At 36.1% G+C, this 72,089-nt stretch overlaps 1 long non-coding RNA gene across 1 annotated transcript; it reads right to left on the bottom strand.

Annotated features, from left to right (window-relative positions):
• Window positions 1–25,992: 25,992 nt before the first annotated feature.
• Window positions 25,993–35,598, bottom strand: LOC134738084 (uncharacterized). The gene is made up of 3 exons (XR_010123628.1): window positions 35,541–35,598; window positions 28,724–28,787; window positions 25,993–26,066 (listed from the first exon to the last, which is right to left on the bottom strand). It is a non-coding gene; the product is annotated as an uncharacterized LOC134738084 (long non-coding RNA).
• Between the last annotated feature and the right edge of the window lie 36,491 nt (window positions 35,599–72,089).

Here is a 72,089-nt window from a genome sequence, read left to right as displayed (position 1 = left end):
ACTTTTTTCAGACACCGCTTCTGTCTCAATTAAAAATTGTCTCTCTCCTCGCTCCCTCTGTGGTCCACACTTTCGTGTAAGGCTCCAAATGTTGCTTGATCATTTTCCTGTATCTCATAGTCTAGGAGATGGTGGTAACACTTGCAGCTTTCCTAAGGTGTCTCAGCTTCCTTAGAAACTCACTGTACTTGCTGCAGAATCAAAGTCATGGTTTACCATCTTCCTCAGCATTCTAAATCTTGTTGATTTAAATAATCATTTGGTCATTGGATCAAATTCTCTAGACTTTCACCCTTGGCTTCCTCAACGACAATAGCTCTCACTTACTCTCTACTTCAGCAACGGCTCCTGTGGCCAAATTCTACATCTTTTCTTTATTCAGGACTAGTCTACCTATTAAATCTCCTATATTATTCTCTGAATTTAGCACTGATCCAACAGCAAGTATTGTCTGAATCTTTCCAAGGTGCCAGACACCATGTCAAGAGTAAGAAGATGGTGGTGAAAGATTCCAAGTTAATGCTCTGACATAGGTTTTATTTTAGTAAGTAGGACAGGTGATAGACACAGGTAGTTGGGAAAATAATGCAAGAGAGATGACCTTGGGCTTGTAGGGGTGGCAACTGAGATAAGGTGCACAGAGGTAGTTTCATGAGCAGGTGACATTTAAAATAAAATCTGAATAGTGAGAAAGAATCAGCAAGTAAAGATATTGGGAAGGCTGTTCCATGCAGAGGAAATAAGTGGAACAAAGCCCTCAACTGAGAACATACTTGTTGTTTTCAAGGTACAGTGATAAATCTGATGTGACTTGAGCCTAGTGGTAGCGGATAGGGGTGTATGTTTCTTATTGATTTCTCCCTATCTTCAGGTCCTTTCCTCACTGAGTCTGGACCCAAGATAGACTACTTTGCTGCTCTCATTTGCAACTTCCACTGTGTCATTCCTTTCCCCTTCTGTATTCTTTCTCAACCACTCCTAAATTCTTTATTTAGGCATCTGATGTCTGGGAACTACATAATTGTGCACTTAATTAATAGTATCTGAACTCAGTTGGGAATTTAATATCGCTGATCAATTATTTTCCTTAACTTATGTAAACTCCTTTATCATATCCACCTTCCTAAGTCACTTTAGCTACCCTCTATGGCTTTCATTTTCAGCAGAGAAACTAATCTTCTGCTTCACCGAGAAAAATCTAGGCACCACTCATGAAAACCTTTACATTCCAAACTACTGATATACATATTTAATGACACATATGTCTATTCTCTCCAACTGTCACTTTTCTCAGTGGAAGAAGTTGTTACTCACTTACTCCATTTTAGTTCTTGATCACATCCCTCCTCATCTTTGAACTGATCTAATCCCATTAACTATCATTCTTTCAGATTTTTTCTATAATTCCTTTCCTCCTATTTCTTCTTAGTAATAAGACCTTTACTCTTCTTTCTAGTTTTACTTTTCCTTCTGAGTTAGGAAAAATGAGGCCACAACTGTTCCTTTAACTTTTTGAATTCCCATCCTCTTCTGAATCCACTGCAGCTTGGCCTCCAGTACTCTGCAGGAACTGTGGAAATGAATAGAAGCTAACCTGCCAGTAAGTTATTCTAGCTTCTCTGGAATAGGAAACACTATTGCTGAGTTCTTGCTTTTCCAATTCTTTCCTCCTTCATCACTCTTTTCTAGATTCCTTCTCTCCTCTCCAAACATATTTTTTCCATTATCATTTACTTCACTTCTGCCTGCCCCTCAATTTCTGATGAGTACTATGCCTTTTCTTTGACCTTCTTTTATATTACTCTTTACCAATTTCATATATAGTCTTGACCTTTCTTACACTGTTACATTAAACCTGTGATCTGGACAACATCGCCGACTCTCAAATTTAATGTGAGTCATAGATCTATGTTCAGATTTCATACTGTACAAGCTGTATTTTCTTGCATTGTTCTCACCTATAACTGCCACTTAGCAGCTATATGAACTCAGGGACATTATTTAACAAATAGGGTGGTGTCTGTGCCTCAGTTTCCATGTGAACAAAATAGGAATTATGATGGCATTTAAGCAACTGAGAAAAGTACCTAACATAGAATCCACCTAAATTAGTCAATAGCTATTATTTAAATTTTATTTTGAATGTCTTTAGACAGACCACAAACACATTTCTCATCTCATTTTACCTGGAAGAATATCTGTATCAGTGATTTGTAATTTTTTTTTATTTTTAATTTTAGTAGGTATATAGTAGGTTTATTTATTTGTGGGGTACATGAGATGTTTTTATACAGGCATGTAATGCATGCTAATCACATCATGGAGAATGGGGTATCTATCCCCTCAAGCACTTATTCCTTGTGTTATAAACAATCCAATTATACTCTTTTAGTTATTTTAAATCATCATTCTCAGTAAACTATCGCAAGAACAAAAAACCAAACACCGCATATTCTCACTCATAGGTGGGAATTGAACAATGAGAACACATGGACACAGGAAGGGGAACATCACACTTCGGGGACTGTTGTGGGGTGGGGGGAGGGGGGAGGGATAGCATTGGGAGATATACCTAATGCTAGATGACGAGTTGGTGGTTGCAGCGCACCAGCATGGCACATGTATACATATGTAACTTACCTGCACATTGCGCACATGTACCATAAAACCTAAAGTATAATAATAATAATAATAATAATAAAACGTACAATTAACTTATTTTTGACTACAGCCACCATGTTGTGGTATCAAATAGCAGGTCTTATTCATTCTTTCTAATTTTTTGTATCCATTAACCATCCTCACCTCATCCAACCCCCCACTACCCTTACCAGCCTCTGGTAACCATCCTTCTACTCTATCAGTGACTACTGCAATAACGATGTTGCATAACAAATGATTTCCAAAACTCTGTGGCTTAAAATAACAACCAAGTACGACTGATGTCTAATCTGCAAGTTTAGTGATTTGGGCTGGACTTAAATGTGCAGTTCTTCTGATCTCTGGCCATAGCTGCACTCACATACATATCTAGGGAATCATCTGTCTCTTAATGGTCCTAAGATGGCCTTGGCAGGGGTGACTCATCTGTCTCCCAAATGATTTTCATCCTCTTTCAGGCTATCCTAGGGAACAGAGAGCAAACACAACTGTTGAAGATTGCCGCAGAAATTGACCTCTCGAGTTGCTGACTACTTTACACTGCTAATACTCTATTCACTAACACCTCATGGGCATAAGAAAGTAATTTGCTGAGCCCAGAATCAGAGTGGAAAAGGATTACACAGTATAAGGGCAAAAGGCATGGAACAGAATGTCTATTATTAATTATGATTATGTGTACAATAAATACACCAGATTCTCCTCCATATTACCCTCCAGGGCATTTTCATCAATTCTTCCCATAGAATTTCTACCCATGCCTCAAGAGCTAGCTCAACTACATCTTCCCCAACAATTTTTTAAAATCTTCTTATGGGAATTAAATATTTTACTTCCCTAGCCTCCTAGTTCACTTGCTATTGTGGTGCACATCACATTATCTGTTCTAGGCTTAGCTATGCATCTACACATGCCACAAAATTATGAAGCTTCCAAAACACACAAATCCTGTTTTATCCATCTATGCATCTCCTAAATCACCTAGGTACGTGTACAGACCATAACTGAGTCTTTACAATGTGTCTTCAATTAATTAAATTTGCATAATGCTTTAGCTCAACTCCTGACATTTTCATCTAAGAATTTCTAAACTACTCTATAATACTTAAATCCTCCTTTCTTCCCAGCTCACTTATTTACATCACACTAATCAGAGTTCCATTCTATGAAATGTGGAGTTTTGTTGTGTAAGTATATGTGTAAATCCATATAATTCTATAGATAGATGTCTCACCAGTTAGGCAATCATCTTCTTGATCTTAGGCAACATGTCTTACACTCCTCTTCCCTAGTTTTCAGCATAGGATAGGATAGACTGAAAGATGAATGATATGTGAAGATTTTTATTGTTATTAATAGATTTTTGCTTCCTAATATTGAAGTTATTTGGAACATAGAAAAAGCTGCTTAATACAGAATCTAAAGACTTTGGAGGGAAAATGAGATGTTATTGGCTATTTCCTAAGCATAGACACTTTAAAGACTGTATTTTATTTTAAGCTTCCATGCTGAACATAAGCAAGCTTCTTTCATTTCCATTACTATGGTAACACATGAAATTGCTTATATAATAATTATTTACTTGTGGTCTTAAACCATAAATTTGACCAAGCTCATTAAGATTCAGGAAATTTGATTGCTAAATACAGATATTCAAATGTAGACTGTCAACCCAATGACTGATCAGATTAAAATGAATTTAATACTAGCATATATTTATCTCGAGGAGAAAAAAGATTGATGATTTCTGAACAGTCCACAAACAAATAGGACCATTTGCAGACATGGTATCCTGAGATAGACTGAGAGCCCAGTGGATTCAAGGGCTGTGTATTCTTCTAAGAAAATGGCAAAATAAACTATGATTTCTGCAGACAAGCAACAAAACAGGTATGGAAAAGAACCTCAGGACTAGAGTAAATAGCAACCTAAACTATCAGTATGTTCTCTCATGGTAGTGAAAAAACAAACAAAAACTACACATATCAGTAGGAAAGAGAATACAATTAAGTGATTATAATTTCAATGAAGCAAAAAATAATAAGATACCACGCCCATCCCATCCTGCTTGTATGAAAGAACAGAGAAGAATAAAATGAGAAAGCTACAATGCCAAATGGGTAACCACAATAGATGAAGCAGAATCATAATTTGAAAATTATTCCTTCTGGAAAGGTATAGACAAAAGTCTGGGAGAAGATGAAATGAAGGTAGGAAAATCATCTGTCTACTTCCAGGTGCCTCAAGGATTTTCCCTTTCCCTGCAAATCCTTTTAGATGACAAAATCCATTAGCTTTCTTGGGCCCTCCTGTGGAAAGGACTAAGTAATAGTAGTGGTCCCTAGAAATAGAAAGTTAGGAAAGTTAGGAATATAACTCCAGGCAGGTGATCAGAAGTAAAGGGAAGGCATGGAGAGGGTCCTATTTAGGGCACCTCCGCAGAGCACAGGGCTGAGTGCTCTTTATTTCACCTCACCTGATGCAGTCTCTACACGATCTGAGAAGGTGGTCATCCACCTTCACAGATGAGGATGGAGGATGCTTAGAGCAACATAACAGAATATGGAAGGTTACATGATCAGGAAGTGATAAGCTGGAAGTTGAACCCAGCATTTTCTGAATTCAAATTCAGGCTCTTTTTCCATCCTTCTCATTATTGTAATATGAGAACCTCATGGTCCATAGGGCTTCAGACTCTTCACCTAGAGAAGCTTTGCTGAAATCTGTGTTACATGGCAGGATTCCAATAAACTTCCTGGAAGGAAGAGTAACATAGCTCAGCGATGTATCTCACTTTTAGGTATGCATATATATGACTCGTGGGATACCACACAATAATCTCCCACTCTAAAATATTTTGCCATGTTTCCTAAAATTCCAATATTATAGACTTATTTCTTGGCAAAAATTCATGGCTGGTGTCTAAGAAACTCAAATATTTATTGTGGGATGGTGCTTTAAACAAAATTTCCATTATCTTTCACTTACCTTAGTATGTTTTTCAACTTGGAAGCTATCTAAAATAAAATGGAACACCAGACAAGCATGAAATTTTAAATATCTTTGTTTTACATAAAAAGGTATTATAAATTAAAATAATTATAAATTATAAATTATAATTATAAAATAATTAAAGAAAAAAATTATATGTATATTTCCCCTCATCATCTCCCACATTTCCATTCTGCTAAAGAAATTCCTGTTAAAATTATATTTACACCCTTCCAAATTAATTAGATTGACAAATATTAACATAGGTATATGTATGTCAATATAGTGATGCATATTCTATAAATTGATTGCATGTATTGTGTGTGTATGGTTCTATTTATGTGTGCATCTATGTGTGTGAGAATGAGATATTGAACAATTTTAAGCATGAGAGAGTAAGTGCTCACCTGTATAGAATAAAATATGAAATACTATTTTGGAAAAAAAAATTTGACTCTGTAATTGCAGTACATATTTCTGAGGTAGATTGACTTCATTCTGAGAAAATTCTTAATGGGGCTTGATGGGATGTTTTGGTTGAGAAAGTTCTGGTCTTGTAGTCACAGCCTGTAAAGGACAAGGCAAAAAGAGAACTAGATGGTCTTGCATTAAGAATGTGACTGGAAATTTGGGATTGAAGAGTGGGAAGTAGACAGGAATGAAGAGAGCCCAAAGTTGATGGGAGAGTGGTGCTTATTCCCAAGAAAGCTTTCCTTCATGGAAGGATTTGAACAACAGCATACAACACTCAGCCTTCACTCAGTTCTCACCTCTACCAAGTTTATGTGTACTCTTCCTCTGTAATTCCAAAATGTCAGTGACAAAAATGAAAAAATGGAGCAGTGCCCATCCTGTAGTCAAGAGATACACTTATATGAGTCAATGGAGGTGATGAACAATTTTCTGGAAGGAGGACATACGAATAAGAGGCAACTTAGTGTGAGGGACTGAATTAGCATTTCAAAAACACTGGCTCAGGTCCCTCTTCTCCTTTCCCTCATTGCTGACTTTGAGTTTAGCTACAGCGTGGATTTCTGAAAAACAAATTAAATACAATGCATTGAAATAACAGAACCAAAGTTGATAGAGCCCTAACTCTACTGATCAAAGAAAGAAAGTACAAATTATAAATATCAAGATTGAAAAAGGGGAAATTAAAACAGATCCTGCAGACATTAAGAAGATGAGAGTTTATTATGAAAAAACGGTACACAAATAAATTTTACAATTTGGATGAAAAATAATTCTTACAAAACATCATTTTTCAGACCTAAGATGAGAAAAAAGAACACTTGAATACACATATTGATTAAAAGAGATGATTTTCACTTATAGCCAGGGAGTAGCAGGAACGATCCTTACCCTCCCACTCTAAAACAACTAGAAAATTAGATAGAAGTATTTGAAACAACTCTTTCATATCTAAGTCAACAGCTGATGCAGGACTGTGATTCTGAGAAGAAAACCAAACAAGATAAACACAGCGAAAACCCCTGGTTTATTTTCTCAAGGTACATTCAGAACTCAGGTACGCAGGTAGGAAAGACAAACAGAGATTCCCAGACAGAACACTAAGATTTAATGATAGGTCTTATAACCCTATAGAGAAGATCAACTGACCAGTTGCTATAGCATTTGTTTCTGCCCCTCTCCTCTGTAAACAAGACTTCAATTGTTCTCAGAAATTTGACTCTGAAGACCCCAGGTAAATCCAATTACTCAAATTAGCATTTAATCTGTAAGAACCTTTTTGCCATCACCCTTACTTGATCCTAGAGCTTAGAGAAAATACAAATATTCCTTGTAATATTTCCTGCCCCTAATACCAGCTCTCCAGTTACTCTAGACAGTTATAAAAGACTATTTAGTTTTATTTTCATATTAAATATTTCATTTATTTTTATTATTTAAATGAAAGTAATATACTCACATACCTTGCAGGATGAAGATGAAATAAGTAGCATATGGGAATGAGCAGAAATTAAAAAGCACATTGTGAAGTGGTTTCAGCGATTAGTTTTGAGCTATGAGTACAAATTATTATTATTGCTGAACCACATTCTGCCAAAAGTTTTAAATATAATATGTTTATTAATGGCGAGATACAGTACGTTACCACTAAACGTGCAGCAACTAAACACTTTGGGGTAGTCATTATAAACACCAAAGCCCATTGTGACATTCTTATGAAACTTTGCTTTGAAAAGACACATTTGAAAAACCTTATCCCTGATTCATAGCCCAGAATTACATCTTTAACAAATACATGATTGAGTTTTATTCTAATGTTCACAGAAACAAAGGCTGACGGCCATTTTCCCTCCAAGATTCTGAATATTTTCCTTTTCATGTACATCAACTTTCTGTCACTTAATGTGTGTATTTGTGTGTGTGTGGTGTGTGAGAGAGAGAGAGAGAGAGTGCATGAACATGTGCGTTTGTGATACGGAGAGATCACCAGAGCCACACATCTAAGAAGACTTATCTAGTTCTAAGATGATAGGAATTTCTTAAAGAGGGTGTTAAGGAGAGTTTCAGACAGGGAAACACCGGCACTACATGAAGCACAGAGAAACTAAAACAGAAGATAACCTTGTTGCGGCTTTAGCAGCTCACAATGCAGTGGGGAAGATGGATTGGTAAGCACATGACTCCAGTTGACTCTCAAACATTGTCTGATACTGACATGAACTCTGGGAGTACGGAAAACCCAGTGACCTCTCATGAAGTGCTTCACCTAGAGGATAACATGGAGCTAGATCTCGAAGGATATACCAAGAAGAGGAGAGCCAGAAAGATAACAGAATGTAGCAAAACTCAGGAAATGGCAAGAATTTGTGCATACCTGAGAAAATAATATTTTCATGAAACTGGAAATCAGAGATTCTTGAATGTCCATTTTATGTCATCTGGGCTTCTTTTGGGGAGCTGCTAAAGAGTATTGAAATAGGATCAAGAAAATCTAAATTAATTTTTTAAAAAATGTGAGAAGGGTGGAGGGAAAATAGATAATTTCCAGGCTTCCAAGGAGACTTTTTCTTAAGTATTTTATATATATATATATATATATTTTATTATACTTTAAGTTCTAGGGTACATGTGCACAACGTGCAGGTTTGTTACGTGTGCATACATGTGCCATGTTGGTGTGCTGCACCCATTAACTCGTCATTTACATTAGATATATCTCCTAATGCTATCCCTCCCCCCTCCTCCCACCCCACGACAGGCCCTGGTGTGTGATGTTGCCTTTCCTGTGTCCAGGTGTTCTCATTGTTCAATTCCCTTTTTTTTTTTTAATGAAGAAAGCAACGTGGTAATAATTGAGGCTACAGAGAATTCACTGGCATTAATGCTGATCAAACAAGCAAAAGAAATCTGTGATTGAAACGTACTGCGACCAATTTTCCGATTTTGTCAACTCACCAAGCAACAAATCCTATACAACACCTGGTGACCTGTATAAATAACTATTCTTCTGGGGCAGAAGAAACTTGGCAAGTGAGTGAACAAGATTATGAATCTACTGCTTAGCCAGTGTCTTTGATAGGCCATTTAGCTTTCTTTCAGTTGCCTAGCCTTGTCACTCCCCCTCTATTTCAACATTTCTGTAATATGTTCTAGCCATCAACCATGAATTCAGTGAACATCTTTCTTTTTTATGTATGTGTTATTTTACTCTTCAAGTGTAGAAATATAGGGACAGGTGTGGTGGCTCATGTGTGTAATCTCAGCACTTTGGGAGGCTGAGTCGGGCGGATCACTTGAGGTCAGGAGTTGAAACCAGCCTGGCCAACATGGTGAAACTCCATCTCTACTAAAAATACAAAAATTAGCTGGGCGTGGTGGCATGCACCTGTAATCCCAGCTACTCGGGGGGCTGAGGCACAAGAATCACTTGAACCCGGGAGGTGGAGTTTGCAGTGAGCCGAGATCGCATCACTGCATTCCAGCCTGGGCGACAGAGTGAGACTCTATCTGAAAATAAATAAATAAATAAACAAATAAATAAATAAATAAATAAAATAAAATAAAAATAAAAATTTAAAAAGCGTAGAAACATAGAACCCAAATAACTGCACTGTTAAACAAATTGCATACTATAAATCACTTGAATTGATCACTGCATTGATCACATTGTGAATTAATAACAAAGCCGGTTTTGTGACTTTTTCTTAACTTGGAGCGCTACTCTTCAGAGGTGTTAAGAATTTCAATCTGTTTCAATGTGAAACTTCCTTTAATATTTGCAATTGCTAAATACATACATTATTTAAAAGAAAGATAAAGGCTTACTATGGAGGTCTTATTAGTGGTTAGCAAAACTGCAGGCAGGGAGATTGACTAGGAGGCTATGCAAGTAGAACTGACATCACCATCACATTTCTAAATTCTGCTTATGTGTGATTATATTTTGCAAAAGGAGAAACACCACAAAATTCATTGAGCTACATTTAATCTCCTTCTGATACATCTTAATGGTGGCAATTTTAACAACACATTATCTCAAAAAAGTTATCAGTGTACATTAATAAGTATTCCTATGTCTGTGCCATGGATTTACATCATGTTCTGACGTGTGGAACCAGAACTTAGATATTAATCATGGTAACAGAGAAAAGCATTCATATTAACATTTCATGAAAATGTGATTTTAAATAGAAAAATGTCCATCCAGGTAACATTTTCTTGTCAGATCATAGTTTTAAAATTCAGCCACAGAAGCTGGCTTTGGAAGTTGTTTGGGATGAGATTTGAAACAACAAAGGGAATAAAAACCTTTTGAACTATCGTCGATTAATACTGACTAACACCTAACTAGAATATGCATGTCATTTTCCTTTGTAAATACAATGATATGTATGAAGTCTCCCTTACAATAGTTTCCAAAGATGTTTCAAAAAAAGCTTTTGCCAGACAGGATGTACAACATTACACAGATTTTAACAAAAGTAATTGGGGACATAAAGAGATAGACTGATGGGAGATCAGTATTTGAATCTATATAATATAGGCAAAAATTTATCTATTTATTTACTTATTTATGATTTTTAAATTTTTTTGCACAGTTTTTTGAAACACAGTCTTACTGTGTTTTCCAGGCTGATCTTGAACTCCTGGGCCGAAGCAATCCTCCTACCCCAGCCCTCAGAGTAGTTGGGATTACAATCTAAACTTCAAACAAATAGAGACCAAGATAGTTAGCTTCCTAGCTCTGACAACATGACATAAGCAATGCGATGTAATATGAAATTGAAACATGCAAGTAGAGAAGAAGAACAAGAACCATAAAACGGGAAGAAGAAAATTTTGGCCAGTGACGTATCAACCTAATGTACAGTACTTTATCTCTAAGTGTTTTAAGTATTCTAATAAAGGAGAATTTCCTATTGATGCTAGACTTCTACAATAGTTATAACTTAGTATATACCTGATTTGCTTAATATTTGTGTCATGCGCAGCCATATAAAATTGTTACATTTTTCTACTTCATGATCTTGTTTATTTGGTACTGTTATGCTTTCCCTAGCTACTATGTAAATCCCTTAAGAACTGTGTCAGTTTATCATCTCTGAATCCTTAATACCCAAAAGAGTGTTTAGCAATAAGAAGCACTCACTGAATATTGATGAGTGACTGCATTAGTATATGTATTAAATTTGAGATGAAACACAAACTTAACATACTATTTTCATTTTGAGCATCAAATACAGGGTACTTAATATATGCAATGCACTGTGATAGGTGCTTCAGAAATATTCTATAAATCCTCATAACAGTCCATGTTAGCGATAAATACATTGAGATTAAGAGGTGTAGTGGCATGCCTGAAAACATAAAGTACATCAAAGAGATCTGTGTAAGGTCAAATCTGTATGTACATTATACGCATTTAATTTTCCTTTCATATATAAAAAGAATTTAAATATATATCCTATATACTTACATATATTTATATGTATTCATATACACCCATACATATTTATATGTATACATATATTTATATGTATATTTTAATTTTAAATAAATTTTCAACTAAGATCATTTCTTTTATACTCATATATTTATATATATTTAAATATATTTTATTTATTTTTTGTGCAGCGGCAAGATTTATTAAAGCGAAAGCAAAAGTGAAAGTAAAGTTTCTATGCGGTGGAAGGGGACCAGCAAGGTTTGCCGTTTCTGGCTTGGGTGTCTTGTGCTTATATCCCCTCGTGACTCCTCCCCTTTTCCTTTTTCTGTCCTATAGGATTAGCTTATTTTCTATCCACTTGTGGGTTGGCGAGCCTGATTGGTTAAAAACATCAGGCTGCAGCTAAAGCTTAAACTCCCTATATGACTGGTTGAAGTTTCAATCTCTAGCTTGCAGCTGTGACTCATTTTGAATTAGGGAAAAATCCCCTTTGATTGGTTGAAGTTTCAATCCCTTAGCTTGCAGCTATGACTTATTAATATATTTTAATTTTAAATGAATTTTCCCACTAAGGAGACCATTTCTTGTTTGGTGAAATAGCATTTCTTGACCTGGGGTTAACAAATTAAATTAATAATTTTTTAGACCTCGGACAAACCAAATGAATAGCTTTAATCTTTGCATCTCAGTTGGCCAGACCAAGTAAATACACCCACTATGAGGAGCTGCCTAGCTGGAGACAGTATTTCTATGTCCAGATCCTCTGGACATTGCTTTATGTAGGATTGTTTCATTACTCTTATAAAAATTCAGTGGTAGCCAGGACTCTAATTTTTACTGAGACTTTGGAAAGGGGCTTTAAAATGTGTCCATATTCATACTAGGATTGATAATTCCAGCCTGAGAGGTGGCCTTTCCCACATCTGTCCTCTAGCAAAATTTTCCCTTTTTATTATTTGGGTTTATTTGTGTACACCTCCATTTCTCCCCTAGTAATGTACTAGAAAGGTTTTCTTTGAGCACTGGAAATAAGTCCTATCATACCTCTACCCCAATGTCCCAAACATAAGACACTATAGCTTGGATACGGTAGGTGCTTAGTAAAGGACTGCTATTTTTAGAGCTATGCCTTGAATAGCCTCTCCCTCTGTTAGCCATGGGCTAACAATCAGTTCATCAATAACTGTTGGTGTGAACCTTACTGACTCACTCTGGGATGCACATAATTGTGCAAAGTAAATAGTTACAGGGTTTAATTTAAAGGATCTAAGCATTGCTGCCTAACATTGCTTCTTTCTTTCAGTGTTCTCAGCCATTACTTTCCTCTTATGTAGTTACCAGATTTTCCATAAATTGACAGAAATTATTACACGCCAAGAAAAGATGAAGTCAGAATAATTAGATTTATGTATTCAACCATAAATATATGCAATGATATCACCATAATCATGGTATTATCTAATAATATTGCCCTTATTTTCAACCATGTGTATTTTTATTTTAATCTGTTCTGAATTACCATGTTTAGTGACACTCTGCCGTTTCATCATTTTTAGTTTAAAGAGACCCAGAAGTTATAGATTAGCAAATTTGGGTATTTCTTATTGCAGAACACTTTTTCTCCAGAGACACCAATCCTCTAAAAAATAATAACCATTAAAAGATTTTTACATAGGCGTCTGCTCAAGATAAAATTATAGATCTGTAAAGACAAGATTTTCTTTAAACAAATACCAATACTTTATCAGGGCTTCAAAACCACAGTGACCCATCTACTGGTGGGTGATTAGTCCTTGCAAACTTCAAGTGGTTGTGACAAAAAAAAAAAAACCCTGCATACCAAGAGAGATCTGCAGAAGCGTCCACCTTGCAGAGTCCCTGTGTTCCACATTCTCTTGGAAAAGACCCTTACTCTTGCAGAATTCTGATCTTTAGTTGAGGTTTATGACAAAATATCATGTCCCAATTGTCAGTGATGTGCATGACAATTTGTTATGAATAGGATATAAAGTACTGAAGTTTAAAGAGCATTTATTTTTCTTTTATAAATTAATGTGTTTAGTGTGGTCCATATTAGAGAGAGAAGGCCTGGCTTTTTCATAGACTCTTTGTTCAAGGGACACTGTTGAAGTGACAACATGGCCCCAAGCCAGAAAGCCTGTATGGAATAGATTTCCAGATGCCTAGGCACTGAGGATTAAAGTCTTTTTTTAATTGATAAACAATATTTGTACGTATTTATGGGATACATGTGATATTTTGTTACATGCATAGGATATGTAATGATCAAGGATCAAGTCAGATAATTTAGGGTATCTATCACCCTGAGTATTTATCATTTTTGTATGTTGGGAGAATTTCAAGTCTTCTAGCCATTTTGACGTATGTAATAGTGTTGTTAAGTATGGTACCCTACTCTGTCATTAAACATTAGAACTTATTTATGTCTTCTTTCAAGCTGTCTGTACCCATTAACCAACCTATCTTAATTCTCCTCACCACCCAAACACCCTTCCTAGCCTCTTGTATCTATCATTCTACTCTCTGCCTCCATGAGATCAAATTTTTAGCTCCCATATATGAGTAGGAATATATGATATTTGTTTTTCTGTGCCTTATTTTACTTAACATATGACCTCCGGTTCTATCCAAGTTGATGCAAATGACATAATTTTATTCTTTTTTATGGCCAAATAATATTCCATTGTGAATATATACCACGTTTTTAATGCATTTATCCATTGATGGACACTGAGGTTAGTTCCATATGTTTACTATTGTGAATAGTGCTGGAATATGCATGGGGATGTAGGTACCCCTTTGATATACTGATTTCCTTTCTTTTGGGAAAATATCGAGTAGTGGGATTGCTGGATAGTATGGTAGTTATATTTTTAATTTTTTGAGAAATCTTCATACTGTTTTCCCAAAGACTGTATTAATTTACATTTCTATAAACAGTATATAAGAGTTCCCTTTATTCTGGATCCCTGACAGCATCTATTATTTTTTTATCTGTTTTTAATGATAGCCACTTTAAATGAAGTAAGATGATACTTCATTTTGGCTTCGGTTTGGATTTTCCTGATTAATGACTTTGAGCATATTTTCATATACCTGTTGGTCATTTGTATGTCTTCTTTTGATAAATGTCTAATCATGTCCTTTAACCTCTTTTTAATGGGATTATTTTTATTTTTATTTTTTATTGATGAGTTGTTTGAGACCTTTGTATATTCCAGATATTCATCCCTTGCCAGATGAAGAATTTACAAATACTTTCTCTGATTTATCAGGTTGTCTCTTCACTCTGTTGATCATTTCCATTGTTGTCCAGAAACTTTTTAGTTTAATATAGTAAAATTTACCTTCTTTTAGCCTGTGCTTTTGATGTCTTATCTTAGCCATAAAATCTTTTCCTAAACCAATGTCCTGAAATGTTTCCCTCTATTTTTTCTTCTAGTAGTTTTATAGTTTCAGGTATTATGTTTAAGTCTTTAATCCATCTTGAGTTGATTTTTGTATATGGTGAGAGCCAGGAATCCAGTTTCATTCTTCTGCATATGGATATTCACATTTTTGTACACCATTTAGTTAAGAAGGTTTCTTTTCCACAATAAATGTTCTTGATATCTTTGTCAAAAATAAGTTGGCTATAAATATATGAATTTATTTCTAGGGTCTTTATTCTGTTCCATTGGTCTTTGACCGTTTTTATACCAATGCCATGCTGTTTGAGTTACAATAAGCTTGTATATATCTTGACATCAGGCAGTGTCATGTCTCTAGCTTTGTTCTTTTTGTTCAGGATTGATTTAGCTATTTGGGTGTTTTCTTTTTTCCATATAAATCTTAGGATTTTTCCTATTTCTGTGAAAAATGACAATGGTGTTTTGAAAGGGATTGCATTGAATCTGTAGAGTCCTTTGTGTAATATGATCACTTTAAATATATTATTCTTCCTATCCATGAGCATCAAATGCCTTTCTATATGTTTGTGTCCTCTTTAGTTTCTTTCATCAGTGTTTCATAGTTTTCCTTGTATTTTTCAGTATTTTTTGTAGCTATTGTAAACAGCAGTGTTTTCTTGATTTTTTTAACTAGATCATTATTTGTGTATAGAAATGCTACTGATTTTTATATATTGATTTTGTATCTTATAGCTACTAAATTTATTTATCTAAGAGGTTTTTGTTATAGAGACTTTAGGTTTTTTTAGATGTAAGATTATGTCATCTTCCAAAAAAGATAATTTCATTTTGTCTTGTTTGAGCCATTAGAGAAAAAGATAGTTCAGCTTTTCCCCACTCAGTTTGATGTTAGCTGTGGGTTTGTCATACAGGGCCTTTATTATGTTGAGGTACGTGTGTTCTATGCCTAGTTTGTTGAGAGTTTTCATCAAAGGGTATGTTGCATATTATCAAATGCTTTTTCTGTGTCTGTTAAAATGATGATATGTGTTTTGTTCTTTATTCTGTTGATGTGATATGTTTATTAATTTGTATTTGTCACATCATCTTTGAATCTGTGGGATAAATCCCTATTGATCATAGGGTATTATCTTTCTGATGTGCTGCTGTATTGGTTTGCTAGTATTTTGTTCAGGGTTTTTGTAAATATGTTCATCAGGAATATTGGCTTGTAGTTTTCTATTTTGTTGCATCCTTGCCTGGTTTTGGTATCATTGCATTGCTGGCCTCATAGAATAAGTTAGGGAGAATTTCATTCTCTTTAATTTTTTGGAATAGTTTGAGAAGAATTTGTAAGTTTGTTACAATTCAGCAACAAAGTTATTCAGTCTTGAGATTTTCTTTTTTGGGAGACATATTCACTTTATTAATCTGGGTGCCCTGGTGTTGAGTGTATAGAGTTGTTATATCCTCTTGCTGAATTGATCTTTTTATCATTATATAATAACCCTCATTTCACTGTTTTTTACTTAAAGTCTGCTTTATCTGATGTAGGTATATCTACTCCTGTTTGCTTTTGTTTTCCATTTACATGGAATTTTTTTTTTCCAGCCCTTTTCTTTCAGTCTATATGTATCTTTACAGGTAAGTTTCATTTTTTCATTTTTTTTTTTTTTTTTTTGAGACAGGGTCTAACTCTGTCGCCCAGGCTGGAGTGCAATGGCGCGATCTCGGCTCACTGCAAGCTCCGCCTCCCAGGTTCATGCCATTCTCCTGCCTCAGCCTCCCAAGTAGCTGGGACTACAAGCACCCACCACCACGCCCGGCTAATTTTTTTTGTGTGTGTTTTTAGTAGAGATGGGGTTTCACATGTTAGCCAGGATGGTCTCGATCTCCTGACCTCGTGATCCACTCGCCTCGGCCTCCCAAAGTGCTGGGATTACAGGCGTGAGCCACCGCGTCCAGCCACAGGTAAGTTTCTTGAAAGCAGCATATAGTTGGGTGATTTTTAAACATCTATTTAGCATCTATATCTTACAAGTGGAAATGCATTTACACTCAAGGCTATTATTGATATGTGAGGGCTTATTCCTGTCATTTTAATTTATTTCTTTTTAATCTTTAGTTCTTTTTTTCATTATTTATCATTGTGGTTTGATATCTTTGTTTCTGTACTGGGAATGTTTAATTTATTTCTCACTCCCATTTGTGTATCTGCTGTACCAATGAGTTTTATACTTCCATATGTTTTCATAATGGTAGCTATTGTCTTTTTGTTTCCGTGTTTAGGATTCCTTTAAATATCTCTTCTAGCACCAGTATAGTGGTAATGAATTCTCTCAGCTTTTGCTTGTCTGGGAAAGATTTTGTTTCTCTTTCATTTAAAAATAATATTTTTTGGGGGGCTGGGTATATTATCCTTGGATGGCAGTCTCTTTTTTTCCTTTCAGCATTTTGAAGATATTATTCTATTCTCTCCTATCCTGTGAGGCTTCTGCTGAGAAATCCACTGTTAATATAAAGGGAGCTCCCTTACAAGTGACTAAATGCCTTTCTCTTGTTTTTAGAATGCTATCTTTATCTTTGACTTTTGATAGTGTGGCTATAATGTGCTCTGGAGAAGACATTTTTGTTACTTTTGTTGTTGTTCATTTGAGAAGACATTGTTGAATTGTCTCTGTTGCAAAATCTCTGAGCTTCCTGTAGCTGGCTGACTAAATCTCTTACCAGACTTAGGATTTTTTTAGGTATAATGTCATTAAATATATTTTCTATTACTTTGATTTCCTCTTGGCCTTCTAGAATACTGAAAATTCAAATATTTGGTAACTTCATGTTATCTTATGTGTCACATGGGCTTTGTTCATTTTTTAAAAATATATGTTTGTTTCACTGGGTTATTACTAAACATCTGTCTTCAAGTTCTGAATTTTTTCATCTGCTTGATCTAGTCCATTGTTGAAGTTTTCAAATGTGTTTATTATTTTATTCAGTGAATTGTTTATTTCCAAAATTTCTATTTGCTTCTTTTTAATGATCTAGCCCTTGGTAAATTTCTTCTTCATATTCTGAATTGCTTTTCTGATTTCATTGTATTGTCTATCTGTAATCCCTTGTATCACATTGAGCTACTTTAATATTAATTGAATTCTTTTTCTGTAATTTAATAAATTTCTTTTTTATTGGAATCTGTTGCTGAAGAATTACTGTGTTCTTTGGAGGTATCATTATTTTCTTACTTTTTAATGTTTCTTGTGCCCTTACATTGATATCTGTTTATCTGCTAAAACAGTCACTTCTTCCAAGGTTTTTGATATGCTTTCATAGAGAAGGACTTTTTCATGAAGATGCATCTATGGTGTTGGCTGGGTAGGGCACTAGGCTTTGATTCTGTGTTCATGCAGTAGTGTAATCTCTGTATAAGTTTTTCAGATATAAATAGGATCAGTGATGTCTGTGGTTTTCTCTATGGCTTAGAGTTTAGTTGTTAGCGGAGGCTGTGGTGAAGTTTTGCTGGGAATGGGGATGCCAGGTTGACCAGTACTTGGACCCAGTGGTGGCAGTAAAAGGCTGAACATGTTTGTCCTTGGGTCCCGCAGTGAAGTACACTGGTGCCAGTGTTAGCTGTTCCACGTAGGTCAATTATTGGCCCTCTAGATGACTTGTTCACATGCTGACAGTGGCAACAATGGGCCGGGTGGGTGAGCAATGAGCCTTAGGCCCCTGGACAGCATGTGCAGTGTGGGCAATGGCAATAGCAGTGGTGGATAATCTGTTCTCAAACAGTCCACATTGATGTTGGTGGTGGCTGTGATGGGCTGGGTGGGCAGCTTACAGGCCTGCAGGTGGTACATGTAGGTGGGTGCCAGCTGTATTGGTTGCAGCAGGTCAGGTGGATCCAACCTCAAGCCCCTGCAGGAGTGCTCAAGTGCAATAATGGTAGGTGGGAATGTGCAATCCCCAGGCTCATAGATGGTATACTTAGGTATTGGGGAGGTAGAGCTGGGCTGGAAGGTCCTGTCCTCAGGCTCCTCAGTGGTATGTGCAGGTGCTGGCTATTGTAGAAATGGGTGAGGTGATCCCCAGACCGGTGGTGGAATGCTCAGGTGGGATCATTATCAGTTGTACTATGTTCCTGTTGCTGGAGAGGACGGGGTTGCGTTCAGTGGCATCAACCATAGGCAGGCAGCCAAGGAATGTAGGCTTGGGCTCCTGGTGGCAGCTGTAGGCAGGATAGCCTGTCCTCTGGGCGCTTGTAAATGTGCAGTGGCTCTGCTACTGGAAGAAGTGAGGTCACTGCCAGTGCCTTGCACTTTGACCATGATGGGAGCAGTCAGCAGTAGTAGTGGCTACAGGTGAAGGATGTCAATCCAGGGATGTTGAGATGCAGGGGCTGTTGGACTTCACGGCAGGATGCAATCTAATGGAGCCTGAGTTCTCACAATAGAACTGTGCTGTAATTAATTGCTTAAGACCTGGAAGACGTATGGGACTCAGTGTGATCTCTCTCCCTGGAGCAATGCTTTTGCAAGGTCTCCAGGCAGCTCCATATGTTACTCTTAGTGCCCACAGGAGTCGAGGAGTTCTCCCATGGTTAAGATTGCAAAAGTCCACACGGAGATGTGGACCACTGAGGGTCTCTTATCCTTTCTCCCATTGGAAGCCTCTCTGGGCTCCCTGCTAATCCAGTTAAGCAGTCTGCCTCACTTCCCTCTCCTTCCTTGCCTTAGGTATTTCCTGCTACTTGTCTGTTGAACCACAGTGTTCTCTCTTAGATTGTCTATTCAAAGTGTGATTATTTACTCAATATTTTTATTCTTCTTTGTGAAGAAGGCAAACACCAGATGGCTCTAGTCAGACATGTTGAAGTCCAGCATTGAAGTTAAAATTTACTTGTTATTGTTTTATGTTTCTTTTTACAAATAAATTTGTAGGTTTACATACTTACACAAAAGCAACGTTCTTTTGCATCCTGTGCTTAAGAAAAGTTTCATTTCAGCTAAAGTGTCAGTTAGTGCTTTCTTATCTTACTATTGAAACAGCACAAAAAACAGTAATATTTTAAATATTTATAATTTTCAACTGACAAAAGAAAGAAGGAGTTGAGAGATTTCATTCCAAAGGTCTCATTTCCATTTTCAATTTTGTGAGCTTAAGATATTTTTTCTTAAAACTACACATATACAACTGCAGGTATAAATGGGTTCAAAATAAATGCCAATCATTAGTTTCATTTGTTTCAGTATCAAATGAAATAGGATTCTGTTGAATGTATTGTACATTCTCAAGAGTATTTATATGGGATGCAAAAAAAGCCTAATTTTTAATGGTAGCTCAGCTACCAAATTCTGTATATTTGAGAAGGATCTAAATACAGCAAGTAAGAAGACAAGTTAAATCTTTGTGAAAGTTGTTCATTTCATAAAGTCATTTGGTGGTTTTATTTCACCTCTCTGAATTCCTGCTCTACAAAAACTTTGTTCATTATCATCTAACACTAGTTTATAATCCTCTTTGTGCTGCTATCTAACTTTCTCAGGATAATTCAAACATTTTAGAAGTTAAAAAGAATTATTTATGAAATGTTGATGACCATTGCAAGTTATCACCAAAGATTGTGGCTACAGTATGTACAAAAAGATGGATCATTTTAAGAAGATAAGAGGAAGAACTGAAAGTATTATTGGAGAACAAGAGAATAGAAACAATATTCAAATATTAGGCAAATTGAGGCATTTTTGAGCCATTTTGATTTACCTTTACATGACAAAATCTACAACTAAATGGGAGAAACTTGAATTTAAAAGCCATAGTCTAGTTTAGCCTTTCTAAATATTTGACTAAAGGTCATCTTCCTGTCATCTTCAAACTCTTAAAGAACAAATTAAATATCCCAACAAGACTATACAACTTGCACAAATCTAGGTTTGGTTTGGTTTGAGATGGAAAGTTCCATCCATTTACATTGCAAAAGTGAGATAAGCAAATGAAAATTCCCTAATTTTTCTCCTATTTTTTCAAAAGTTAAGTGTAGAACGGCTTTGTTAGTTTACATTTTGTGTTGGCCAGCATCCAAATTGGCTCCTCATGATCCCCACCCCTGAGTATTCACACTCTTACATAGTCTGTTCCACATTGTACTAGAATTAGTCTGTGTGCTGCATAGAACATAGCAAAAGTGATCATATGATCATATGCCACTTGTAATGTTATGCTATAAAAGCTTTGGCTTCCATCTTGGGCATCTCCCTCCCTCTCTCTCTCTTCTCCCTTTCCCTCTCTATATCCCCTTCTATCTCCTTCTCTGACTCATCATTTGCCTGGAGGAAGCCAGCTACCATGTAACTAATGTAGCCTGTAGAGAGTCACACATAGTGAGGAGTGGGGGTCTCTGGCCAAAAGTCAGTAAGGAATTGAGGCCTGCCAAGAACTAAGTGAGAGAGCTTGGAAGTGGATTCTCTACCTCTAGTTGAGCCTCGAGAAAACTATAACCCTGGCTGGCAACCTGGTGAAAGACCCTAAGCCAGAATCTTTCAGCTAAGCTGCTCCCAGATTCCTGACCCTCAGAGGCTGAGTAAGATATGTGTTTATTGTTTTAAGCTGCTAAGTTTTCAAGTGATTTGTTATGCTGCCATGCTATCTAATAGAGATTTGAAATGATTTCCATTGCTATTTGGTTGCCCATGACTCCTACATTCTGAAGAAAAGTGGTTGTTTATAATTTTACTTAGTTCATCATCTTATATTCCATGCATAGGTATTACTTTTTAAGAAGAAATGAGAACAATTTTTTATTAGAAATTTGGAATGAATATTTTATTAGGATCTAAGAAGTGATGAGTTTAAGAATGTTGTTTTCTTAATGTAAAATCAGATCTATGTATTTGAGATATTATGGAAATTGTTTATTATTTTTATATTAGAAAACTTAGTAAATACCTTGTGATATGTTTTAATTTCTAGTTTCAAAATCAATGAAAATTAATTTTTTAAATTAAAATAAGTTACAGTTTTTCACACAAAATAGATACATCTGCTAAGCAACATTATTTTTTAATAATAAATAAAATAAAAATTACACAATATAAACAAAATAAAAATAATTAATACCTACGTAGTAATATACGAAATAATAGAGTAATATCCTTTTAAAATAATATAATTATCACTACTTAGAGCCTGATATGTGATAAAATTATTCAAATTATTAGATAGAAACAATTTTAATCCTTACAGAAGTTCTGCAAAGAGATACCGTTAATTTCTAGTTTTCAAGTGGGCAGATCAACACTCAGAGGCATTTAGTGATTTATACGAGGAAAAGTAGGTAGAAAATGCATGAAAATACATACACTCACAGTTTTTTAAGATTCTAAAGTTCGCAACCTTCTGCTAAGCCAGTCTGCATTCATTTGAATAACTTTTACGTTAAAACTAATTCAGATTAGCTTCACGTGGAATTTTGGACACTGAGCACACTTATTTTGAATATACACATCTGTATCAATATTTTTTGAAGACATGACCTAAATGATTCAGAAAGAAGTCTGATGAAGGAGAGAAATCATTAGCCATATAGTGTTATTTGATAAAAATGTGTGATGACTCTGAGGAAGTGACCCTGTGCTTCTCTTGTGTTACAAAAAGTGGCTCTACCTCACTCCAAGAATCTCAGGGTCTGGTGGTGTGAAAGTTGAGTTCCTTATTATTTATTTTTCTTCTTCAGAATTGGCACATTCATTGTCACACTGTATTAGCCAGGGTTCTCTATAGGGACAGAACTAATAGGATAGATGTATATATAATAGGGAGTTTATTAAGGAGTATTGGCTCACATGATCACAAGATAAGGTCCCACAATAGGCCGTCTGCAAGCTGAGGAGCAAGGAAGCCAGTCCAAGTCCCAAAACCTCAAAAGTAGGGAAGCTGGCAGTGAAGGCTTCAGTCTGTGGTCAAAGGTCCAAGAGTCCCAAAGCTGAAGAGCTTGGAGTCTGATGTTCAAGGACAGGAAGCATCCAGCATGGGAGAAAGATGGAGGCCAGAAGCCTCAGCCAGTCTATTCCTTCCATGTTCTTCTGCCTGCTTTTTATTATGGCTGCATTGGCAGCTGATTAGATTGTGTCCACCCAGATTGAGGGTGGGTCTGTGTCTCCTAGTCCACTGACTCAAATGTTAACCTCCTCTGCCAACACCCTCACAGACACAGCCAATAGCAATACTTTGCATCCTTCAATCCAATCAAGTTGACACTCGATATTAGCCATCACACACACACATCATCAGACCATACCTCTCAAAGTGCCTTTTGTATATGGGAAACTGTCCATTGAAGACTCTGGCACCTGGCTCACTCTCATTTACTCCACTACACCTCCTGTCATTATTCTTGGTGACTAAAACATTTATGAAAATGTCCCTGTCTTCTCAGCATGTTATATCTTCTTTTCTCTTCTTTCTTCCTTAGAACAAACTCACATATTTATGTTTTAAATATTAGAACCATCAACAAATTAATCACCTTAGAAACCACAATTTCAAATATTCTGTTGTCTCACCGTCTTACCACATTCAATTCATGGATTTAAATGCTCTTTGTCTATCCATTAACCTACCAGGGCCTCACTTTCTAATTTTTCCAGGCTAGGCTCCACGCTTCCACATTACAGCCGCTCCCTTGCCCATAACTTTAACTGCCTCTACTCCCCTCCCTTCCCCTCCCCTGCCCCCACCCCCTGCCCTCTCCCGCCCCATTCTGCCCTCCTCTTCCTGCCTCTTCTCTCCTCTGCCTCTCTGTTTCTGTTTCTTCTGGCAAATATCCTGTCCTAGCTAAAATCAACTCTCTCCTTAACTTTTCATCTGCATCCAGATAGCTGAGTGTTACTAGAGAAAAAGCATACAACCATACTGTGTGATTCCACTTTAAATTTAGGATCATGACTCAACAGAGCTATTGCTACTGATGGAATATTCCATTACGTTCTCTGTGAATTCATTTTCACATTTACAGAAACAACAATCTCATGTTTTCTCTGGCTTCTTCCAACTTCCAAAACTTCTTTTTCTAGAGACTTTAGGCCTCTTCTGTTTCTCATTCTCTGCACATCACTCATCCACATACTTAAAAGTAGATTCAATCAAGAAAGAATTATTTATGATTTGACACTGAATCAGAAAGAAGATATGTATTTGCTTCTCCTTTTCATTCTTCTCCTTTTCCTCCTCTTTCTCTTTCTTCTCCTTCTCCTTCTTACCAAACAAATAAACCAATTCCTCTTTTTGTGTTTTGTGTTTTATCGCACTACTTCTGAAGGACTTCATTACTTAATTTATTTTGCCTTCCCTGCACCATCAGTTTTTCCTTCTCTACCAGATAATTTCCCCTCTTATATAAACACAGACCTTCATACCAACCATAGGAAAACAAAGTATAACAAAACACTAACCTCCCTTTTCTCTTGGCCCACTTTCATCTCCATGTTACTTTTCTATGTCTTTATACTTTGTAAACTTTTTATACTATCTTGCTGGGTTGTAAGTGGCCCAGAGCTAGGCTCCTCTAAATTCTTCTCTATCTTATACTTCCTCTCAGATCATTTCAAACTATTTCAGGGCTTTAATACCACCTACATTTTACTGATCCTCAAATATCCAACTGCAGCCTGGACATCTTGCTCCCATTGCTAAACTCAAATTTAACAGTGTACTCACTACTGCTAGTTGGATTTCTACCAAGAATCTAATTGTTAATGTGGCAAAGACACTTGCTTCTGCCCCCACTTATACCCTAGAGTTTTTAACTCCAGCAAATGGCACCACATACAGTGATATGGAGTCATACTTGATTCCTAATTTTTTACCAAATACCAACTTGCAATCTCTTTTTAAGCCCAGTTGTCACCTCCAAAGTGTAACCTGAGTTCAAACACTTCTTACCATCTTTGGTGCTACCACCTTAGCCCAAACCACTCATGATCTCTCATTTTCCAGAAGATCCTAACTATCCTGTGTTCTGCACTCTGTATTACAGCTGGGAAAGTAAAAGTTCTAAAACACAAATCAGATCATCTTAAATATTTGTTTAAAGTCTTCTGATGATTTTTTAATTATAATCAAAATAAAACACAAATTAATTCCTGTCTCCAAACTGCACTTGTTATACTTTCAGCATTTCTTCTGAACGCATCCTTGAATCATTCTTATCTCAATTCTTCTGGTTTCCTCCCCAGTAACTGAAGGAATACAACTAAGTGATTGAAATTTCTATCTAAAGCTAGACAGATCAAACAATTTGTGGCAGATTATAGGTGACAACAAACATTTCCTATTTCTGACCTCATTCTATGATTTCCATTTTAAACTATCCATCTTTCAACTGACAGTTAAAAACTCCAGGATCCAAACAAGGCAAAACCACTTCCTTAGTTTGTGTTTTGTTTGAAATTTATTTACCAATTATGCATCCATTTGTTTCGGTTAGTCTTTTGCTAAATATATTATGTTTGACTTTCATATCTCTGATTCTAGTTGGGAAATTAAGCAACAAGAAGTAAAATAAAACCACTATAATCTGAATCATACATTTTTGTTTTTATTAAATGCTCTTGCAAATTCACTCTACTTAAGATACAACAGTAACTATTATTGTTATTTTCTTTAAAGTAGCTTAGCAGTTCCTGTAGTGTGCTGTTTAAATTCTGTTTTAACTCTTTTTCAAAGTGCAACGTCTCTATGAGATACATAACTGCTTGTAACAATTCGTTTGCAGAAATGATCTTATCCCTAATTGTTGTAACATGAAAACAACTTGGCTTCACCAATACGGGACACAAGCATTAATTATGATGACTGGGTGCATCTTACCGTATCGACACTCTTCCTCTTCTTAGCATGATTTACTTAGCATGATTTAGTGCACACTTGTGATATGCTAACTTTTATTTGGAAGGATGTTCTATTACAGTTCAATGACATGATTACAATCTCATTTACTCCATGGGAATGATTGTACTCCTCCTTCAAAACTCTTTCTTGCCCAATATTTCTTCTGACTCTCCCCTTCATTTTTCTGAAAATCAGCAGAAGAGTACCTTAAAGAACCGAGTGAAGATGGCTTTTAGACCGGGTCTTTTCAGATGATTGAGATTTAAAATTTCTTAAATAAATTTTAAAAATCATCATCAAAATTTCAAGTTCTTCTCAAGAAATTTTGAGTGAGGTTTATTTTATAATGTCACTTTATAGTAGACAAATGGTAAGGGGCATTGAATTTTTTCACTTCTGCTTTCCCTGGATGCTTTTATAAAGAAAGTAATATTGATGGCAAAATATTTACAAGGTTTAAATATAGTCTGTTTTGTAGAACAGCTTCGGGTGTCACCATTATGGTTGCAAGCCAGAAATACTTGGGAAAGGAGGAAAATACACAGAGTACAGAAGATTAGATAGAGGGAAATTAGTGTCAGATAAGGCAGAAGGTAATGCGGTTAGGCTTAGGGAAAAAACTAGGCCCACTCTCTTAGTATATTTCTTCTTAATTTTCTTATTTATTGCTATTATATAAAATTAACCTTCCCCCCAAGGGAGAGTGAAATCAGAAAAACAGATTTAGAAACTGGATAAAAATACATCAAGTGATACCCAAATGACCTTAATAATTTCCTAAAAGCATTCTTGACCTTACCTCCCACTAAAATAATATATTTTAAATTTAATAGTTTAGAATAGGGTAGGAGGATTTATTAAACAGGAAAGAAATAAATTTTCTATAGGAGACTTGAGTTTGTAATGTAGCAGAGATCAGTGACAAGAGAAATGGCTAAAACAATATACATTGTGATTGAACTTTAAAAGAAAGGAAAGAAACCAACACCGGAAAATGTGTTGCTATGAATATAGAATCTCTATTTATTCTGACTCTCTAGAACGCCTTCTTTCCTTAGCTAAAACTCGATGCAACAAACACACTAGCATTGCCTATGTCCTGGGGCAAAAAAGGATTATGACATTGGATTCTTTTCCCTGATAGGGATTCCTGAGAGACAGGGAATTAAAATCCAACCAAATTTTATAATACCAAGGGCTTCCCCCAGTGGATTATATTCGTTATTCAAGTCATTTGTTCACAGGAAGGAACACTTTATCTATACTCAGTTACACTGGTTTGCTGGAATCATTTCCATTTAAGTCTGAAATATGGCAGAAGTTAAAGATTCTGTATAGTTTCTCTGAATAGTACCCAACACAAAGCCAGGTACAAGGGTCCTTTTTAACACCAATCCAAAGCAGGAACAGTACCTTTAGAAAGCTAAGAGAATCTTTTCTCATGCAGCAAGAGGCAGATTCTAAAGGGAGAGTGAGCTTTTCTCTTTTACAACATGTTAGAGCTTGTATGCTGTAAAGTACAAGTCCCTGTATAAAATGAAAATCAGCCTTGTTTACTGGCTGCCAAGAAGATGTTAGATGTGGGCATTGAGAGTGTGTTTTAGCTTTCTTTCTCCTTGGGACCTAGCAAATTATAACATTTGTGAAGATTAACACCTAGTCTTTATATAACACTTCAAAAATTTCTATAATGCTTTCATAATTATCACTGTCTTGTCACTCATCAGGCAAAATGAATAACATTTTAATATGTAATTGAGAAAGACACTGAAAATGGAAAGGGGGAATTCTTAGAAATGGCCCTAATTTTACCACTGCCAGGTCAACTACTCATAATAGTTATTATTTATTAAGTAGCTACCAGGTGCTGAGTACTGTGCAAGGACTTTAGAAGCACTGTTTCATTAATTCTTACAATAAGCCCGAGAGACCAAGGAATAGCCACCCCTCTAATTGGAGAGTCCAACGCAGTTATTACAACAGAGTAAGTGCTCAATGTTTTGATGTATGAATAAACACTTTTCATGATTATCTTTGCTTTCATTCAGCTTACAAATTAAAATCTAAGGCTTAGAGACATTAAATAACTCATTTTACTTAGTAGGTTAGCCTGAGGCTTAGAGACATTAAATAACTCATTTTACTTAGTAGGTTAGCCTGGAATTGAATTCATGTCCATTTGACTTCAAGGATAATTTTCTTGGTTATAAAGGCTTTACCTAAAGTTCATGAAATTTAATGGCAAAGTTTAGACTAGAACTTATGTGCACTGACACTCATTGAAATTTTCCTCTATATCTTGCCTCACATGACAAAAGAACCCTTGTCTTTTAGCTCTTCAGACAAAGATTTTTCTTACTTCCATGTAATATGAATTTTACAAAGTCTCATTGATTTAAATAACCTGGAGAACAGGAGAAGGCTGGTATAAAAGTGGACATTTTAAATTAAAGAATTTTAAATAATTAAAAAGAAAGTCATTTTATTTTTTGATTATGTGAAATAATTAACACTAAGTGTTTCCTGATGAAGCCTTCCTTTTCTGGCTCAAATGGGAAAATTAAACTTTATTTCATTTAGCAGTATTTTGGGATCAGAGACAGACTGGGGGCAGGTTGCTGGATATCTCACTGCTACTAGTCCATAAGGGGCACTAATATATCACTGATATAAATCAAAAACATAAGTACAGCTAACAGGTTTTCACATATAATTCCTTGTAACTGATAAAACATAAATTGGTTCTGCTATAATTGATTACATATCATCTTTTAAATCAATTTTTTTAAGTTCCATGGTAAATATATCTGTACTAAAAAACAATTTGGCATTCCCACATAAATTGTATGGAAAAGACACATACCCTCAACCCTGAGGTCAATCAGCTGGTGGCTTCCTACAGTTGGCAGTCAGAAGCAGTTAAAATTCTGAAAGCAAATGAGACACATTACAGTGCTGTCTACTGGAGTGAGTGGCAATTTCACTATCTAGATTTAAGAGCCTTAAATAAAAATAAGCTATTTCAGAAGATCACATTCAGTCATTCAACAAATTGATATTGCTCATAGGCACACATATATTGCTGCATACTGTGCATGAGGGGTCACTGGTGAAGAAAAGCTATGAGAGATTTCACCAGAGAAATTAGTTTCATCTCATTGAATACATGTTGAAGCAACATGTAAAAATCAATGATATGGAAGAAGATCAAGATATTTCCCTGTCCAGATCATCTGCATTGCCTCATATAGTGCAGGTTCACATTAAAACAATTGATATTTTCAAGCATGTAGAACACGAGCTTTTAAATAAGCCTCCTTTGTTGTTTGTTATTGGAGGCTGCTTTAGGAATGGCTATGAAGAAAAAGAAGTGTCTTTGTTTCCTGTCAGTGCTGGAGCAAGTTACTACAAATTTAGTGGCTTAAAAAATTATTGTCTTTAAGTTTCTAGAGGTCAGAAGTCTAAAATTGGTTTCGTGGGACAAAAGTCAAGGTGTCAGCAGGGTTGGTTCTTGCAGGAGGCTCTGAGGGGAGAATCCATTTCTTTCTCTTTTCCAGCTACTAGTTGTTGTCTTCATTCCTCGGTTTCTGGATTCTTCCTCTCATCACTCCAGCCTTTTGCTTCCATCATCACATCTTCTATTTGTATTTCTGATTTAACTTCCTCTCTCTCATCAGGATGCTTGTGATTCCATTGGCTCTCTCCAGTTAATCCAGAAGTAGCTCCCCATCTGAAGATTCTTAGCCATATCTGCAAAGCCCAGAGGGTTAGGGTTATCTCTAGAGAATAACACATAGCCCCACTCACACACACAAAGTGAGCATCTTTCAATACTAAAGCAATCATTTTGCAATATGAAAGCAACCATTTGCACATATTCTCAGAGAAACAAAACAGTGACCAAATCAAAAAGTGAACCCTGACAGGATCAAAGGTGTCATAGTTTTCAGTGGGTACTGTGATCAGACACTTAGCTCAGAGAAGTCCTTACCCCACTGTATTTGGAGAAATAGCAGAACACATAAACCAAGACAATTTCTTAGATATAGTCTTCAAAGAAAAGAGAATACGTGTGTTAAAATCCTAAACAAATACTATTTTCTAACTAGTATGGTGTGCTGTAACATTCTTTTGTACTTCTTTTAGCTAGGTTGCTTCTGCCGCTGTCAAAGAGACTAGGAGGGTGCATTATGGTGACATCTCAGAGTATACCTACATAACACTATTTCTCATCATCTTTAACAGATAGCATTGGTCAGTGGTCCTCTCAAAAATTAAGACTTGCCTCACAGAAGAACAGGTTTGATTCCTTTACAAAGCTCAGCAACTTTCTGGGTAAGTAAATGTTTCTCATTTGTTCCTATAATTGTTGTAATATGAGGCCACCTACCTCCACTGGATTTTCACTGTGCTTTTCTCTTTTCCATCTCTTTTTAAGGTATCATAGGACCTACTCATTCTCTGGAGATTTCATTACCTACTAGTTGCAAGTTAAAAGCTCCCACTGAGTAATACTTTTCCAACTGTGTTCCATGGCTATGAAGTTTAATAAGGTGGTTTTCCTTAGCCATGGGGAGAAATATGTATTTTTCTTTTCAAATGGAAATGTCTTTGTTACTGTTTGCTGCTCTGAAAAGTTAAAACAAAACTGTGGTCATTTTCTTTCTTCCTTCCCTTATTCATATTTCCCTTTTCATGGAGTGAGGCATATAGAATTAGGAATAATATTGTAATTCCTTTTGGAAACAAAAAACAACATGCTTTCTATTAGAATTTATTGCATTTTTATACATTTTTTTTTAAAGTTAAACAAAGTAACCCCTGGAGGCTCAAGTCTCTCTATTCATAATTGTAGGAAACCTGAGCTGGAGGACCAGCTTTCCCTGAGAGTATGCCTATTTTTGATTTGGTCATTGTTTTGTTTCTCTGAAAATATGTGCAAAATGGTTGCTTTAGTATTTAAAGATTCTCACTTTGGGTGAGAGAGTGTGGATATGTGTTATTCTCTAGAGATAACCCTAAAAAGTCATACAGCAGTTTTGGAGCTAAGGCGGGCAGATCACGAGGTCAGGAAATCAAGACCATCCTGGCCAACATGGTGAAACCCTATCTCTACTAAAAGTACAAAAATTAGCCAGGTGTGGTGGTGCAGACCTGTTTTCCCAGCTACTTGGGAGACTGAGGTAGGAGAATTGCTTAAACTGGGGAGGCAGAGGTTGCAGTGAGCCGAGATCATGCCACTGCACTCCAGCCTGGTGACAGAGCAAGACCCAGTCTCAAAAAAAAAAAAAAAAAAGTCATACAGTCTGTTCTACGCTCTGAATGCATTGAGTTTGCACGTTGGTGTGAAGTGGTTAATAACAATTATATACCACCTTTCATTGAAATTAGCCTTATTATTAAGATCTTGTACTTTCACATAATATTAATCAAAATGATCGAGCATTGCTGTAATAAAAACACACCAGCTTATTATTGTATTTCTTCACTTATTGGCTCATTTATTTATTTGTTTCTCTGTTTGCACATTTATTCTGAAATGCATGTGCTTTTTCCTTTTCCATCTATAATTAATACTACTAGGAATCAAGAGGCTAGGTTTGTAGACTAGGCTCTGCAATGGATTTATAATAATAAGATTTTATCCCCCACCAAACAAAGGAAAAAATAATAATTTGTTATTTGTTTTCCTCAGCTATACCGTGAGATTGGTATCTAGTCTACACAACTTTTAGAGTTGACCTGATAGTGGAATTCACCATTAAACCAATCTGAAGAATGTAAAGGGTGTAATGGTATGGGCCTATCATGTCTGAATTTACGAAAGCCCAGATAGGGTATTAGGGACTGTAAAGATATTTATTTATTCCCCCAAATAATTATATAACATAGGTGCTATATTATTCTCATGTTTCTGATGAGATACAGGGGCACAGACAATTTAAATAATTAGGCTGCAGTACACTGGTGAGTAAATGAGTGATTCACAATGCAGACAGGGATCTATCAGAATCCCAAGTTGAAGTCCACTTCCCCCCATCATATACCAGCAGTAGAATTTCTGTAGTTTTAAAAGTACTGTGCTATCTGCCTATTTCGCAGATATCTGTTTTTCTTGCCAGATCTGGAGATGGTGACACCATTGACAGACCAGTTAAATAGCAAGGTACTATTCTTTGGAGTGATTTAATTTTGCTGCCCATTGGGGTCACTGCAGAGTCTTTGCCTCTTTATGCTGTTTGAGGCTAGATCAAAAGCATGAATGGTATCTAGTGAGCTTCTCTCATTTTTGAGTGTACACAGAAATTTAGCAATGATACACATGGAACAGGAAGATATTAATGATTGTCTAAGTAGTTGGACTGGCCTGCTGAACCCATCTTATGATCAATATCTTTATGATACAACAGTAGAGCAGATGAGGCTAGGTTCTTCCTTGTCTATACTCTTCACCAGTCCGTAAGCCCAGTTAAGGGCAGGGATTTTGTCCCTTGCAGTCACCATTCCCCAAAGACTAGAGCAATAGCTGGAATGATGCGTATTACTAACCAAGTGGAATAAATATCCACCTTTTCAATCTGAATCATTTTTCTCCCTTTCCCGATATCTTGGCCCCCATGGTACAAATATCACACTGACTACTAAAAGCTATTTATTGCTTTTCTTTACAATTTATTTTTCTCATTAGGTTGTAAATTATCTGAAAGGAGAGATGGCATCTTATTCATATTTTTATCTGAAGTATCCTGCAGTGAGTCTGTAATAAATATTTGTTCTCCATAAACATTTGTAGAATTAATTTAAAAATGAATAGATTATTTCAATTCTGCACAAAATTTCAAGCACCTTTAATTTTCTGCTCATTTTGTAGACACTAGAGAAGGTCTTTGGTTTCAAGGAGTTTGTAATTGAGTTTGAAGTCTAATATACAGCTTCATGGGCTATTAGGTTATTGTCTCTTGCCTTCTTACCTACTCTTCTATTTTTTGCTTTGTGATGTTTGGAATATGACTTTACAAAATAAATTTATTTTTACCACCTGGCTTCTTGGTTTCACTGCCCAAAGGGGTTTTTAGAGAAAGTGGAAGGCAGGAAGATGAAGAAAAAACAAAACTTCCCTCTTCCAGCTTGCTAGCTGCTCCTAGCTATATGGCCCCAGAAGAGCTTGTCAGGGTAGCCCCTGCAATTGGCTTCAGCCTCTAGTTTCTTCCAGCACACACAAAAGTAGTAACTTGCTGTATTCCCTCAGAGGTGACACCTGCAAAAGTGTTTCTGTTCCTTGGACTTCTGTGCTGTGCTTTGCAGGGCTCCTCCTCTGAGCTTCTAGTTTCTGAAAACTGCAACTCCAAATCAGTAGCTTAATAGACAGCCATTGAAAGTAGACGCAACCATGGTTGATTCTTGTAAAGAGAAGTGAAGCAAAATGTGGCTTTGTTCATTTATATTTTATTTTACTTAGAAAGGCTTTATTTGATCTATATGCCTTGTGCCAAGAACCAGGAATAAGAAGATTTGATGATAGCTCTTCAAGAAACCTTAAGCCTAGTAGAAGATTCAGACATTAAAAATAGGTATATTAGATGGTATTTTGTGGTGTGCTGGGGATGATTACAACAAAACATGATGGCATATTTTATTAGGAAAATTTCTACAATCCCTCAATTAATAAAAGTTTGTTTTGTAGTGCCCCAAACTTCTATTTCAAAATATTAGACACAAAAATGACAAAACTACTCTTGTCCTTGTTTACAATGTCTTCTCTATTAAAGATTAAAATTTTTTTGCTGAATATTTTGTCCCAGTCCAAAATTTAATGGTTCAACATTCACTATTTTGGTGCCTCCTTTATGGACAATAAAAATGTTCATAATTATACATTATAAAAATGTTTTATTGCATTTCTCTTACTTTTACTCTGCCTAGCATTTTCCCCACCAAACTCAAAAACAATTCAAAATACATCTAAGACTTTGCTTTGTGACAGTAGGGAGATAATTTCCCACTGTTTTATTAGAGGACTTTGTTCTTCTCTATGACCTTGAAGTCAAGAGGCATCATTTCTCATTTTGCAGCATGCCATGGGGACTTGACCAAAACCCAGAGTCTCGCAGAGGTCAATGGGTTCACCATGCTTGCCAGAGCAATGCCTGGCCGGAAGAAGGATGATAAATGGGTACAAAATAGAAACCATTTTTAATGTTCTAATTTGTTAAATAGGTTATTAGAAAAAAAGAACAATCTAGCAGGAGTTGACATTACAAATATCAGATTCTGGTGATTCTTTATATTTGATCTTTTCTGCTGAACATGCATGGAACTGATAAATTTTGTGTGTGTGTGTGAAAAGTTCCTCTAATAAACTTTTCATCTCTTATTTTAAGCAGCAATTTCCATTTGTAAATTTATCTTCTAAGTTTTCATCATTTTGTCAGTCATGTAACAGTAATTTCTTAAAGTCCCTTCCTTGGAGTTTCTTGAATGCATTTAAATATTATTTTGAAAATATATTTAATTTGCCTAAATGTGGTATGGATGAAAACTGTGATGGTCATTTATTTTGAAAATCTTTAATAAATTAGAAATATTATTTAATTTAAAATTCTGTTTTTAATCTTTTAAAACAATTTAAAGGTTTTTTTGTTTTGTTTTTTAAGAAACAGAAGGTACTTGTGTGGATTTGTTATGTGTGCATATTGTGTGATGCTGAAGTTTGGGGCATGAATCCTGTCACCCAGGAAGTGAGCATAGTACCGACAGGTAGTTTTTCGACACACATCCCACTCCCTCCCTTCCTCCTCGCTCTAGTAGTCCAGTAGTCTGTTCCCATATTTATGTCCATGAGTCCCCAATGTTTAGATTCCACTTGTAAGTGAGAAAATGTGATCTTTGGTTTTCTGTTTCTTCGTTAATTTGCTTAGGATTATGGCCTCCAACTGCATCCATGTTGCTGTAAATGATGTGACTTCATTCTTTTTTTATGTCTGTGTAATATTCCATCATATATATGTACATTTTCTTTATCCAATCTACCATTGACCTGTGCCTGGGTTGATTCCATGTCTTTGCTATTGTGAATAGTGCAGTGATGAACATACTAGTGCATTTGTCTTTTTGGTAGAATTATTTATTTACCTTTGGTAACATACTCAGTAATGGGACTGCTGGGTTGAATGGCAGCTCTGTTTCAAGCTCTTTGAGAAATTTCCAGACTTATTTCTACAGTGACTGAACCAATTTATATTCCCAACAACAGTGCACAAGTGTTCCTTTTTCCCTGTAACCTTGCCAGCATCTGTTGGTTTTTGCTTTTTAGTAACAGTCATTCTGACTGGTGTGAGATGGTATCTCATTGTGGTTTTAATTTGCCTTTCTCTGATGATTAGTGATGTTAAGCATGTTTTCATGTTTTTTGGCCACTTGTATGTCTTCTTTTGAGAAATGTCCATTGACCACATGCTCAGTCATAAAGTATGTCTCAATAAATTTTTAAAAAATCATGTCAAGTACACTCTTAGACCACAGTTCAATAAACATGTAAATCAATATTAAGATCTCTCAAAGCTACAGAAATGCATGGAAATTAAGCAACTTACTGCTGAATAACTCCTGGGTAAACATTGAAATTAAGGCAGAAATAAAAAAAATTCTTTGAAATTAATTACAGTATGAGTACAACTTACCAAAATGTCTGGGATGCAGCCAAAGCATTGTTAAAAGGAAAGTTTATAGCCATACATGCCTTCTTCAAGAAGTTAGAAAAATCTCAAATCTCAAATTAATAATCTAACTTTGCACCTAAAGGAAAGAACAGAAAAACAAACCAACACCAAAGCTAGAAGAAAAAAATGAAATAATTAAATTATAGAAGAACTTAATAAAATTGAGATACAAAAATTCATACAAAAGATCAATGAAACCAATAGTTTGTTCTTTGAAAGAATAAATATGATTGATAGACCCTAGCTAGAGAAAATCAAAATAAGCACAAACATAAACTACAAAGCTGATACTACAATTGATACCACAGAAATGCAAAAGATCCTCAGAGACTATCAACAACTCTATGCACACAAATTAGAAAATGTAGAGGAAACAGATGAGTTCCTGGAAGCATACAATCTCTCAAAACTGAATTAGGAAGAGATCGAAACCCCAAATAGACCAGTATCAACTTCTGAAATTAAATCAGTAATAAAGAACCTACCAACCAAAATAAGCCCTGGACCAGATAGATGCACAGCCAAATTCTACCAAATGTATAAAGTAGAACTAATCCTAATCCTACTGAAACTATTCCAAAACATCAAGGAGGAGGGGCTCCTCTCTAACTCATTCTATGAAGCTAGCATCAGTCTGCTACCAAAATCTAGCAGAGAAACAACAACAAAAAAGTAAACATCAGGCCAATATCTCTAATGAACATAGATTCACAAATCCTCAACAAAGTATCAGCAAACCAAATCCAGTGGCACATGAAAAAGTTAATACAGCATGATGAAGTAAGCTTTATTTTTGGGATGCAGGGTTGGTTCAACATATACAAATCAATAAATGTGATTCACCACATAAACAGAATTAAAAGCTAAAACCATATGACCATCTCAATAGACACAGATAAAGGTTTCAAAAAAATCCAAAATCCCTTCATAATAAAAATCCTCAACAGACTAGACTTCAAAGGAACATACCTAAAAGTAATAAGAGCCATCTATGACAAACCCACAGCCAACATCATATTGAATGAGCAAAAGCTTGAACTACTCCCATTAAAAACTAAACAAGACAAGGATGCCCACTCTCAACACTCTTATTCAATATACTACTGGGAGTCCTAGCCAGAAGAATGAGGCAAGAGAAAGAAATAAAGGGCATCCAAATATGAAAAGAGGAAGTCAAGCTGTCTCTCTTCACTGAGATATGATTCTATACCTAGAAAATCTTAGACTCAGTAGTGAGGTAAAATGGCCAAATAGGAACAGCTCCAGTCTGCAGCTCCCAGGGAGACCAATGCAGAAGATGAATGATTTCTGCATTTCCAACTGAGGTACCCAGCTCATGTCACTGGGACTGGTTTGACAGTGGGTGCAGCACCCGGAGGATAAGCAGAAGCAGGGTGGGGCATCGCTTCACCAAGGAAATGCAAAGGGCCTGGGTCCTCCCTCCCCCAGCCAAGGGAAGCCATGGTGGACTGCACTATCTGGCCCAGATACTAAGTTTTTCCCATGGTCTTCACAACCCGCAGACCAAGAGATTCCCTTGGGTGCCTATACCACCAGGGCCCTGGGTTTCAAGCACAAAACTGGGCAGCCATTTTGGCAGACACTGAGCTAGCCACAGGAGTTTTTTTCATACCCCAGTGGAGCCTAGAATGCCAGTGAGACAGAACTGTTCACTCCCCTGGAAAGGGGGCTGAAGCCAGGGAGCTAAGTGGTCTTGCTCAGAGGGTCCCACCCCCATGGAATCCAGCAAGCTAAGATCCAATGGCTTCAAATTCTCACTGCCAGCACAGCAATTAGAAGTCGATCTGGGGTGCTCGAGCTTGGTGGGAGGAGGGGCATCCACCTTTACTGAGAGTTGAGTAGGCGATTTTCCTCTCACAGTATTAAGGAAGCCTCCAGGAAGTTCAGACTGTGCGGAATCCACCGCAGCATGTCAGTGGCCAGACTGCCTCTCTCCATTCTCTGAAAGAAAGGCAGCAGCCCCAGTCAGGGACTTATAGATAAATCTCCCATCTCCTAGGAACAGAGCACCTGGGGGAAGGGGTGGCTGTGGGTATAGCTTCAGAAGACTTAATTGTTCCTGCCTGCCAGCTCTGAAGAGAGCAGCAGATCTCCCAGCACCATGCTTGAGCTCTGCTAAGAGACAGACTGCCTCCCCAAGTGGGTCCCTGATCCCTCTGCCTTCTGACTGAGAGACACCTCCCATCAGGGGTCGACAGACACCTCATACAGGAGAGCTCCAGTTGGCATCTGGCGAGTACCCCTCTGGGATGAGGCTTCCAGAGGAAGGAGCAGGCAGCAACCTTTGCTGTTCTGCAGCCTGCTGGTGATACCCAGGCAAGCAAACTCCAGCAGACCTGCAGAAGAGGGGCCTGACTGTTAAAAAGCAATAACATCAACATCACCAAAAAGGATGCCCACACAAAAACCCCATCCAAAGGTCATCAGCATCAAAGATTAAAGGTACATAAATTCACAAGGATGAGGAAAAACCAGTGCAAAAATGTTGAACATTCTAAAAACCAGAATGCCTCTTCTCCTCCAAAGAATCACAAACCCCCAACAGCAAGGGCACAAAACTGGAAGGAGAATGATTTGACAAATTGACAAAAGTAGGCTTCAGACAGCAGGTAATAATAAACTCCTCTGAGCTAAAGGAGCATGTTCTAACCCAATGCAAGGAAGCTAAGAAGCTTGAAAAAAGGTTATAGGAACTGCTAACAAGAATAACCAGTTTAGAGAAGAATATAAATGACCTGATGGAGCTGAAAAACACAGCATGAGAACTTCGTGAAGCATACACAAGTATCAATAGCCAAATCAATGAAGTGGAGAAAAGGATATCAGAGACTGCAGATCAACCTAATGAAATAAAGCATGAAGAAAAGATAAGAGAAAAAGGAATGAAAAGGAATGAACAAAGCCTCTAAGAAATATGGGACTATGTGAAAAACAAACAAACAAACCAACCTACAATTGATTAGTGTACCTGAAAGTGATGGGGAGAAGGGAACCAAGTTGAAAAACACACTTCAGGGTATTACCCAGGAGAACGTCCCCAACCTACCAAGACAGGCCAACATTCAAATTCAGGAAATACAGAGAACACCACAAAGATATCCTCAAGAAGAGCAACCCCAAGACACATAATTTTCAGATTCACCAAGGTAGAAATGAAGGAAAAAATGTTAAGAGAAGCCAGAGAGAAAGGTCAGGTTTCCTACAAAGGGAAGCCCATCAGACTAACAGTGGATCTCTCTGCAGATACCCTACAAGCCAGAAGAGAGTGGAGCCAATACTCAGCATTCTTAAAGAAAAGAATTTTCAACCCAGAATTTCATATCCAGCCAAACTAAGCTTCATAAGCAAAGGAGAAATAAAATCCTTTACAGACAAGCAAATGCTAATGGATTTTGTCACCACCAGGCCTTCCTTACAAGAGTTCCTGAAGGAAGCACTAAATATGGAAAGGAAAAACCAGTACCAGCCACTGCAAAAACATACCAAAATATAAAGAGCAATGGCACTATGAAGAAACTGCATCAACTAATGTCAAAATAATCAGCTGGCATCATGATGACAAGATGAAATTCACACATAACGATATTAACCTTAAATCTACAGAACTCTCCACCTCATTTCAACAGAATACAGATTCTTTTCAGGACCACATCACTCATTCTAAAATGGGTCACATAATTGGAAGCAAAACACTTCACAGCAAATGCAAAATAACAAAAATTATACAAAACAGTCTCTCAGAACACAGTGCAATCAAGTTAGAACTCAGGATTAAGAAACTCACCCCAAACCGCATGACTACATCGAAACAGAGCAACCTGCTCCTGAATGACTACTGAGTAAATAATGAAGTTAAGCCAGAAATAAATAAGTTCCTTGAAGCTAATTAGAACAAAGACACAAAGTACCAGAATCTATGGGACACAGCTAAAGAACTGTTCAGAGGGAAATTTATAGCACTAAATGCCCACATCAGAAAGCGGGAAAGATCTAAAATCGACACCCTAACATCACAATTAAAAGAATTAGAGAAGCAAGAGCAAACAAATTCAAAAGCTAGAAGAAGACAAGAAATAACTAAGATCAGAGCAGAATTGAAGGAGATAGAGACACGGAAAACCCTTCAAAAAATCAATGAATCTAGGAGCTGGTTTATTGAAAAGATTAACATAATAGAAAGACCACTAGTGAGACTAATAAAGAAGAAAAGAGGGAAGAATCAAATAGACACAATAAAAAATAATAAAGAGAATATCACAACTGACCCCACAGAAATACAAACTACCACCAGAGAATACTATAAACAGCTCTACGCAAATAAACTAGAAAATCAGGAAGAAATGAATAAATTCCTGGACACATATACCCTCCCAATACTAAACCAGGAAGAAGTCAAATCCCTGAATAGATCAATAACAAGTTCTGAAATTGAGGCAGTAATTAACAGCCTACCAACCAAAAAAAGCCCAGGACCAGATGGATTCACAGCTACATTCTACCAGAGGTACAAAGAGGAGCTGCTAGCATTCCGTCTGAAACTATCCAAAGAGTAGCAAAAGAGGGACTTCTCCCTAACTCATTTTATGAGACCAGCATCATCCTGATCCCAAAACCTGAGAGTGACACAACAAAAAAAGAAAACTTCAGGTAAATATTCTTGATGAACATTGATGTGAAAATCCTCAATAAAATACTGGCAAACCGAATCCAGCAGCACATCAAAAAGCTTATCCACTATGATCAAGTCGGCTTCATCCTGGGATGCAGGGCTGGTCCAATATACACAAATCAATAAATGTAATCCTTCACATAAACAGAAACAATGACAAAAACCACATGATTATCTCACTAGATGCAGAAAAGGCCTTCAACAAAATTCAACACCCCTTCATGCTAAAAACTCTCAATAAACTAGGTATTGATGAAACATATCTCAAAATAATAAAAGCTATTTATTCCCAGGATGCCCACTCTCACCACTCCTGTTCAACATAGTATTGGAAGTTCTGGCCAGGGAAATCAGGCAAGAGAAAGAAATAAAAGGTATTCAAATAGAAAGAGAGGAAGTCAAACTTTCTCTGTTTGCACATGACATGATTGTATATTTAGAAAACCCCATAGTCTCAGCCCCAAAACTCCTTAAGCTGATAAGAAACTTCAGCAAAGTCTCAGGATACAAAATCAATGTGCAAAAATCACAAGCATTCCTATACACCCATAATAGACAAATAGAGAGCTGAATCATGAGTGAACTCCCATTCACAATTGCTACAAAGAGAATAAAATATGTAGGAATACAACTTGTGAAGGACCTCTTCAAGAACTATAAATCACTGCTCAAGGATATAAGAGAGGACACAAACAAATGGAAAAAACATTCCATGCTCATGGATAGGAAGAATCAATATCATGAAAATGGCCATACTGCCCAAAGTAATTTATAGCGTCAATGCTATTCCCATCAAGCTACCATTGACTTTCTTCACAGAATTAGAAAAAACTACTTTAAATTTCATGTGGAACCAAAAAAGAGCCCACATATCAAAGACAATCCTAAGCAAAAAAAAAAAAAAAAGCTGGAGGCATCATGCTACCTGACTTCAAACTATACTACAAGGCTACAGTAACCAAAACAGCATGGTACTGGTACCAAAACAGATATATAGACCAATGGAACTGAACAGATACCTCAGAACTAACACCACACATCTACAACCATCTGATCTTTGACACACTTGACAAAAACAAGCAAAGGGGAAAAGATTCCCTATTTAATACATGGTGCTGCGAAAACTGACTAGCCATATCAGAAAACTGAAACTGGAGATCCCTTCCTTACACCTTATACAAAAATTAACTCAAGATAGATTAAAGACTTAAATTTAAAACCTAAAACCATAAAAACCGTAGAAGAAAACCTAGGCAATGCCATTCAGAACATAGGCATGAGCAAAGACTTCAGGACTAAAACACTAAAAGCAATTGTAGCAAAAGCCAAAATTGACAAATGGGATCTAATTAAGCTAAAGAGCTTCTGCACAGCAAAAGAAACTATCATCAGTTTGAACAGGCAACCTACAGAATGTGAGAAAATTTTTGCAATCTATCCATCTGACAGAAGGATAATATCCAAAATCTACACGGAACATAAATTTACAAGAAAAAAAAAACCCCATCAAAAAGTGGGCAAAGGATATGAACAGATACTTCTCAAAAGAAGACATGTATGCAGCAACAAAAATATGAAAAAAGCTCATCATCACTGGTTACTAGAGAAATACAAATCAAAACCACAATGAGATACCATCTCATGCCAGTTAGAATGGCAACCATTAAAAAGTCAGGAAAGAACAGATGCTAGAGAGGATGTGGAGAAATAGGAACACTTTTACATTGTTGGTGGGAGTATAAATTAGTTCAACCATTGTGGAAGACTGTGTGGTGATTCCTCAAGGATCTAGAACCAAAAATACCATTTGACCCAGCAATCCCACTACTGGGTACATACCCAAAGGATTATCAATCATTCTACTCTAAAGACACATGCACATGTAAGTTTATTGCAGCACCATTTACAACAGCAAAGACTTGGAACCAACCCAAATGCCCATCAGTGATAGACTGGGTAAAGAAAATGTGGCACATGTACACCATGGAATACTATGCAGCCATAAAAAAGGATGAGTTCATGTCCTTTGCAGGAACATGGATGAAGCTGGAAACCATCATTCTCAGCAAACTAACACAAACATTGCTTTTTCTCACTCATAAGTGGGAGTTGAGCAATGAGAACACATGGACACAGGGAGGGGAACATCACACACTGGGGCCTGTCAGGGGTTGGGGGCAAGGGGTGGGATAGCATTAGGACAAATACCTAATGCATGCGGGGCTTAAAATCTAGAGTATGGGTTGATGGGTGCAGCAAACCACCATGGCACATGTATACCTAGGGAATTTTTAACGAGATCCTGCTGAATCTCTCCACTTATTTAGGTCTCCCTTAAATTCTCTCAGCAACATTTTATAACTTTCAATGTTCATGTATTTCAAATATTTTGTCTAATTTATTTCTAAGTTTTTAATAATTTTTATTCTATCATATGTGGAATTTTTAAAATTAATTTTCCTGTTTTTAGTTGCTAGTATATGAAAATGCAATTGTTTTCTGTATATTAATGACCTTATCTTTCCACTCTTCCTGCCACCAGGTTTTAGTTGTAAAATACACCTAACCAGAGCCAGTGTTCATAGGTAGTTCTAAGATTTATTGCTTAAAGAAATGAAGCCACACAGTGTTCACAGGTAGTTCTAAGTTTTATTGCCTACTTAAGGAAGGCAAACTTCAGCACTCCTCTGAGGTACAGCAAGGCAAAACGCAGGGAGTCTGTGGACCAACAGGGCCATATTTAAGAAAGCTTTCTCTTGGTGTTTTAGACATGAAGTCCTTGCCCATGCCTATGTCCTGAATGGTAATGCCTAGGTTTTCTTCTAGGGTTTTTATGGTTTTAGGTCTAACGTTTAAGTCTTTAATCCATCTCAAATTAATTTTTGTATAAGGTGTAAGGAAGGGATCCAGTTTCAGCTTTCTACATATGGCTAGCCAGTTTTCCCAGCACCATTTATTAAATAGGGAATCCTTTCCCCATTGCTTGTTTTTCTCAAGTTTGTCAAAGATCAGATAGTTGTAGATATGCGGCATTATTTCTGAGGGCTCTGTTCTGTTCCATTGATCTATATCTCTGTTTTGGTACCAGTACCATGCTGTTTTGGTTACTGTAGCCTTGTAGTATAGTTTGAAGTCAGGTAGCATGATGCCTCCAGCTTTGTTCTTTTGGCTTAGGATTGACATGGCAATGCGGGCTCTTTTTTGGTGCCATATGAACTTTAAAGTAGTTTTTTCCAATTCTGTGAAGAAAGTCATTGGTAGCTTGATGAGGATGGCATTGAATCTATAAATTACCTTGGTTCCTCAGGGATCTAGAACTGGAAATACCATTTGACCCAGCCATTCCATTACTGGGTATATACCCATAGGACTACAAATCATGCTGCTATAGACACATGCACATATATGTTTATTGCGGCACTATTCACAAGAAGCAAAGACTTGGAACCAACCCAAATGTCCAACAATGATAGACTGGATTAAGAAAATGTGGCACATATACACCATGGAATACTATGCAGCCATAAAAAATGATGAGTTCATGTCCTTTGTAGGGACATGGATGAAATTGGAAATCATCATTCTCAGTAAACTATCGCAAGGACAAAAAACCGAACACCGCATGTTCTCACTCATAGATGGGAATTGAACAATGAGAACACATGGACACAGGAAAGGGAAAATCACACTCTGGGGACTGTTGTGGGGTTGGGGGAGGGGGGAGGGATAGCATTAGGAGATATACCTATTGCTAAATGAGGAGTTAATGGGTACAGCACACCAGCATGGCACACTGTACATATTATGTAACTAACCTGCACATTGTGCACGTGTACCCTAAAACTTAAAGTATAATGATAATAATAATAATAAGAAGAAGAAGAAGAAGAAGAAGAAAGCTTTCTCATGTCCAGGTAGAGAGAAAGAGACAGAGAGATAGTTGTGGGCCTGAGTCTGGGTATATACAATAGATAGGTAGGTAGGTAGAAAAATACAGATAGATAGATAGATAGATAGAGATAGGTACATAGATAGATGATAGATAGATGACAGATATAGAGGATATACATATAAATATATGTATATAAAATATAGATAGATGATAGATGACAGATATATTATAGAGGATATACCTATAAATATTTTATATATATATATACACATATATATATATATATATATTTCCAACCAGCAGGATTTTTTAATAATGTCAAAGCTAGGAATATTTGCAGCAGTCCATGAGGTGGAAGAAAAGCTGAAAGGGGCATATGACCTCACATATGACTTATTGGAAAAAACAGAAGTAAGTGAATCTGGAGATCTAAAGCTTCTATCAGCTACTGCCCTGGCAGGTGTAAACAGTTTGGCCAAGTACTCTGTTGGGATAGACTCACTGCACCTAGTTTTGCTTTTCTACATCATGCCACCTTATTAAACTCATTTATTAGTCCTTGTAGCTAATCTTGTTGGGTTCCACCAGATTTTCTAAATAGACAGTTTTATTTTCTGAAAATAAAAACAATTTAACGTCTTCCTTTCAAATCTAGATATTTTTATTTCTTTTTGTTTCCTGACTTCACTGTTGAGCTTCTAGTCCAAAATTGAATAGAAGTGCTGAGAGTAGACATTGTTTTTTGTTCCTGATCGTAGAAAAAAAGCATTTAGCTTTTTACCTTTCAGTATAATACTTTATGTAAGTTTTTGTCATATGCTTTCCATCAGATTGAATAAATCTTTTCCTAGGTTGCTGAGAGATTTTATAAAAATGGATATTGGCTTTTGTCAAGTGCTTTTTCTGTGTCTATTGAAGTAATCATTTATTTTCTTTTTGAGTTGTTAATTTGGTGAATTGCATTGAATTATTTTAAAATATTAAACCAATTTTACATTTCTTGGATAAACTTCACTTGGTTATAGTAGATATCATAAATATATTTCTATAGTTTGAATATATCCCCTCCAAAATTCAGGTGCTGAAACTTAATGGCCAACGCGATAGTATTAAGAAGTGGAGGATGTGGAGAAATAGGAACACTTTTACACTGTTGGTGGGACCGTAAACTAGTTCAACCACTGTGGAAGACAGTGTGGCAATTCCTCAAGGATCTAGAACTAGAAATACCATTTGATCCAGCCATCCCATTACTGGGTATACACACAAAGGATTATAAATCATGCTGCTATGAAGGCACATGCACACGTATGTTTATTGTGGCACTATTCACAATAGCAAAGACTTGGAACCAACCCAAATGTCCATCAATGATAGACTGGATTAAGAAAATGTGGCACATATACACCATGGAATACTATGCAGCCATAGAAAAGGATGAGTTCATGTCCTTTGTAGGGACATGGATGAAGCTGGAAACCATCATTCTCAGCAAACTATCACAAGAACAAAAAAACAAACACCACGTGTTCTCACTCATAGGTGGGAATTGAACAATGAGAACACTTGGACACAGGAAGCAGAACATCACACACCGGGGCCTGTTGTGGGGCGGCGGAAGCAGGGAGGGAAAGCATTAAGAGATATACCTAATGTAAATGACAAGTTACTGGGTGCAGCACACCAACATGACACATGTATACATATGTAACAAAACTGCACGTTGTGCACATGTACCCTAAAACTTAAAGTATAATAATAAAAAAAAAGAAGTGGGGCATTTAAGAGGTGATTAGGGAGGCCGTGATGTCTGCCCCTGCATTAGTGCGATTCAGGTCCTTATAGGAAAGGCTTCTTCAGGCAGCTTTTGGTTCTCTTGCCCCGCTGCCTTCCACATGTGAGGACACAGCTTTCCTCCCTCCTAAAAAGTTCAGCAAAATGGCACCATCTTGGAAACAGAGAGACCAGGCCCTCACCTGCCAGAGCCTCAACCTTGGACTTCCCAGCCTCCATAATTGTATATTCTAATAATATTTTGTTTAAATTGTTTGCACTTATGCTTATGAATGTTATTGGTCCATAGTTTTATTGTAATGTTTTTGTCTAATTTCTGTATAAGATATTAGAAATAAATTGAAAGTGTTGCTTTCTCTTGAATATTCTGGAAGAATTTGCATAGAACTTGTATATTATTTATTCCTTACATGTTTGGTAGAATTTACCAGTAAAACCATCTAAGACTAATATTTCTTTGTGAGATTTTTAGGTAGTATTGCAAGTTTATTTTTTTTTTAATACATAGTGGACTTTAGGTTTTCTAGCTCTGGTTGAGTAAGCTTTCATATTTTCAGCTTTCCAAGGAATTTGTCCATTTTAATCTAGCTTGTCAAATTTACTGGCATAACATTGTTCATGGTGCTCACATATTATCCCTTTAATATCTGTACAATGTGTGGTAATGTCACCACTCTCATTCCTGATTTTGTTAATTTGTGTCTTTGCTCTTTTTTTCCTGATAATTTGGCTAGGGGTTTATCAATATTATTGATCATCTCAAAGATTCAGCTTTTTAATCTCTTGTTTTTCTCAATGATTTATGTTCCTGCTTCACTGATTTCTTTCCTGATCTTTGTTATTCATTTTTTCTACCTTCTGTACTTTATTTGCTTTTCTTTTTCTAGTTTCTTTTTGTTAAAGTTGGTATCACTGTGTTGTGACTCCTCCTATTTTCTAATATAGGCAGAAAACATTATTTTTCTGTTTTAACTGTAAAATTTTAGCTCGATAATCTCTATAAATCGCTTAACCTCTATGACTATCTATCCTCTTATCTGTCAAATGGGAATAACAATCCCTGTCTGATCAAACTCACCATATTTGCCTGGTCAACTCTCAAGAAGCAAGCTGTGATAATATATAGCAAAAAAGGATTAAACAGTATTAAGGGTTAAACAAGCATGTGGTATTATTTTATTTGGTCATTTCTCACAACTCTAAACTGCCAAAATGACTTTGAAGATTTTATAAATTAATCAAGGACAACATTTTCTACCTTGTTGTTCATGCATATAGTTTTGTGGAAACCCTCTATATAAAATGCAGTGAGTTCCATCCAATAGGATGCCTAGGGTAAATTATTGGTTTGTTTTATTTTTTTCAAATATATATACCTTTTCAGAAGTCAGCTTTATATTGTGTGAAGAAAACCTCCCTCCTTTCCTTTTGAAGTGATTTTAGGAGCAGGTTGGCGTAGCTTTAGAGGGAGTCTCTCTCCCCTGAAGGCAGGTCTGGTATTGATTGGCACTGAAATGAATGCCCTGCTCTCAACAATCCTCCATATTGATTATCTGCTCACTTCACCAATTAAAGCAGCAGGCAGAGAGTTAGTGTTTTATCTTACGGTTCAGTTTTGGACGAGTAAACTATTCTTTTTTTGCATTTTCCTTTGATCCAGAATTCAGATCCCCTCAGGGTTTTGCCTTCATTGATTCGGAATGCATCAAGTTTTCATTAGAGACAATTTTCAAATGTTTTTGTTGATTGGCAAACAAGGAGAATTAGAAGAAGCTGAATTGAATTCATAGGCAAGTTTAACTCACAAAAAACATTGAAACAATTTACAAATAAATTAAAATATCTCATGTTTAGTAATCATAGGTTAAAAGATAGAAGTAAATCCAGTCACTCTTCAATTTACTTATCAAATATTCACTGAGTGACATCTGCCTACCTGCCAGGCACTAGTCACATTACCAGGGATACAGTGGTGGCCAAGGTGAGCATGATCATTTATGAAATTTGTATTCTCATTCTTCCAGATAATAAAGTTGGTTTGAATTTGGTACTTTTGTCTATCTAGCAATCTGATTGAAAGTCGCTGCTACACCTGAATAGTTTCTCATTTTGCCTACAGAAAGATTTAGTTGTTCACTACCTCTGCTAAGTACAGAGGACATAAAAAGAAAAGAGAATTCTTTCCCTCAAGGAGGTCACAATCATTTAAAAAGAGAGACATACTTTGGTCAGTAGAAAACTAATGATTATAAACCTGCACCAACATGCACAAAAATACATATGCAAAATGCTAGGTTTACAGTAGTCAGATCTTGACCTCAAGATCATCCTGGGGCAAGACAGGAAGTCATCTTCATCTGATGATAAGACAAATGTGCCTGTGAGGTCTTGAAGCTCAGGTAGTGAGACTCTCTCACTAAATTGTTGTGTCAATAGAAAAATTCTCAAGTTGCCATGCTAGTGTTAGGCCTGTTGTCTAGCCCTACAGTCTTACTTCTGTGTCCTCAAGTAGGCTTGCCTAAGGTGGTCCTTCCTGGCTGCAACCTGCCCTCATGGAGCCACAACACTGCAACGTCAAGATGACTTTGATACCCTTTCTTGACATGCTGCCCAGCAAATCTTCATCTCAACCTTTTTCTGTATGAAAAACCTGGAGATTCTAGAGTATTCCCAACTTCTTATATGAATTTTCTTTCATTTTCTCCCCTTTATGGCAAGATAAGTTATAATGATCCTTCAAAAAAAAAAAAAAAGAATCTATTCTGGGTCTCTCTTTGAAAAGATACAGGCAATACCTTCTATCCCTTCCAGATAAAGACCCCCCTCCTCTCTTCATTACTGGATATAGACAGAATGAATATTATTTTCTGCAGGCAAACAGAACAAACCATGAATTGAGTTCCCTACAGATAACCCTAAAACCAAGCCTTTGAAGGACACTCAACCATCGCTGTGGTGTTTTCATCTTTTGTTGAACAATGTACATTGAAAGTGATAGACTTAATCACTGCTTAGAGAGCCAGAGCAAATTAGAAGACAAACAGATAATATGCAAGTGGCAGTGTGTTTAAATGAATTTATTCTAGGCAGAGATATTAAAAATGGTTTCTACTCCTCAATCCTCATCATCAGGGGGTTAGATATTAATACTTCCCTCAAGGTAGTTTAAATAGAGTAGATCCATGAATCAACTCCTCATATGCCCATAATAAAAAGAGGAAACAGGGAACAGTGATTCCTTATAAAAGCAGGTCGGGGGTGGGGAGGGAAATTTTTCAGAAAGTTCTATAGACTGAATGCTCTTCCCCTCCGAATTCATATGCTGAAGCCCTAACTCCCAGTATAACCCTATCGGAGATGGGTCTTTAGAAAGTAATTATGGTTTAATGAGATTATAAGGGTGGGCCCTAATCCAATAGGATTAAAGTCATTATAAGAAAAGGAAGATGGTGCTCTCTTTCCTTTCTCTCCCTTTTATGAGGACATAGTTAAAAGGAGGCTGCTATGTGAAAGCTCTCACAAGAAACTGAATCAACTAGCACCTAGATCTTGGACTTCTATATTACTTAGGGTTCTCCAGAGAGACAGACCAGTAGGATAGATATAGATACAAATATATATATATATATAGATAGATAGATAGATAGATAGATAGATAGATAGATATAGATGTAGCTATAAATCTATGAGAGGTGATTTTTTAGCAGAATTGGTTCACAAGATTATGGAGGCTAAGTCCAACAATAGGTTGCCTGCAAGCTGAAGAACGAGGGAAGCTGGTAGCATGGCCCCATCCAAGTCCAAAAGCCTCAGAACCTGGGATTGAGAAGCTAATGGTATAACTTTAATCTGAGATCAAAGGCCTGAGAGGCCAGGAGGCTGCTGATTTAAGTCCTAGAGTTCAAAAGCCAAAGAATCTGGAGTTCTGATATCCAAGGGCAGGAGAATAAGGGTTTTCCAGCTGGGCCACCAGCCAGTTGGGATGGTTCCCACCTAAGTCAAAGGCAGATCTTCCCCACTCAGTCCACCAACTCACATGCCAATCTCCTCTGGAAACTCCCTCAAAGACACACTCAGAAATAATGCTTCATCAGCTATCTAGGTATCCCTTAATCTAGACAAATTGATACCTAAAATTAACAATCATAACTTTCTACCTCCAGAATTGGTGAGAAAATAAGTTTGTTGTTGAAGCCACCCATTTTATGTATTTTATTATGGTAGCTTGAGCAGCCAAAGACAAAAATAAAGTCCCTTGAGAAGAGTCTCCTTTGTTCTTGTTGGCCAGAATGGTGTTTCATGCTTATGTCTAAACAAATCACTTTGAAGGGCAAGTCATGGTTTAAGACAATGATACTCAACCAGTCAAGAGTGATTTTATCCACAAAGGACATTTTGGCAATGAGGGAAGAAGTTATTTTTGATTGTGACAACTGGGGTTAGCATCTCATGGGTAGAAGTCAGAGATATTTGAAAGAACCTAACACTTCCATCTCCCACAACAAAGAATCATCCTGCCCCAAATGTCAATATTGTCAAAATTGAGAAACCATGATCTAAGTGAGTCATAGATATTCTCACAGATATCTTGAGCTTTGCATGATTTAGATAAATTCATTGAACATTAGTGGTGTGCTGACAAACCAAGGTAAATGCAATTTATGTTCCTTAAGTATGAGGAAGAGGCCAGAGGCTGCTGATTCCTCCAAAGGCTCTCACAACAATAACAAGAAGTGGGAAAGATGTACAGTGTAAATTGTTGACTTGAGACCACATTTCCATCTACTTTTTGCCAGGAAATTGCACCCCTAGTGCACCTCTATGGAAGCATGCTGATGCTGCTGGGGCTGTGTCTAGTCTTTTCTAAACAGACATTCTGTGTTGCGTGTGCATTCTATTGACATTCAGCCCTGCAGGAGTTGGGGATGGGAATGGGAAAGATGAAGAGAAGTGGGAGGATGGGATGATAGATTTCCATCTTGTTGCTACACTCACCAATGATACACATCTCCATTGCTTCAGATCTTCACACTCATCTTTGTCCCCCATATTTCCTAGATTTCAAATTTGGATTTTGAACTAATGGTGTGTGATGAGTGTGTGTGAGATTAAGATACAAAGGCCTCAACAATAGCCTTACCAGCATTTAACTCTTCTGTTCTCTTCTCTGACTCTACCTCTTAATCCTGCTTATAGGACATTTTTCAAATGTGGTGATAATGTTGAACTTTATCTATGTTTTTAGAAAGCAGCAAAGGTTAATAAATTCCTTTCTCCTGTTCTTTTCCAGAAAAAGTTATAGCAAAGAAATATTCCCAGATAAGACCAACCTTCACCTTTATTCATGTCTCCCTTGTTTTCCTGCCTTTATAAAATCCTAAGCCTCCTTTTTATTTAAGATGTCCTTCATTAATTAACTTCCTCCTTATAGCAATAGCCTGGTAAAATCATCTCCTTACTGTGTGGTGTGTTTTGTCTTTCTCACTCAATAGAGAGAAAGATTGGCTATTATTGACCATGTGTTCTTCAATACCTACTGTTTGTGACATAAATTTTATGCCTTCAGTCATTCCAGGCTCTGAATTTTTTATTTTAAGGAGAATAAAACTCCTCCAGACATTTACTTTCATACAAAATGTGTGCAAAGAATTTAAATATCTATTTAAAATTCAGAAGTAGAGCACTGAGTCTTCTTTGTTGCATGTGTACCCTAACTGGAGGGACAAAAGTATAGAATGCCATCCCAGTTGCATAAAAGAATGAGTAATGGGTATAAAAAACAGAGGTTAATTTCGGATCACATAAAGGTTTAATCACATACTGTATGTGAAGCACTTACAGTAGTTTCTGGTATATGAGAGGTACTCAATAAATTGAACTTTATTATCATGAACATTCTTATTATCTTGGAAAAATATTTCAGTCATTGGAGACTTTTGCACAATTTGGTTTAAGTAACAGTCTCTTTCAATGCTGCTTCTTTTCTTTATTTTTTAAACTTACTTATCTTAAGGGCTTGGATCATAAACTAGTATAATCACCTAAAAGGGTTTGGCACCCCTTGAAATAAAGGAGATATATATTTTTTAAAGCCCACATATAATCTTCCCAGTGCTTTTGGTTTATTCTCAAGAATAAAAGCATAATGTGGGAAGTAAAGGAAGGATTACTGTTCATGGAGATATAATACAAAGCTTGGAAAGGAATTTTTAAACTAAAATTTCCAAGTACCAGAGCTTTGAAAAAAAAAATTAAATAAAGCTTTTGTGTGGTCCCTGGCTTAGAAACCAAAATCTGGAGGAAATTACTATTGGAGTAAACAACAGGATCTGAGCTTCGCCTGACAATCTGAGAAACTGGAAATTAATTTAAGCAATGAATAAAACTGTCAGGCTAAAAAATAATTGGGAACGTCATAGAAAAATATGCTGAAGCTTATTCTAGAACTTACAGTGTTTCAAGAAACTACCTAGAATATATTTTTCATTGTAATCTTATTGTTTAGTCCACTAATTTTACCTGTTTCAAAATTATTATTTACATAATGGGAAGCATAGATAAGGATTGATAGTAGTACTATACAAACATATACATGTAATATTCCAGTACTTTTTAATATCTAATATAATATTTTTTCTCAGAAAATATTTTCTGAGGAAATGAGTAATGACCTAGTCTTCGTGTACCATAAAATAATTTTTGTCAAATAAAAGTAAACCACATCATTCAATAGTGGTATTTTAAATAATACCATAAGCTATTACACAAAAATCAAAACTTGAAGTACCATTTTACAATTTTTAAAGTAATTCTCTATTAAACAAGATTGCAATGGTATTAAAAGACAGAATTAAAGGGAAAAAACATAATAAATTAAAATATAACAAATGGTTATTCTCTTCTGCAAACTTTTTTTAATCTAAAATGTTTAGTTACTTATGAAAATACATAATTATAACTATACAAAAAGTGTGCTGCAAGGGACAACTATGAATTGTCTACAAAAAATCTGGGGGTTAACTGACTCCATTCTCAGGGAGCTATTTTGTAATCTGTGAATAACTGAGACCAAAACAAAATAAGTATTTTCTATACTTATGCAAAGCTATTTTGCCCAGTGGAGACTCAGTTGAGCTTTTCCATGGCCCCCATGGAAAAACCAGTTGCCATCTATTTGTTCTTTTACTTCAACAGTCTTTTCTCCATGTAAATTTTTGCTTCTTTGACTTCCTTTTTGTATAAATTATAGTATCTGTCCAGTTCCCTTAATTAATGAATTTAATAAAAATCCCTAACCAGTGTTCATTTTATTTCTGTATGAGAGTCATAATTTTATGTGTTTTTAACAATTATCCTTGAATGTAACTTATGCAGATACTTGCAGAATAATGCATCTTGATTCAGTTATCAGGCTGAGGAAGAGTCATTGAATCCTGCATGCATTTTTGCATGCCTACTCTGTGTGTAGAAATAAGTGACATACTAGAAACTGAAGGGATAAATATCTGAATTACAAATGTGTTTCACATAAGAAATGGAAAATGTAATAGACTGGGTTGTAATATAACTAGTCATAGGAGAAAACAAAAGGACTTGAACTAGGTGCTTAATAAAGTACTATAAGAATGCAAAGAAGAAAAGTACTTCACGTGCTCAGAGAGAACAACCAGTTTGTTCTTCTCTCATGAAAACATGTTCTCATGAATAACACCATTTTTATATTGCTTATAATAAATTGTTTTTAATTCACCCTTTGATATGGACCTAATTAATTCAAGTGTTTTAACAAATAATTTTTGTTCTATATTTGTCTCTATAGGGTTTCTCCATCTTGGCGCTATTGATATTTTGGGCAGGATAATTCATTGTTGCGAGAGCTGTTCTGTGCATTGTGAAATGTTTGGCAGCATTCCTGGAAACCACTATCTTGTGACTCATTAGATAACAGTATTGCTGCACCCTGAGTTATAACAACCAAAAATGTCTCCCAACATTGACAAATGTTCCCTTTCTGAAGATAAGGGGCAGCATTGCTCCCAGTTGAGATCCACTGCTATAGACTTTACAAATACAACAATTAAACACTAATCTTATTACTCATCCCCCCTCACCCTATGACTCTTACATATTCATTCTCTGTTATAGTTAATGAGTTCACTGATTCACCAAATCTCTAAGATGTAAAACCTCAGAGTCATATAATACTACTTCCTTCTTTCTAAGTCTTATTCCTTCAGAAGCCCTATTGGTCCTCCATTAGCTGTCACTCTATTCTTCCACATCTTTCTACCTGTATTTCCACTACTTCAGTTCAATTTGTTGGCTTTTTCCTAGATGCTTTCAACAGGCTTTGTCTTAATTTTTCTACCTCTGTCTCTTTAGTTTACTATTCTCTTACTGGCAAACTTACTCTTGATAATTCAAATTTCATGAAATCATGCAAATTTCAAACAAAAACAACAAATTTTAAAAGCAATTGAAGATGAAGTTTATTGACTGATAATTTCCATTAAAAAACCACCAAATTAATTTCATGATAACACAAGCCATGTTTTTGCTTATGGTGGGAAAAGAGATCACTACTTTGATAGTCTCAGTAACATCTCAAAAAAGAAAGATCAAGGAAAAGAGTATTTGTAAAGTTGAGTGGGGAAAGGTTGGTTTAATGCGGACCATCAACACATAGATCTGATTGAGATCAAGCAAGTTTCATAATACAATACTTTAAGGTTGGTAGTTCGAGAAGACAAAATGATTTGTACAAGCTCAAACACTTGTTGCATGAGTCTAGTGCTCTGAGAAGGTACCATTTACCCTGACTGATGCAAGCTGTTCAGATAAATGGATTTTTAGGAAGCTCCTGAAGCAATTACAATGACTTGGAACTTCTTCCCTCGGAGCAAGAATTTTCTGAAATAGCAAAGTCAAGCTTATGCAGTGAACCTTAAACTGGGTGACTAGAGATAGTTTCAATTCCCAAGTTCAAAGTTCTAATATGACAAGTAAGACTTTTGACTAATGAAACAATCTAGCCCTTTCCAAATTTTGATTATCATGTGTAGACCCTACCTGGCTTGCTCCCTCCTGGTCCAGCCATGGGAAAACTATTCTTCCATAACCACATGCTTTCTGACCTCTTAATCTTCTTGCAGGAAAGAGAGAGAAATCATCATGTTTTAAAACGTTCTCAGAAGGTTATTCTACATTATATCGGTCATCTTCAAAGCAACTCATTCCTTGGAGGTAGTAATTACTGTTGAATTTTTCAGATGAAAACATTAAGGTAGAGACTGGGATTTTTTTTTCTAGGTCACATAAATGTTACATTGAAAAAATTGACTTAGAGGTCAATTTGATTCCATGCCCAAGTTCCTTACAGAATTACACATTCTTGTTTATTTTTTACCTGAATTCCCCAAAGAGAAGGTGTCATTCTCCAGTCTCAGCTCTGAGGAAACTTGACCATTTCTAATACTACAACATTTAGACACATTGAAAGATAATTTTAATGTAACAGGGTACATCTCATCTTCATTATTGATGATGAATAGTGTTATTATTATGGGTATCACCAACAAATATTAATAGCATACAGTCTGATATTTAGTAAGCATCAAATGCATATTGGGTCTGTTATGATTTAGGCTAAATGAGTGAATACTGTGCATCATAACTTTTGACGTTGCTTATAACTAACTGACTAGTTTTACCCGGGTCTGTGTGTGTGTATTTATGTGCGTGCATGCAACATAAAACAGGAGGAGACAGAGAAAAGGAGAGATAGAGGCTATATATTTATCTTCTAATCTGAATTACACAAAAATATATTATAGCTCTGTATGTTCCAAAATGGAACGAATTATTTAAAATAAGAGTGTATAATATACCTAACAACAAAAACGTTTGCTAGATGTATTTGACATAAAAATAAAAATCAGTGTGCTTTAAAAATATTATCTTATTGGATAAAAAATTATGTCCATAAAAGCTCTAGGTGAGGAGAAGTAGTAATGAGGTTGAGCATAGTGCACAATAAGTAATCCCAACTTTATCCTATTTTGTTTATATCTTAACAGTTTTCATCCTAAAACCTACATGTGTTGGCAACTCAGTAAGTACCCTTGTCATCAGCAGCAGCAGTTAGTAGGATACTATTATTCTTATTTATTACATTCAAGCAAACAGAATATTGTATTCCATTTTATTCAGAACTTTTAAGTTACATTTGAAGCCAGAATGGATTATGGCTTTTAAAAAAAATCTCCTCTGGGTCAAAGATATTTCTGGATCAGGATTTTTAAAGACAGAGTCCAAAGATTAAAGGGAGATCAGGCTGTTCTTGGTCTGTTTATTAGCCTCTGTGTTACTTTTTTCCCCTTTCTCTGTTTTGTGAGCATCCATGTAGAGAAGGGTTATCTTTATTATGGTAGAATGTAAGAGTGGCCATTGTTGGCAACCTGCTCTGACAAACTGACCAAAGTCCTCCTCCCTAGTCCAAGGATACATTACAAGGCCTATGAATTTTTACAAGGAGTTACTGTGATGTGAAAACCTGAAAGCCTACTTCAAAATGGCTCGTTCAAAAAGAGCCTGTTGATGTTTATGAGGCATTCAAAATACTTTGTAGGCATAAAAAAAAGAAATCTTAGATGAAACCCAGATGAGGATAAAAAGTACAGGGGGGAATCAGATCAAATATTTTGATAGAGAAACAAAATTACCCACCCAAAGGGTGTGGGAATGACAGGGGTTGAAATCCAAACACAGAAATAGGAGACTTAAAATAAATTGATACAATCAGGGAAAAATAAACTAAATTGTTGGGCCAACTAGAAATAAAGTACTAAAATTGGAGCCATGTGTGTGACAATGGGTGGATGACATATGAAGCATTACAGAAATGAGACTCACTCCTGAGGATGCTGAACTATTCATAGGACACACGGAGAGGGCTCCCACATCAGCAAAATGAAGATAAAAAATGTGATGACTGTCTGTCACTTAACTGGAGTATTTAGTGGCTCCAGAAATGCAGGAACCAGCTTGCTAAAATGTAATCAGTCATTTGTCCCTGGGTCACTGCAGAGACTGATGAAAGAGAGAATGTGCAGTGGTCCCTGGACAGAAAGAAAGGAAAGACTGATGGACAAAGAAACCACAATTATGTGAAATTTCAACATCTCTTCATAATTAATTGCTGGGCCTCTCAGGCACAGTGTAGTAAAGACAGGAATGAAGAACAAGGCAATTGACTGTTTCTTGAACCAAGATGTCACAAATTTAGATTTTCTTCTGTCATGATCCAGCCTTACCCAGTAAGCGAGATAACTTTACTTATTTTTTAAGATTAAAAATAGATTCCTGCCCCAAGATGAAAGTTAGAGTTTCAATGATCTATGAATGAATATAAGTAAAATCATTTTCCTCTGAGTCTTCAGCAGGGAAACAGATAAGAGTAAATAGTTTTAGTCATTATGAGAAAATTTTGCTACTTGTGAGAAAAGGAACAAATGACAAAGAAGACATAGAACATTGTAAAGGTAAGTGTCACAGCTGGAATGACTTCATCAATGGAAAACATTAATAATGTTGTAAGAACCCAAGTTCATATATGCATAAACTACTTGATAAGAAATAGAATAATTTAAAAATTAAGCAATATAATGGTAAACAAGAAAAGAATATATTCAAAATGTAGAGAAACTGGTCAGATCATCAAAAGGTAATATTTAGATTTCTTTTTTCCTGTCATTATAATAGAAACCATTAAGGAATTCACTAAAATTTAGAGCAAAAGAAAATTGTACTTTACAGAAAAATACAATTTAAATAAAATGTTCTTCTGTACTTCTAAGACTTATCATTGTGCTTTCAAGAGTCTATTATTAAGACTCACTATTCATTCTCTTTAGCCAATGGTCTATGCCTCATTTCTCCAGGGGAAACTTGGGAAATACGTCTGTGATAGGCCAGTGAGCAATGAGGTAGAAAGTGAGCATGAGGCTTCTTTCTGATGTCAGAATTTATCTCCAACTGCAAAATGTAAACATTTTTGAGAAATCACTTTTATATATACAAAATTTCACTGAATAACAATGTACTCCAAAACATATAATTCCACTGACTATATTATTTAACAGTTATGATATTCTTATCAGATCAAACACTTTGCAAATTTGGAAAATTTACATCAGATACAGTGTAATTGGAGGGGCTCTATCTAATCAACTGGTCCTTTCAGAGTATTTTAGAAAAGTCAAAAATATATCCTATAAATGAATCATCATATCTTTGCTTAGGGTCCCTGAGAGTAAACAAAGAATGAACATTAGAATAAGTCCTGTTAATGATAATGGGAATATCTTTCTTAGTGGGAGACCACAGAGTGCCAACAGCTACATTTCATAGGTTGCATGCATTAGTGTTAATCTTTACAACACTCTTTCAAAAAATTTTTCTTTTTTCTCAATTGGAAAATGAGAAAAGTGAGATTTAAAGAAGTTAAAAAACCTACTCAAATCCCAAATGCAAATCTACTTCTTATTGCACAATAGCGCTGAAGAACAGTGCTCAGTTTCAAAGTAGGCAATAATGTTGACTTAAAGATCATAAATAATGTTGTTTATAAAAAGTGTGCCCATTGCGTAAATAATAAAACTCTTCTACAGCTACAGCTACTAAAGCATTGCTTTTTTGTGAGAAGTGTATCCTTATTATCAACTAGCTCAACTGGCATGATCTTATATATAGGAAACCTAAAGACTACAAAAAAACTGTTATAACTTATTAAATAAATTTAGCAAAACTGCAGGATACAAATTCAACACACAAAAATCAGTTGTGATTATATACACAAGCAATGAGTTATCTGAAAGAGGAATTAAGAAAGCAACCTCATGAGTGATAGCATCAAAAAGAATCATATACTTAGGAATAAATGTAACTAAGGGACTGAAAGATCTGCATACTGAAAACTATAAAACATTGTTGAAAAAAATTGAAGAAGACAGAAATAAGTTAGAAGATATTCTGTGTTCATCAATCAGAAGAATTAATGTTGTCAAAATGTTTATAATACCCAAAGGGATCTACAGATTCAGTGCAATCCCTATGAAAATTCTAATGACATTTTTCAAAGAAATGAAAAACAAATAATTCTTATAGAACCAAACAACAACAACAATGATAACAATAACAACAATGATAACAATAACAACAAAAAACTCAAATAGCCAAAGCAGTTTTTCTCAAGAAGAACAAATCTTGGAGGCAACACACTACCTAACTTCAAAATATGCTAAAATCTATAGTAATCAAAATAGCATGGTACTGGCTTAAAAACAGACTACAGACCAATGGAAGAGAATAGAAAGCCCAGAAATAAACCCATGTGTTTTTACTCAATTGATTTTAGACAAAGGAGCCAAGAACACACAATAGAGAAAGAAAAGACTCTTCAGTCCATGGTGTTGAGAAAACTGGATATTCATATCCTAGTAAATCCTTATAATTTTATGTTGCATTGTCTTCTATTATAAATGTAAGATGGACTTTCTCACATCAAAAGTAAGGCTTATTTACCTTTAATGGTTTCCAGCTCTTCACCTCCCAGTTCCTCAAGGAGGTAGACCAAGATATTTGCTGTAAGCAACTGTCTACTGGTGACCTAATCCCTATGGATCGGCCATATAAGAGTGACTTCACTCACCCCACTGAACCCTTCGCTCCACATAGACTGCACAGATATGCTGCAGTGATGATATCTCTGTCAGGATGACTCCAGAGAATTCATGCCTGCTTGCTCCAAACTCAACAATTAGAACTTTCTGTGAGAAACCTCCTTGGTTAATACCCTACTTTTTGGGGTCTCTCTCTCTCTCTCTCTCTCTCTCTCTCTTTCTCTCTCTCTCTCTCTCCGCTCTCTAACTTGCTAGTTGAGTTCACTGCCATCTCCTGACTTCCTATCAGATTTTATGGGCAACCCTCTTCTTCCTGGAATCTGCAACCACTCCTGTTATTTTATGCTTTGTTGTGCTGCCTTCCCTGTGTCTCACCTAATCAACACACATGACCCTAACTTTTCTTTTTATCAGGGCTATTCTAGAAAGTGGCTGTCTTGGCTTATGGCCACTCTCCAAAGAGAGATTTTAAGACCCAACTAGGAAAAAAATCACCACACATGCATAAGAATGAAATTTGATTCTCATCTTGTACTAGATACAAAAATTAACTCAAAATGCATAAAAAACTTAAACATAAGATGCAAAACTGAAAAACTACTAGAAGAAAACATGAGGAAAAACCTTCTTGACTTTGGCTTTGAAACAGACTTTTTGGATATGATCCCAAACTACAGGCAACAAAGGCAAGAAGAGACAAAGGGGTTTGGATCAAACTAAAAAAGCTTCTTCATAGAAAAATAAATAATCGACAGAGTGTAGAGATAACCTATGCAATAGGAAAACATATTTTCATGTGACACATCTGATAAGGGGTTATGTATTACAATTTGAGATGAGGTTTGTGGGGGGACAAAGAGCCAAACTATATAATTCAGTCCCTGTCTCCTCCCAAATCTCATGTCCTTTTCACATTTCAAAACCAATCATGCCTTTTCTACAGTCCTCAAAAATCTTAACTTATTCCAGCATTAACTCAAAAGTCCAAGTCCAAAGTCTTATCTGAGATAAGGCAAGCCCTTTTCCCCTGTGAGCCTGCAAAATCAAAAAACAAGTTAGTTACTTGCGTGATACAGTGAGTGTACAGGTATTGGATAAATGTTCCTATTCCCAAAGGGAGAAATTGGCTAAAACAAAGGGGCCAAGTGCCCCATGCAAGTCTGAAACCTGACAGGGCATTCATTATATCTCAAAGATCCAAAGTAATCTCTTAGACTCCATGCCTCACATCCAGGGCATGCTGATGCAAGGGGTGGGCCCCCATGACATTGGGCAGATCTGCCCTTATGGCTTGGCAAGGTACAGCCCCTGTGGCTGCTTTCACAGATTGGCATTGAATGCCTGCTGCTTTTCCAGGTGCACTGTACAAGCTGTTAGCAGATGTATCATTCTGGGATCTAGAGGACAGTGGCCCTCTTCTCATAGATCCACTAGGCAGTGCCCCAGTGGGGAGTCTGTGTGGGGGCTCCAACCCCACATTTTCCTTCTGCACTACCCTAGCAGAGGTTTTCCAAGAGGACTCTGCCCCTGCAGCAGATATCTGCCTGGCATTTCCATACATCTTCTGAAATCTAAGCAGACGTTCCCAAGCCTCAACTCTTGTCTTCTCTGTACCTGCAGGCCCAACACCACATGGAAACCAAGGCTTGGTTTCCTTGCCTCTGAACCAATGGCCTGAGCTGTATCTTGGCCCCTTTTAGCTACAGCTGGAGCTGGAGTGACTGAGACACAGAACACCAAGTCCTGAAGCTGCACAGAGAAGCAGCACCCTGGGCCTGGCCCAGGAAGACATTTTTCCCTCCTAGTCCTCCAGGCTTGTGATGGGAGGGGCTGCTGTGAAGGTCTCTGACATGCTCTGGAGAAGTTTTGTGCATTGTCTTGGATATTAACATTCAGCTCCTTGTTACTTATGCAAATTTCTGCAGCCGGCTTGAATCCCTCCTCAGAAAATGAGTTTTTCTTTTCTACCACATGGTCAGGTTGTTAATTTTCCAAGCATATATTCCTTTCTTCCTTGTTAAATGTAAGATCCAATTTCAAACAATCTCTATGAACTCATATAACAACATTTTCATTATAAGCTATATCACCTCCTGAATGCTTTGCTGCTTAGCAATTTTTTAAACCGGATACCCTAAATCATCTCTCTCAAGTTCAAAGTTCCACAGATCTCCAGGGCTGGAGCAAAATACTACCAGTCTCTTTGCTAAAGCACAGCATGAATGACCCTTACTCCAGTTCCCAATAAGTTCCTCATCTCCATCTGAGACCTCAGCCTGGACTTCACTGTCCATATCACTACCAACGTTTTGGTCAAAACCATCCAACAAGTCTCTAGGAAGTTCTAAACTTTCCCACATCGTTCTGTCTTCTTGTGAGCCCTCCAAACTGTTCCAACCTCTGTCTGTTACCTAGTTCCAAAGTCAATTCCACATTTTCAGGTTATCTTTATAGCAGTGCCTTACTCCTGGTACCAATTTTCTGTATTAGTTGTTACACTGCTAAAAAGATACTATCTGAGACCGTGTAATTATAAACAAAAGAGGCTTAATTGACTCACAGGTCCACATGGTCAGGAAGGCCTCAGGAAACTTCCAATCATGGTGGAAGGTAATGGAGAAGCAGGCACCTCCTTCACAAGGTGGCAGCAGAGAGAGAGAGAGAGGGTGCTGAGAGGAAACTGCCACTTTTAAAACCAGTAGATGTCATGAGAACTCCCTTACTATCATGATAACAACATAGGGGAAACCACTTCCATGATCCGATCACTTCCCACCAGGTCCCTCCCTCGACACATAAGGATTACAATTTGAGATGAGATTTGGGCGGGGACACAAAGTCAAACCATTTCATTCCTGCATACTGCAGCAAGGTCTTTAAACAATGTCCACAGCACAGATAACCTCTAAAAAATAAACTCTGCAAAAAAGTGCCTGTACCATAGATAGCCCTCCATGAAAATGCTTATCTAACCCCCTCAGAGGTCACACATTATGCAAGAAAGTCTCGCATGGTGCATGCTTTACCAAAAAAAACTTATAAAGGATATTTTCTGGAGGGAGAGATGAGGGGTCTACTGTCTCATGGCCACCAAGATATGGCTTCTGTTCCTAAGTCCATATTAAATGTTGCTTTCTGAGAAACTGTACTTGTCACACTCCTTATTTGGCCTCTCAGTTCCCTTGACCTTTGGAAGTATGTTTGCATATAGCTGCTCTCCACAGAAGAGTATGTCAAAGAGACGTCTGCACATCCATGTTTTTTGCAGCATTATTCACAATAGCCAAGATATGGAATTAACATGGATAGATGAATGGATAAAGAAAGTGGGTATATATACAGAATGAAATACTATTCAGCCTTTAAAAAGAAGGAAATCCTGTCATTTGTGACAACACAGGTGAACCTGGAAGATACTACGCAAAGTGAAATAAAGTAAGCCAGATCAAAGAAGACAAGCACTGCATGATCTCATCTGTATGTGGAATCTGAAAAACTCATAGAAGCAGAGAGTAGAATGGTGGTAGCCAGGGGCTTGTGGGGTGAGTGGTGGAATGAGGAGATGTTCATCAAAAGGTACAAAGTTTCAGTTTGATAGGATGAATATATGCTAGAGATCTACTGTTCAGCCTGGTGACTATAGTTAATAATATACTGTATTATACACTTGAAAATTGGTAAGAGAGTGTAGCTTCAATGTTCTCATCACACATACTAAAAAGTCATACCTGTGTGTGCTGATTGATATGGTAATTAGTTTGATCATGTTAATCATTTTACAATATATACATATATCTGTCATATATACCATGGGCCATGGTCACTCCTATTTGGCTCAGAATAAATGTCTTCAAATATTTTAAAAAGTCTTATATTAGTCGTGGATATATGATGATTTTTCTTTTCTCTTTAGCTTGATATTGACTCTGCTTTTTGTTCTTATTATTATTTGTGTGTCTACAGAGGTAGTAACAATGACAATAAATTCACCCTGATGATACAGATACTTAAGGAGAAAATAGAAAGATCTTTATGCTAGATCATCCAGTTAATCACAGTTATAGCAGAGATGGTTAATAACAGAGGTAAAAGGGAAGCCCTGTATATATGTATAAAAGTAAATAGGTGGTGAAAATTTCCAAGTCTGATAGAGCAGTCAGAAATCTCTCCTATAAATTTTGTTGTTATGCTATTTAATGTATGTGTTTCTTTACTTGTAGGTTGAAAAGGAATTGAGTGGATGGAAGTTTTGAGCTTTAAAATATTTTAAAAAATTCTTTGAAATATTTGAAGAGATTTATTCTGAGCCAATTATGAGTGATCAAGTCCTGCTACACAGCTTTCAGGAGACCCTGAGAGTATGTGCCCAAGGTAGTTGAGGCACAGCTTGGTTTTATATGTTTTAGGGAGACATAAGACATCAATTAAATACATTTAACATATACAGTGCTTCAGTCCAGAAAGGCAGGACAACTTGAAGAAGGGGCTTCCAGGTTATAGGTAGATTTAAAAATGTTCTGATTGGCAATTGGTTGAAAGAGTTATTATCAATAGAAAGGAGTGTCTGGGTTGCAATAACAGGTTGTGGGAAACAAACTTTTATCATGCAGATGAAGCCGCCAGATAGCAGGCTTAAGAGAGGATAGATTATAAATGTTTCTTACCAGACTTATAGTCTGTGTTGACGTTAAACGTGGTCGGGTTTTTCGACCCTCCCTTCCAAAAGGGAGGAGGGAATAATGAGGCATGTCTGACCCCTTGCTTCCCATCACAGTCTGAATCAGTTTTTCAGGTTAACTTTGGAGTGCCCTGGCCTAGAGGAGGGAGTCCATTCAGATGGTTGGGGAGGGGAGAACTCTTAACTTTATTTTTGGTCTATATATCAAAGCATCACATTTAACACCATAAACATACACAATTTTTGTTAATTGTGCCTCAATAAAGCTGGGAGGTCATTATTTTCATGGGTATGCTAGATGTAGTGGCCTTTTTTCTCTTGGATACTATAAAGAGAAGGATAAAATGATAGCAAATGTGCAAAAAATCAGTCACTAGCTCCATTGAAAATGCAATTGATTCTGTTTTCATAAGAGATGTCACGATTTTAGCAGTTCTTCTTATGCTTATAAATGCACAGAATAATTTCTAAACAATACAACTTAAATATTTTCACATAAAATTGGAACATTTTATGTGAACTGAAGTCATTCATTAATAAGGTGGAAAAATAATTCCATAAAACAGTTATTCACGATTACTAAACTAAAGTTGTTATGTTTCCTACCTAAACAGATTTTCAGCTTTCCAGTAGATTATCTGGATAGTTCTTGTCTGTGACTCACTGTGATGTCAGGAAAAGTTTACTATACTGTGTGAGAATGATATCAAGTGTGTGCTGAAATTAATGTATGAGATGAAATTTCCAGCCTCCTTTCTTCCCCTCTGTCTCTTTACTCCCTGCATTTATTCTTATATGAAAGTTGGTGTGATTTTTTTTAATTTTTTAACTAATTAAACATCACTTTGGTAAAATTTGTAACTTTTATGATCCAAGAATCACCACTACCAAAAAAAGTATATCAAACTATTTCTTCAAGCATCCTAACAATTTCATTTTATTGCTTACATTTATTCTAAACTTGAGTTCCTTTCCTGAGCTCTCAGACTGAAAATCATATCTATTGCACATACTTGCTATGCCCCATTAAATGCACAGTTGTCTGTGTCTCATCAGGGAGGTGGCTGCCCTTCAGTGGCGGGTGATGTAATACTTGGTGTACATTGCATATGTCTGCGGAGGGCTTTGGCAGCTCCAGCCATGAATGGCTTTAACATATCAGATCAGTATGTGAACCAGTAGTAGAGGATGGCTGGAAAAGTTTCTGTAGCTAGCAAATATTTTAATGATGCATGTGGTAAAATTGGAGCCAGCCGGCCTTTCATCTACCCTCAATACGCCAACTTCCAATGATAGATAAGCTTTTTATTTTTTTTGAGCTAAAGCACAGAATACAAGAAGATTTCCACTAAATAAGGGGCTCATTTTACATGGATGCTGAAGGGAAAAAGACATAAAGCCAATTTGGAATATAACCACATTTTTAACATTGCTTAAAATGGACCAGAGCACATGGATGTTATAGCAATGAACAAAACCATATATATTCCGTGCTGACTGTAAGATCTTGCACTTTTACCAAAAGCTCAAAAGATTAATTTACTTACTTCACAGCTTGCACAGCTGTTATTCAAGAATAATTGGGCTCCTTAAAAAAAATCAAGTACTGGCCATTTAGAATATTTATATAAAACCAAAATGAAAGATTTCTGACTGTGATGCAGGCAGCATGGGGCGTTTTGTGAAGAATCACATAATCTATTCAGCGTGTCTGTTCCTCTACTGCAGATGAGGTTTCTTACCTTTATAGATCAGCACTTGCTCCTGACTGGATGTTTAATCGACAGAGGAACAAAGAAAATGTTCCAATTTTGTGTGAAAATATTTAAGTTGTATTGTTTAGAAATTATTCTGTGCATTTATAAGCATAAGAAGAACTGCTAAAATAGTGACATCTCTAATGAAAACAGAATCAATTGCATTTTCAATGGAGCTAGTGACTGATTTTGTGCACATTTGCTATCATTTTATCCTTCTCTGTATAGTATCCAAGAGAAAAAAGACCACTACATCTAGTATATCCATGAGAAGCTCAAAAATTTCATCCACGCAATTCCTTTTCATCCCACAAGTAAAGAAACACATGCATTACATAGCATAATAACAAAAGCAATAGGAGAGATTTCTCACCACTGTATCAGACTTGGAAGTTTTTATCACCTATTTCCTTTTATACATATATACAGGGCTTCCTCTTTCCCTCTGTTAGTAATCATCTTTGTTATAAACAAAATTAACTGAATGATCTAGTATAAAGGTCTTTTTATTTTCTCCTTAAGTGTCTGTATCATCAGGGCGAATTCATTATCATTGTTATCACCTCCATAGGTACACAAATAATAATAAGAAGCAAAAACAGAGTCAATATCAAGCTGAAGAGAAAAATAAAATAATCATATATTCCCAACTAATATTATCTCCCTGGGGCTGGATTTAATACATGACAATTGATGGTGAACAATGTAGATTCTGGAGTTCAAATCTTCGGGATCAAATCCCAGCACAGGCTCTTAATAGCCATATGACATTAGTCACCTTGCATCATTTCTTCATCTTAAAAACTGAGATACTACTAGCTAATAATCAGGTTATTGGAATATGTAAATGTGACTTTTAGTATGAGCCCAATACTGTTAGGTACTTTCATAATTAATGTCATTTCCTTGACCTCGAGACGGCTGTTCAAACTTCTTGTTTGATACTCAGGCTTTTTCGTGGTAATTTTAACAAAGTAAAGGTTCTGTAACTGGAGATTCACGGATAACATTAGCCTCAAATAAAATACAGTGATAAACCACCATATCAAAGGTCAATTGTGATTATCAAATGTTAAAGAAACCATTTGCCAATGTTTGCCATTGGTGATGGGGCACCTCTAGGGCATTGTGTGCCAAACTTTGAAAACAAAAAAGTCTGATCGGGCAGGTTTCAGGTGAAGCACTCACTCAGATATGCATTTTTAAAAGGCCACAGGTGAATCTTATTTTGGGTGATCGTCTGGAAATAAAACTAGCCTGTTTGTTAACAATATATTACATAGCTGAATATGATTTTGGAAAAGAATAAGAAAGGCACCATGTGTATTTTTTATGAATCTGGATTCTTTAAGGTAATATATATTTTAAAAGTAAATTTAAGATTCTATTTGATGCTTTAGCTTTTATCCGACCCCTTTGCTTCCATGATTGGCAAATCTGTTAGCTTATGTACTAAACATCAAAGGGCCTCATGTATTCAGTGTAAGCAAATGGAATGATCAAACATTTATTTGATTTGCCATACACCTTCGCCTTAAAATTACAAAACAAAAAACTCTATTGCTTTTGATTAAGGTTTGAGGCAATAACTGTAAATACAAATTCTAGCTTTGATTTTGTTTTTTTAACCATGTTAAATGAAGTTATTTTTTCCATGAAAAATAAATGCCTTTGCACACAAAAATCTATAGTTTCCACAGTGGGCAAAAATTACAGATAAGTATCTTTCTTTTTAAGGAAAGGTTAGCTTCAAGATATTCTACAGTTGTTAGTAATCAGCTGTTGACTTATTTTAAACATAACAGCACTTTTTTTCAATCTGCAGAATCACAAGAAATTCAGAATAAGTATTTAATATTCATGTCATAATTTCTAGATATTTAACAAAAATTAAATATTGCAGGATTTTTGTAACAATAAAAAGTATTCATTAAATTAATATTCAACTTTCACTCAGCCAGTGCTTGTTCAGCTTCTCATATGAAAAAATCACTGAATTGTTGCTGGATATATATTTAACTAGACAGACAGATAACTAAATGCAACATGATATACACTAGAATGAAGCGATGAGCCAGTTGCTCTAACTCTGCCTGGATCCAGGGTTAGGAAAGGTAACAGAGAAGAAATTAAATTCAAGTTGTTCCTTAAAGGTTAGTAGGAATTTGCAAGATGGATACGAGGAATGGATGGGTCTCAAAGGGATCATATATGTCAAGTAGAGATAACAGAAAAGTGAGAAGTTTAAAGATAACTGAGAAATACAAAATGAATAGGAAATTGAAACAAAATAGAGCCTGTATAGGATGGAATAAAACATGGTAGAAAGAGGTGGGGTCAGCAGCTTGAGAAGAATGAATAGTATTTTGAAAAGTAACTTAGGGAAATGGGAAAGGACACTAAGTGATTTTGTCAAACTATCATAATTGATAAGTAAATCTGAAATTTATCTGACGGGATTATATATTTTATGTAAAATTTGACGAAGTTTCTATTTAGAAACAGCTGAAAAAAATCACATGGAAGAAAAGATTTTATTTACACAGCAACAAAAATACAGAATACATGAAGACTACATGAAGAAATGATACACAAAAGAAAAAATTTGCATAAATGAAAGGAACATTATCATAATTTTATTTTTTTAGGACTATACTATCTGATTGTAAAACATTGTGAAAAATAACTATGTTCTGGAGAATCCTAAAATATTCAAAACTATATGGGAAATAGTCCCAAAAGATACCAAAGCATATTATATACCTATGGTAAATTACAACTGCCTGGTAGAGACACTATGGAACATAATATAGAGTCAAAAACTAATAAAACAAATTTGACATTGCATAACAATTGGGAAATGATGGAGTAGTTAATAAGCAATCAAGCAGCCATCTATGGTGAGAAACATATACCTTCCCATTTCTTATTCCAAAATAAATTCTGGTCAGATTAAAGTTTTAACTACTAAAAAAAAAAAATAAGAAGGAATATTCAAAGACTATTCAAAGTGTAATGTAAAATGTGGAAAATATAAAAGAAAAATCTTAAGAACTTAAATACATAAAAAATGTCCATAGAATTTAAAAACAGACCTTAAAAAGCAAAGCATTAGACACACTAGGGAATATTTGCAAATTAAGTTGTAATGAGCTGATTTTCTATGTTCAACTAATGACAAAATTATCAACAATTCAACTGAAAAAATGAGCAAAAGATCAGGATATTTATTATTAAAAAAAACAAATGTCTTTTAAACACATGGAAAGATACTTGCCTTCATTTATTGGAACTGCACATTTTAACTACAATAAAATACTGCACTTTCACTTAGTAAGTGAGAAATGATTTTTAAAAATCTGATAATATACTGCATTAGCAAATTTATGAGGAAATAGAAATTTAGAAATAGAACCTAAATTGTTATAACTTTTAAGGAGTTTTGCTGTATCTGTCAAATTAAAAATGCACACAGGATTTTATTTCTCAGAATTTATCTTACAGATTTTCATTACTATGAGCTCAGTATACATAAAGATGTACATTGGATCACTGTTAATGAGTCAACAACAGCAAACAAGCTGTGTTAGTTCATTTTCACACTGCTATAAAGAAATACCCAAGACTGGGTAATTAATAAAGGAAATAAGTTAATTGACTCAGTTCTGCATGGCTGAGGAAGCCTCAGGAAACTTACAGTTATGGCAGAAGTTGAAGCAGAAGCAAAGGCATATCTTACATGGCAGAAAACAAGAGAGAAGTGCACAAAGGGGGAAGAATCCCACACTCATCAAATAACCAGATCTCAGGAGAACTCACTATCACAAAAACAGCATGGGGGAAACTGTGTCCATGATCCAATCATCTCCCACCAGTTTTTGCCCTCAACGTGTGGGGATTACGGGGATTACAATTCAAGATGAAATTTGGGTGGGGACACAGAGCCAAATCATATCACAAGCTAATGTCTTTCAATAAAGATTAGTTTTAAAAAGTAGTTCATCTATACAATGGAACATTACACAACTCTTGGGAATGATCTCACCTTTCTGAATATGATCGTATAACATAATCTCCATTATATATTAAGCAAAATACATACGTGCATATATATACATATAAAAATACATATATGTATATATTTAAATGCATGTTTACATATATTAACAATTATATTCATAGAATAGGTCTCCAAGAATACAAGAAAAAAGTCAAACAAAATTTAGGTACTACTTCAGCTGATTGATCAAGATTAATATTGACCATGGTAAGTCATATGACAAATATGTGGCCTTGATATGATATGATGAGAATCACACTCCATCTCTGTGTTCTTACTCCCCAAAGTCAATAAACCCATTTAATCAAGGGAAAAACATTAAACAAATTTAAATTAAGTATATTCTACAAAATACCTGGCCAGTACTTCTAAAAACTGTCAAGATGGTAAAGCAAGAAAAATCTAAGAAACTCACAGTCAAGAGGATCCCAAGGAGATACAATAACTGAATGCAGCGTGGGATCTGGTATGGTATCCTGTAACAGAAAAATGACATAGGTAAAACTAAGGAAATCTGAATTAAGTACAGACTTCACTGAATAATAATGTGTCAACATAGGCTTATTAATTGCTACAAATATACCATGCAAATGTAAGATATTAATAAATAGAAATGTGGAGTATATGGGCACTCTCTGTATTATCTATACATTTTTTTCTAAAAGTATTTGAAAATAAAAAGTTTTATTTAAAAAAATAATTATATATGGTGTGATAGTTTTATATGTCAGCCCAGTTTGGCTTTGAAACCTATTGTTTGTTCAAACACCAGTCTATATGTAGCCACGGTTGTTTTTTAGATGGGATTAACATTTAATGGCCAGTGATGGTGAGCATTTTTTCATGTGTTTTTTGGCTGTATAAATGTCTTCTTTTGAGAAGTGTCTGTTCATCTCCTTTGCCCACTTTTTGATGGGGTTGTTTGTTTTTTCTTGTAAATTTGTTTGAGTTCATTGTAGATTCTGGATATTAGCCCTTTGTCAGATGAGTAGGTTGCGAAAATTTTCTCCCATTTTGTAGGTTGCCTGTTCACTCTGATGGTAGTTTCCTTTGCTGTGCAGAAGCTCTTTAGTTTAATTAGATCCCATTTGTCAATTTTGGCTTTTGTTGCCATTGCTTTTGGTGTTTTAGACATGAAGTCCTTGCCCATGCCTATGTCCTGAATGGTAATGCCTAGGTTTTCTTCTAGGGTTTTTATGGTTTTAGGTTTAACATTTAAGTCTTTAATCCATCTTGAATTGATTTTTGTATAAGGTGTAAGGAAGGGATCCAGTTTCAGCTTTCTACATATGGCTAGCCAGTTTTCCCAGCACCATTTATTAAATAGGGAATCCTTTCCCCATTTCTTGTTTTTCTCAGGTTTGTCAAAGATCAAATAGTTGTGGATATGTGGCATTATTTCTGACGGCTCTGTTCTGTTCCATTGCACACGTATGTTTATTGCAGCATTATTCACAATAGCAAAGACTTGGAACCAACCCAAATGTCCAACAATGATAGACTGGATTAAGAAAATGTGGCACATATACACCATGGAATACTACGCAGCCATAAAAAATGATGAGTTCATGTCCTTTGTAGGGACATGGATGAAATTGGAAATCATCATTCTCAGTAAACTATCGCAAGAACAAAAAACCAAACACCGCATATACTCACTCATAGGTGGGAATTGAACAATGAGAACACATGGACGCAGGAAGGGGAACATCACACTTCGGGGACTGTTGTGGGGTTGGGGGAGGGGGGAGGGATAGCATTGGGAGATATACCTAATGCTAGATGATGAGTTAGTGGGTGCAGCGCACCAGCATGGCACATGTATACATATGTAACTTACCTGCACATTGTGCACATGTACCATAAAACCTAAAGTATAATAATAATAATAATAATAATAATAAACAAAAAAACAAAAAAACCAAAAAAACAAAAAAAAAATTTAAATCAGTAGACATTG

Source organism: Pongo pygmaeus, chromosome 15 (assembly GCF_028885625.2).
Source record: "Pongo pygmaeus isolate AG05252 chromosome 15, NHGRI_mPonPyg2-v2.0_pri, whole genome shotgun sequence".
Taxonomy (NCBI): Eukaryota; Metazoa; Chordata; class Mammalia; order Primates; family Hominidae; genus Pongo; species Pongo pygmaeus.
Note: the sequence above shows the minus strand (reverse complement) of the source record. Positions and strands in the feature narration are given on the sequence as shown.